At 33.8% G+C, this 72,089-nt stretch overlaps 4 protein-coding genes and 1 non-coding gene across 5 annotated transcripts; 3 read left to right on the top strand and 2 right to left on the bottom strand.

Moving 5' to 3' along the window:
* Window positions 1-21,229: 21,229 nt before the first annotated feature.
* Window positions 21,230-22,288, top strand: LOC137822157 (uncharacterized). The gene has a single exon (XM_068627060.1). It carries the CDS (start codon window positions 21,230-21,232, stop codon window positions 22,286-22,288), a length of 1,059 nt encoding a protein of 352 aa, XP_068483161.1.
* Window positions 22,289-30,180: 7,892 nt separating this feature from the next.
* Window positions 30,181-34,396, top strand: LOC137821259 (proline-rich receptor-like protein kinase PERK7). Its single transcript, XM_068625766.1, has 9 exons — window positions 30,181-30,292; window positions 30,456-31,089; window positions 31,881-32,390; window positions 32,560-32,646; window positions 32,723-32,793; window positions 32,882-32,958; window positions 33,095-33,239; window positions 33,425-33,586; window positions 33,715-34,396. Exons 2-9 carry the CDS (start codon window positions 30,552-30,554, stop codon window positions 33,982-33,984), a joined length of 1,860 nt encoding a protein of 619 aa, XP_068481867.1. The 5' UTR covers window positions 30,181-30,292; window positions 30,456-30,551; the 3' UTR covers window positions 33,985-34,396.
* Window positions 34,397-52,178: 17,782 nt separating this feature from the next.
* LOC137823208 (coatomer subunit gamma-2-like) lies at window positions 52,179-58,977 on the top strand. Its single transcript, XM_068628378.1, has 18 exons — window positions 52,179-52,422; window positions 52,946-53,043; window positions 53,146-53,196; window positions 53,287-53,400; window positions 53,512-53,712; window positions 53,798-53,899; window positions 54,718-54,825; window positions 54,904-55,137; window positions 55,374-55,624; window positions 55,740-55,911; window positions 56,014-56,169; window positions 56,259-56,309; window positions 56,764-56,904; window positions 56,975-57,172; window positions 57,391-57,522; window positions 57,605-57,778; window positions 57,927-58,166; window positions 58,450-58,977. The coding sequence occupies exons 1-18, from the start codon at window positions 52,377-52,379 to the stop codon at window positions 58,642-58,644; spliced, it is 2,664 nt and encodes an 887-aa protein (XP_068484479.1). The 5' UTR covers window positions 52,179-52,376; the 3' UTR covers window positions 58,645-58,977.
* Window positions 58,978-64,615: 5,638 nt separating this feature from the next.
* Window positions 64,616-64,687, bottom strand: TRNAE-UUC (transfer RNA glutamic acid (anticodon UUC)). The gene has a single exon. It is a non-coding gene; the product is annotated as a tRNA-Glu (tRNA).
* A 728-nt stretch (window positions 64,688-65,415) lies between these two features.
* LOC137820401 (glucan endo-1,3-beta-glucosidase 7-like) lies at window positions 65,416-69,430 on the bottom strand. Its single transcript, XM_068624474.1, has 5 exons — window positions 69,097-69,430; window positions 68,317-68,975; window positions 66,533-66,859; window positions 66,151-66,436; window positions 65,416-65,698 (listed from the first exon to the last, which is right to left on the bottom strand). Exons 1-5 carry the CDS (start codon window positions 69,158-69,160, stop codon window positions 65,661-65,663), a joined length of 1,374 nt encoding a protein of 457 aa, XP_068480575.1. The 5' UTR covers window positions 69,161-69,430; the 3' UTR covers window positions 65,416-65,660.
* Window positions 69,431-72,089: the final 2,659 nt, after the last annotated feature.

The following is a 72,089-nucleotide window of genomic DNA, read 5'->3' as shown; positions in this document are numbered from 1 at the left end:
TTTCAGTTTATGGTTCTCTGTTTAGGGTTTTAAAGTTGTCAACTTTCACCTTTATTGAAGAAACATTTCATTTTTTTAGGGTTTTTGTTTCTCTGGCGTTTTCTCCATTTCTTCTCTGTCGTGAATTCATTCTTCGTTTGCAAAATAGTTTTGTCTTCCTTTATCTCAATTTTTTTTATGGTTCTGTTTTTTGGTTCTCTTCTTGATGAAAGTTTGGAACTTTTGTCTTCTTTGTCTTCCTTTGAATTTTTCTTTACGGTTTTGGTTTTTTCTTTCTTTTTCTGTTTTTTTTTTTTTATGGTTCTCAGATTGTGATTAAAGTTGCTAACTTTCATCTTTACTAAAGAAGCCTTTCATTTTTTGTTTAGGGTTTTTGTTTCTCTGGTGTTTACTCCATTTTCTTCTTTGCCGTCATTTCATTTTTTGTCTGCATTTTTTCAATGTTTTCTGATCAAAGTTGTTAATGTGATATTTTCTAACGATTATTTTTATCTCTTTTGAGGTTTATTTTATGAATGTGTCTACGCAAATGATTGATGGCATTGTGCATGTAAGTAGAAGTAGAAACCTCTTCACAAGGTTAATAAACTTCATGACAATTAATAATATATACAAATTTGATTATGATTATATTAACATTTTCATTATTATTAATATTATTATTATATTATTATTATTTTATTATATATTATATTATATATATATATTTATTATTATTAATATCAAATTATTATAATAATTAAAGTTGGACTTATTATTAAAATTAGAATATAAGGGTAGTGTTGGTTACCATCAGAATCACATTTTACTTTCCCACTTTACTTTCTCACAACAATTGAAAAACATGCTAGAGATCAAGAGGTCTTTATAAGGGATGTAATGAGGCTAAGGTAAAGGTAGGTAAAAAGGGGAAATTAGGCTTAAAAACCATAGAAAAACAAAGCAGTAATGGAGGATAGGTATAAAAACAAGTGTAAGTATTATGACAATTCAACTCCTCTTTTTATTTCAAGATATAATTTTTTTTTTCATATAGTAGACAGTCAATCCAATGTATTAGAGGATCCACTCTTATTTTCTTTATTTTGCTTTGATTTTCTTTTTCTTGTTGTATTCCTTTTTTTTTTCTACCCCTTTCTTTTTTTTCTTTCTTTTTCTTTAAAACTGAAGAGGTAAACTATGAAAATGAGATACACCCCCACACTTATTGAAAAACCTATTCCCAAATAATTTCAAAGCTCCTTTATTTTCTAAGGTAGGGATAAACATGATTTTTCTGTTTTGAGGCTTGTAATGAGGGTTAAAAATAAGAAAAAAGCTATAGGCTCAAGGGGCTAACAGATGGATTATCATAAAGGTAGGCTAATATGGCTAGTGGGTTAAGTTAAACAAAGAATACCTCTATCATATCAGTTCATGCACGTAAATCACAGTTGTAAAACAAAGAATCAAGCTAAGTTCTAGAGTATAAGCAAACATGAGTGAAAATACACTAAAAAGAGTATTAAATGATATATCAATTAAGGCTCAAAAACTCACTAGGGATAATCTATCAAAAGATTCAACCAAAAAGTTTCTCATAACCAACTTATTTATCAACTTTTAAGAAAATCCAAACAACAAATATAAAGAAACCAAGATTTGCTAGAATTATGAAACATATCAGCCATTAGACGATTCTAAAGAGCTTATTTATTTTAACAGAAGTAAAAAGAAATTAAAACAAAAAAATTAAAAAACACAAAATAACTCAACAAAAGATAAATCCTAAACTATGATTCGCCTCTCCCACATTTAAATCATACATTGTCCTCAATGTAAAATCAACAAATAAATGTGTATAATAAAAGTGAGAGAAGAAGTACTCCCTCATTCAACTTGAGGGAAGTGGCAACTGCAACGAATCTCTTCGACCATCTCCTCTACAATATAAGCCAATGGCCTTCGTATAGTGTAGCACAAAGATTATGAGTGTTGGAAGGTCTTGCCAAGGCATGTTGTACCTTGGTAAACTATGGAACAAACATGCTATGACGAATAAGCCTTGAATTAATAGATGAAAATAGGGTGGGTCCGGAGGGCGTGTGAAATGGTACAGTTTCTTCCATGGATGGATGATGGTATTGTCCAAAGTATATATGGAAGATGTAAATTTATTCAATATAGACGATCTAATATGGTTAACTGTTTGGGGATTGTCTAAGGGTGGTGGTTTAAGGCTAGACAGTCTAGCTAGGGTAGACGGTCTAGTTGGGGTAGGAGATGGAATGAAATATAAGTTAGGAGGTGGTGGTTGCTGGTAGAGGCTGCTTTCAAATGTTCCAATTATGATAGAAGGTGTAGCCATTGGAGATGATGGAATAAGTGATATGGGCTTCACCTTAAATAGTGGAGGTTGTACTCTTTGAAGCTTTAAGGATGGAAGAATAATATCATCTTCTTCTCTATCAAGACATGCATCACAGGAGTTAGTGCATTCTAAGAACGTATCTATCTCATCATATGTACATTTAATTGGATTGTAGAAGTTAAAATCTCTTAGAAACTCAAGCACATTTTCATCCTCAGTGTTTATATGATGCACAAAATTATTTTTATTAGCATGTGTCATAGAGTCTAATGCCTCTTGATGAAGCAATGATTTTTCCTCCATCAGTGGAGGTTGGACATTAGTTGGTAATGGTTCAAAGATCCTAACAACATGCAAATCAACTGGGCCAACATAAAAAACAATTGGTATGGTTGCATCTATGCACTCTGACTCGTTAGACAATGTTGGTGTAGTAATATTAGCGTCTACAGTGCAAATCATATCATCAAACAATATGCATTTGTTCATCTCAACACATGTTGCACATGTATCATCAAAATTCTTAGCAATATCTTCAACTTGTCTAGTCAATTGACCAACTTTCTCTTCGAATTTGGATAAACTAGCATTTATGCTTTGTTGAGATTTCATTGTATTTATCATTAATTGTCTCATCAACTCCTCTAAAGATGGCTCTTCAAGATTATGAGTAATGTCAGTTTGCAAAAACAGTTGAAAAGGTGTTTCACTTTCATAAAAATAGTATTGCTGATAATATGGTTGTTGTGGAGGTTGCTCATAAGATTGCTGACAATATGGATTAAAATGTTGAGGTTGCTGAAAATATGGTTCACATTGTTGTAGAGGCTGCTAATAAAACTGTGAAGGTTGCTGCAAATATGGCTCATAATGAATATCATAATTGTAAATTTGTTCAGCTAATTTTTGTTCCATTTTAGAATTGAAAACAGGGGATATATATTATGGACACCAACACCTATTAGACGTCTCAGAGCAAACTCCTTTTCTTTTCAATTTAAAAGCAAACCAAGTAAACTCCCAGGAAATAGAGGTGAGTCACATGTGGACAAACATAAAAATCAAGTCTTTCCTAGCCAAAGTCTTCCTTGAATTGCTTTTAATTTAAAAAAAAAATCGAAGAGTAGCAAATGAAGTGTATACCCTAAATGCAAAATCCTAAAAAACTAATGCAAATTCTACACTTAATGCTTAAAAAATGAGAAGAAAAAAATGTAAAAATAAATAAATATAGAAAATAAAAACATCAATAATAAAAATAAAACAAAAATAGAAATAAATAAAGAATGACAAAAAAAAATATAAAACAATAACTAAAAACAGAAAAGATATAAAATAAAGGCAAAACAAAATAAGATAAAGATAAAAGATATAAAGGAATAAAAAAATCAAAACAAAATAAAGATAAGATATATAGGAGATAAAATAAAATAAAAAGAAATAAAAACAAAATAAAGATAAAAGATATAGGAGATAAAATAAAATAATAAAAAAAATCAAAATAAAATAAAGATAAAAGATATATGAGATAAAATGAAAGAAAAACAAATCAAAACAAAATAAAGATAAAATATATAAAGAAAGAAAATAAAACAAATCAAAGCAAAATAAATATAAAACATATAAAGAAAGAAAATAAAAACAAATCAAAATAAAATAAAGATAAGAGATATCCTAAATATTAGATTTTTTTTTATTGTTTATTGCTATACTAAATAAATAAAAACTAATAGGAAGAAAACACATGCTAAATATGCAGAAAATAAAATTAGGAAAATAAAAAAAAATTATGCAGATAGAAAGAAAAACCTGATAACCAAAATCAAATTAGATTCTTCGGCAACGACGCCAAATTTGATAGTTGTCATTTTGCTGTCAAATTAATATTATTCTAGCATAGAGTTTTCTAACACTAGATAGATGATAGTATAATTGTGGTCAGATAACCCCAAGTCGTCTCCCAACTAATCCAATAGTGAAATCAATAGATCAGTGTTTAGAATTTATCTGCAAGCAATAAAAGTTAGCAATAACAATAATAATAAAAAAGGCGGTTAAGATAGTTATGCAGAAAATATAAAAGAGATTAAAATAACAAATAAAAAGCAGTTGATCCCCAAGTTTTTCCACCATTGAATTCATTAGAGGTTCTCTAAAGATTAATCTTTTATCAATCCTCTAACAACGTTAATGATGGAAGAGTTCCTTCATTCGTTGTGATTTCTTTGGTGGATTGGCGGAAGCTTCATGGATTGCAGCGGACAAGGAGCTTACGTAGAGCTTGTGGATTCCTTGAAGGTGAAGGATAGGTATGGAGAGTGATAGGTGAGGCCTAATCACTTGGTCTAGTGAAAAATTGAAGATCAAAAGTCTATCCTAGGGAGGGTAGGAGACAAGAGTGTAATTGGCACAAATTTGGCAGCAATTCACTCATTGATTAATCTTACAAAATGAGAGCCAAGCTCTAGTTTATGTTTTGATGACTTTGAGGTCTTCTTAGATATGTTTTTACATTCCTTCACCCTAGAGTTGTCCTTTTGATTGGGCCTACAAAAATAAACAAAAGCCCAATTAGACCCTTATTTGCAATTAAATCAATAAACAACCTTTAGGTCTTCATCCTCCTTATTATATGGTTGTGTAAGGGTGGGCGGTTTCCATCATCCCCTCCTTCTTGAAAGGATCTGTCCTTAGATCTACAAGGTTGATCTCGAACATAAGCCTTATTCCTGCTTTGACAACTATGCTAATCCTCCATGATCAAATGTCCATCTATTGAAGTCATCAAACAAATCAGATGAGTTAGTTTCAGCAGTATAAAAATCAGTTTTATGAAGTTGCCATTCTTTTTGTTTTTCTATTGTTTTTGGCAACTCTTTACAAGATTTCTTTAGGGAGGAGTTCATAATTTTCTTTTCTTTCAAAAGCTCGAGAGTTTTATCAACTCCAAAATGACTTATGAATCCTCCTTCATGTGATTCTTTTACAAGAAGTTTTCTATGTGTTATTTGGGGTATGCAAAGCTTTTCTTCTTTAAATAAGTACCCCTCATAAACATAAAAACCCTTCATGTGCTCTATGTTGGTACTTAGCAAAAGTGGGTGCAACATTTTGATCTTCTTTATAAAGTTCAGGTATGTTTTCAAATCCAAGAATTTGGGCTCCAAGTTTAGAAAAGAGAGCATGTCTCCTTGATAGAGCATCCACCACAATATTTGTATTGCCCTTCTTGTATTTGATAACATATGGAAATTGCTCAAGAAATCTCATCTACTTTGCATGTCTTTTGTTTAACTTGTGTTGACCTTTTAAATATTTGAAAGACTCATGCAGGGCCCTCACAAGTGCATAGAGCTTTTTGTTATAGATGGGGTAGTTGAGGGTTGCACATGAAGTTTTTCACTAAAATATGCAATTGGGTGCCCACCTTGCAACAACACAACACCTATTCCAACTCCCGATGCATCACACTCTAGCTCAAAAGTTTTTACAAAGTTTGATAAAGCTAGAATGGGTACATTGGTGAGTTGAGTTTTCAACCTTTGAAAGGCTTACTCATGCTTTTATATCTAAAAATGAAGTGTTTTTCTTCACTAACTCATTGAGTGGTGAAGCGAGACTTGAGAAGTTAGGATCAAATCTCCTATAAAAACTTGCTAAACCATGAAAACTCCTAACATCTCCTTCATTTTGTGGAGTTGGCCACTCTTGGATGGCTTTGATTTTCTTGGGGTCAACATGTACCCCATTTTTGTTAACTATAAAGCCTAACAATATTACACTATCAACACAAACGGTACACTTATCAATATTAGCAAACAAGTTATTGTCCCTCAGCACTAAAAGAACCTCCCTAAGGTGACTTAGGTGGAAATCTAGGCTTTGGCTATAAACTAAGATATCATCAAAGTAAACTACTACATATTTTCCTATGCAATCCCCATTTAAGGATTCTTCTTTTTTTACTATGCTTGAAGGAGGTGTTGTAAGATACTTCTCATTCTTTCTAGATTCATCTTCTTCTTTTTCAAACAACCCATCACTTGGATTTTCTATTTCTTTCTTTCTTTTCTCATTTTCTTCACTCTCACTAGTTTCTTCTTCTTGGCTACTATATTCATCTTTGTCCCTTAAGATCATAGTTCTTTCACTGGGACATTGAGATGCTAAATGACCCTTACCAAGACATTTAAAACACTGAATTTCTCTAGCTCGAGTGTGTGAGATATGCTTGTATTTGGATAGGTTTTGGGAAGGTTCTAGAGATGTTTCTTTGATATGCTATTCCCCTCTTTGGAAGTCATCCTTGTCATAAGATACAGAGTATGAACTTTGTTTTTGACTTGATTGTTTTATCAAAATTTGTTTTTCAACTTTAATGTTAAGTTGAATCAAGTCATTTAAATCTTTATAAGACAAAAGTTCAACTTTGTTTCTTATCTCAAGTTTGAGACCACTTAAAAACCTAGATATGGTGGTATGGTTTTCTTCATTAATCTCTACTCTTATTATATATAACACCATCTTTTGCCCATATTCTTCTACACTTAGATATTTTTGATGAAGTCTTTGGAGTTTGTCCATTAACTTCCTATTGTAGTAGAGGGGAATATGGCGGCGTCTTAAGGCTCCCCTAAGATCATTCCAATACTCTATGGGAGGGTCCTTATAAAGGCGCCTTTCTCTCTCAAGGGCAGTCCACCAATACATAGCATTAGTTTGAAAACTTTGGGTGGCTAAGGGTACTTTTCTTTCTTCACGCACATGGTTGCAAGCAAACAATTGTTCTACCTTCATCACCCAATCTAGATATGTTTGTACATTTTGTTTTCCATAGAAATGAGGTAGCTCTACCCTAACCTCCCTTGGGCTTTCTTCTTTTTCCTTGCTAACTCTCTTAGGTTGAGGTTGATAATACTCATGCATTCTAAGACTTTTTTTCATCATATGAATCAATCAACCTAGACCTAGATGCTTTTGAAGATCTTTTTGGTTTGATGTATTCATCCCTTTCTTTAACTGTTTTCAACTCTTCTCATAACAAAGCAAATTAAGTATCCTTTTCTTTGAGTTGGGCCTCATGTTGCAATTGTCTATATGAAAATGATTGAAAGTCTTGAGCTAATTGTTTCAAACGAGATTTAATAGACTCTCTATCATTTTCAGTAGCATGATGAGAATGAGAAGACATGGTTAAAGTTATGTGTTAAAAGCAATTTACCACAAAAAAGATAAGTGGAGTAATGTAGGTAGATTCCCAGGAAAGGGAGGTGGATCACTTAAGTACCAAGCCTTTCCTAGCCAGAATCTATCCTTCAAGACTTTCACAAACCTTTCTCTAAGTAATTCACTTATAGCACAATCAAGAATGAAAACACAATTTTATGAAAGAAAACAATGCAAAGCAAGAAAACACACAATTGAAAAATTGCTATCTAGAAAGCTTAAAACTAGACGTATCCTAAGGTGAAGCTTCTAGGCACTTAGAACCATTGAAGACACACTCACCGTCTAATGCGCAATTAATCCACTAATTATTCAAGGTTTTGCAAATTACAACTCAAAGGAAATACAAAGAAAATTGAATTGACATAAATTTATAAATTCCTATTCTATGCAATCCTTCTTTTCGATACTCCTTCTTTGTGTATGTGTTTAGGCTCACTTGTTGTTGCCCTATTGCTCAACCTCCCAAGGATATTCAATTTGGTATTCAAATTTGCACCTACTAAGTAATAAAGTTCTCACCAAATAGGTTAGCTTCAAACTTATCAATGCACCTTTTTTAGAATTTTACCACCAATCAAATAGGTCAACAAGATTTAGAGCAATGAAACAAATCAATTTGGAATTGGACAACAACAAAGAGAGTAATTATATGACACAACTTGAAAGAGTATTGAATGAATATGACAAAGAAACAAAATAAGGCACTCAACAAAAGGTGGCACACAAATTGAACCTAAAGAATGGCACTAGAATTGGATTAATAAAACCAAAACAGTACTACTGGAATTTTGAGGTACCAAATGCGTGACTTAAAATATTTATGTTGAGCTGTATAGTTCACATTTGTATTTGAAATTTAAATCACAAACAGTTCAAGATCTTAGCTAAATTTTGGCACTGGAATCACACAAAAAAAATGCACCAATTAAATTGATAAATTTTTCAAATCTGATGCCACTTCACCGTTTTTTTTTTCGTGCCAGAATTGCACACTGATTGTATTTGATTTATCATTTTTTTTTCGATTTTGAATTTTGCTTCACTTTTTTTTCTATTTTTTATAACACTTCAATCTATTCAGATCTTGAATTTCACAATTTTTCATAAACGAAATTAAATTCTGTAAACAAAAACAGCCAGCACAAATTCAACAAAAACAGAGGAAGCCTAATTTGGAATTAAAAACAGTTTTGAGAAACTTCAAAAACACAATAGAATTGATGTATAGGAACTTGTGTGGATCTAGCACATAAGCATGAACTCAAATCTAAAAATTAAAATGCACCAAACGATCAAACACAGATTTATAAAACTGGACTCAAGTTTAAAATCAAACAACCAAAATTATCAAGAAAGGTACTACATAGAAGTGATGACAATTTAGGAGAAACATCACTTGACAAAACATATATGCATTCAAAAATCAAAATGACTCAAATCAACACAATATGAACTAATTAAAATTGCAAGAAAGACTCAAATAAAGCAAAATTAAAACAGCAGCACAAAACTATATGGAATCCTACACAAAATTGCACAGGGATTGCTCAAGAACAATTAAGCACAATACACTAATTGGAATTTCTAAACAGCACACCAAAACAAATTAGAAATTCAAAACAGCAAGACAATATGGAGATTAAGAACAACACGGAATCCATAATCAAACACAAAAATTAAAATGAAAAGAAGAAGGCACACTTAGCTCTTGAAGAACCATAGCTCATGATACCAAATGATGGAAAAGTGCCTTCATCCGTTGTGATTTCTTTGGTGTATTGGCGGAAGCTTCATGGATTGCAGCGGACAAGGAGCTCACTTAGAGCTTCTGGATTCCTTGAAGGTGAAGGATAAGTATGGAGAGTGATAGGTGAGGCCTAATCGCTTGGTCTAGTGGAAAATTGAAGATCAAACGTCTATCCTAGGGAGGGTAGGAGACAAGAGTGTAATTGGCACAAATTTGGCAGCAATTCACTCATTGATTAATCTTACAAAATGAGAGCCAAGCACCTAAATTTATAGGAGAGAGGGCTGAACATTTTGGAGCCAAAAAGTTTAAAATTCAAAATAAAACTCTTCAATGAGAAGGTGCCATGTGGAGTCATGCTTTCCATGTTTAGCTCACACCTTCCATGCTAAATCCTCTCCACCCCTATGTTGCCATGTGGACGTCCATGTGCTCCATGACAAGGTATTTTCGTTCTCCAATATACCCTAGACGTTTTAGGGTTACATTGGGTTCAAAGAAGCACAATTGTTACCCTAACTAGTCACTTTTAACCCTAACTAGTCATATTTTACTATTGGCCCTAATACAAGCCCAAAAACGTATATTACTTGGCCCAAATATGTGGTCCAATTATTTTATGCTACTAGGCCCAATACATGGCCCATGAAATCCTAAACAACTCTATACAATTTATTTAAGCTAAAGCTTGGCCCACAAATAACGTTGACCAGTCAGTAGAAACCCAGTCTTCTTGTGTTCTTATGGCCAAAGCTCGAGTTTATGTTTTGATGACCTGGAGGTCTTCTTGGATATGTTTGTACATTCTTTCACCCTAGAGTTGTCCTCTTGATTGGACCTACAAAAATAAACAAAATCCCAATTAGACCAATATTTGCAATTAAATCAATAAACAATCTTTTGGTCTTCATCCTCCTTATTATATGGTTGTGTGAAGCTGGGCGGTTTCCATCAGTTAAACTAAATTGAACATGCACCAATCTAATTCAATTGAAACTCACCAGTAAAGCATGTGTCTACTGGTTTAATCAATACCCACTTTGTTCCATGCGTATACTCCATGGGAATGCTTATCTCCTCTCTCTTGAATCATACGCCTAATAAATTAATTAGAACGATGCGAACTAAGTAAGAAATCAAAGTTTAAGACAAGGAAGACTCTCAATCATGCGTTCAAGTACAACTAGTTTTTCAGGAGATTAGACAATAAAAACAACTGCTATAGAGAATTAAAAATCAAAACTTTTATAGAACAAAACCTCATAGCTCAATGGGAAATTACAAAGGAATCAACCAAAAAGGTTTAGCCTTCCATGCAGAGGCAAAACAAAAGAATTACAAAGAAGAAAATAAACTAAGAAAACCCTATGAAGCTCCCTTTTTTCTCCTTGATGCTTGTGTCCTTTTATAGGCTTTTCTGCTCCAAGGATCTTGGGAAAATATTGTAGTTTATATTTTGTTAAGAGTTTCCATGTTTCCAAGTTTTCTTGTATTTTGTAGAAGATTTGCTTCCAATTCTGTTTCTGAGATATTGTAGATTTTATTTTCTCTTTCTTCTCCTTGAAATTTGTTTCCTGTTTTGGTTCAAGAAGCAACTTGGACTTTTGCATATTTGGCCCATTCACAAAGGTAGATGCTTCCTCGGATAATTTACTTTAAAAACACAAAATTAACAAAAATAATAGTTAAGGCCCAAATAAACCGAATTATAAGAATATTAATTAAAATAATTGATTTATTTATTATTATAGTCCAATAATCTATGATTAAGGTTATTGTGTGTGAATAAATATATGCTCATCAGCCATCATGGCATTCACACCAGATTTCTTTCTCAATTTGAGGCACCTTTCTTTTCATAAAAAAAGTCTAAGCATTCATGAACTCCTGCAGGTTACAAATATCAGCAAAAAAGATTTGGTCCCTTTTTAAATTTAGGTCCATTTGAGTTAAATTGGTTATAAAAACCCTTAAGATTCTTAGGCACCCATTTTAAATTCCTCTAGGAACATGAACTTTCCTCACTTTACAGAATCTAATAGAATGACCTTTTCTCATACAATAAAAACAAGAAACAACCGGTTGTTTCGACTTTTCAATCGGTTGTTTTTCTGCAATGGTTAAAAAGGGTTTTGAAAAGCCACTGTTTTTCCCCTGTGGATTAAAACCAAGTCCAGATTTTCCAAAGACACATCTTTGAGATGCTAAGACATTCTCAAAGTTGGATTTTTCTTTTGAAAAATTTTCCATAATTTTTACAAGATAATGAATCTTATTTTCAAGAGATTCACTATTTTTACAAAATCTTGAGTCACACTCATGAAAAGAGTTTTTGTAATTTAGTTCAAGAGTTTCAAAATCATTTCTAGAGTTTTCCAGCTCTTCTTCTAAGATTTTGACTCTTTTCTCCAACCAATTATTTAAATCTTTCAACCTATTGCTTATGAGGGCCAATCTATTAGCTTCTTTATGAGTTTCTTTGAAAGCCTTAAAAAGATTACTATAGTTTTCAACATTAATGGAAGAATTTGAACTTACAGTACTTGATTCATGTTCTTCCTTAGCCTTCAGGCACAGATTGACTTCTGCATCTTCTGAGAAGGAGCTAAAGGATGACACCTCATTGTCTTGCCAAGCTATGTATGCCTTCTTGGCTTTGCCTCTTTTCTCACTTTTCTTGATTTCTGCTTTCTCTTTGTTCTCACTGTTGGGGCAATCCGCTTTGATGTGTCCCTGCTCACCACAGCCAAAACATGTATACTTGTTAGTGTTAAATTCATTTGACTTCTTACTACTGTACCTATTAGAGGAGTGATTCTTTTTGCTAATAGATCGCCCGATTCTTACTAATAGATCAAGATCTTATCGACGGGGATATACTCGCCCACTGTTGAAATGTCTTACCCTTGAACAAGCTCATTATGTCATGCGGGAAATACACGAAGGGGTATGCGACACTCACTCAGGAGCTTGAACAATGGCATCTAAAGTACTCCAGGCGGGCTACTATTGGCCGATCGTGCAGGGCGACTGCACCGAATTCGTGTAGATATGTGTTAAGTGCCAAGAGTATGGTGGCTTATCTCATCAAAAAACCTGAAAACCTTCATTACATTCTCTCCTCATGGCCTTTTGTGAAGTGGGGGATGGATATCATTGGATCGTTCGCTCCAGGTAAGGGACAATGCAAATTTTTGTTGGTAAGAATAAACTACTTTACTAAATGTATAGAAGTCGAACCTCTAACGGCCATTACTGCACAAAATGTCCAAAGTTTCGTCTGGAAAAACATTGTATGCCGGTTTGGACTGCCCCATGTCATCATCACTGATAACGGTTGACAATTCATAGACCGAGTGATGGCAAATTCATGGAGCTCTTCTCGAATTTATGATCAAGGGTGCGGAAGCTATGGATTGAAATGTACAAGATCCTCCTAGGAGCTATGGTGATCTTGAAGGTGCATGATGTGTATGGAAAGAGGGAGGTTCGGCCAGCCCTATGGTAGGTGATGAAGATGAAGATTAGGTCCTAGAAACTAGGGAAAAGCAATGTATGGCACAATGTTGGCAACATTACATTACTCTCATTAATCTTGCAAATACAAGTGATGGGCTTCTCCTTTTATAAGCTAAGGAGACCGTAAATCCTAAGCTAAGAGAAGATGAAATGTAAGCCAAATGAAATGGAAAATGTGAGGCACATGGGCACATGGAGCACATGGGTGCACATGGGTTCACATGGCTACCAAAACCGTCCCTTGATTAGTGAAGGCTTCTAGAAACCTTTAGCTAATCAAGGTTAACTCCTCCTTAATTCTAATGTGCAGAAAAATAAACATTTGTCTACATGGCTATGCTATTTACACCCCAATTAAAGCTAAACTACACTTGATGGGCCTTCACGGAATATGTGCTAGTATGCCACTCTCCCATTCATAGCTTGATCCAAGTCTTCTTGTCCTAGACGCTCCTAGCTTGGTCTTAGACGCTCCTAACTTGACCTTAGACGCTCTTGACTTGACTCTTGCCTTTCATGGAAGGTTGTGCTTGGCCCTCTTCCATCACCGAGGACTTGTCGAGTTTTATGAAAAGCTTGACATCAAACATATCACAAGTTCCATAGAGTAGCTGCAAACCAACGGCCAAGCCGAGGCTGCTAATAAAGTTATCCTCAATGAGTTGAAAAATAGACTTGGCTCAGCCAAGCGTAGGTGGACCGAAGAACTCCATGTCTTATGGGCCTACCGATGTATGCCAAATCCACCACTTAAGAAACACCATATAGTTTGACTTATGGAACAAAAGTGATGATCCCTGTTGAAGTAGGAGAGCCCCTCTACGACGACAAACCCTGGACTTGGAAATAACGAGGAGGACCAACTCCAACCGAGTCCGTTGAGGATAACCCCTCAAGGTTAACTTAACTAAGTCTCATGAACAGTGACCCGAATAAGATTAAGGAGCACAACTCCAACCGAATCTATCGAGAATCTGGCCTCGATTAGGGTGTTTCAATCAAATTATCGGTACATAGACCAGAATAAGCCAATTAGGAAAAATCCTACTCCATATCTACCCAAGACATATTTTCTTTAATTGAAAAACTCAAGATCTTATCATCGTTCAGTCGACTAGATTTTATTAAATCGTAAAAACTATATCTTTTCTACCTACCCGGACTCTGGTATAGGTTGTTACATTTTTAAAGCTCGATACTATTACCATCAATTATCGAAGGATATCGTGGGTTCGACCGTACACAAAGGCAATTAAACTAGAAAAACCAAAAAACACATGATATATACTAGTCGGTCGTTAGTATTCATAAAAGCAAAATATTGTTCAAGTTAAAAGAAACTTTGTTCTAAGCCCACAATCCGGGTCCAGTATATTCAGTTAAAAAGTCTCAATGATCTCCTCAAATGATGGCTCTGACTCAGTCGGTTCCACCTGGTTATCATTCTCCCATTTGTTTTCGTCCATTACAGCATCGACATTCTCGCCAAGTGGTACGAGTTTTCCATCCACCATGTCCTTCTCCAGGTCATATCGGGGATCTTCGACAGGTATGTTGTGGTAAAAAGCTGTTTGTCGAACGCCCTGCTGAAAGAATTCCTCACTTATTCACAGCATGAAAGAATGACACTTCTCTAGTTCGAAATAGAGTGTCTTCTCATTCTCTTCCAGCTCAACCTTCTCTTTCATAAGTTTGTTCCTTTCAGCCCCAACCTTTTGCCAGCCCAGCTTTCAACGCCTCCTGCATCCCCTCGATCGCCACCTATCCCTACCACATCTTTTCCTTGTAGGCCTTCGCCGCGTTCAGTGCATCCTTTAACGAGCTCTTCGATTCCGCCAGCTCCGTCCTCAGCTTCGATACTAGCACCGTCCTGGTCCTCTTCAACTCTTCACCAAGAGTTTTTCCAATTACTGTGGGTTGACTTTGAAGTTCATTCCACTCGGCGATCAAGATACCGGTGGCACGACCGCCAAAAGGCTTTCGTCCTTAGGGGACAGACTAACCTGTACACCCTATGCCACTTGTAGTAGCAGACTTAGTATAGAAGGTTGATGCATGGAGGACGATCCTACTTTTGCACCTGCTTGAGCCTTGGTCGGTCGACCCCTCTTTCGGCTCGTTGGTGGAGGAGCTGAGGCACTAGCAGGGATTACATCCACAGGTACGACTGGGTTACCTTCCTCGATCGCTTCAAAACTTCCATGTTTTATATTGGCCGCTTGCCGCTCAAGCTGTTCATAAAGCTCCCCAGTGACGATAGCTGTAATGCACAAACGAAATTAAACAATATCAACATGACGGATACAAAGTCAAGCATAAGAAATCTACATACAATTGAAATCTGCCCAATTCTTGTACGATCCATATAAAGCTATCACTTTCCGGGTGGGCAGTTTATATGGCAGATGATCGAAAACTATCGGAACCGACTTGTCCAGCGGCGACATGGAGGACCTCAGCCAAGGACCAAGCTGGGTCGGATTCTGAGTCCAATAAAAAGAAAACTTTGTTTGCCTCTCTTTATTATAGAAGTAGTCACGGCCATCCGGTTTCACGAATATTTTGAAATATATTTTCTTTAAAAAATTTGTACGATGTAGTGAAAACTGCAAACTGAACATTTCCCGATCGGATGAATAAAGACAACCAACTCACAGGAGTGTTCGGACGGGTGTTATAGTAAAACAAGAAGGCCTCAGGTGTGGTAGTATAACTTAACTCTTGTTAATTACTTGTTTAATTACGCAATTAGACGGTGAGTGTGTCTTCAAGGGCTCCAAGTGTCCAAGAAGCCTCACCTAGGGCCGACTAGTTTAGAACTATCTAGTTTAGCAATTGTTAATTGTTTTAATTGCATCTCTTTGCTTTAATTAGCTACGCTTATTAATTGTCTTTGTATTGTTTAAAGCTTTGTTAATTTTGCTTGGTTGATTAGATAGTTTGCATTGTTTCTTACATTCAAAATTTGATTTCTCCAACTTGATTGTGTTTTAAGTGGTTTACTAAGAGAAAGATTTGTGTGAAGATTTGGAGGGATAGTTTTTGGCTAAGGCAAGACTTGGTATTTAAGTAGTCCATTGTGACTCACCTCTCTTACCTGGAAAACTACCTTCTTTAACTTCCCTAATTTTTCTCAAAGCAAAACACATCTATACACAAAACTCTAGCCATGTCTTCTCCTTCTCATTCTGCAAAGTCTATTGAAAGTGATGATGTAAAGTCCATGAAATCTATTTTAAAACAACTTGCAAAGGACGTACAACTCATTTCATATAGACAATTGGAAAATGAGTCTAAAATCAATGAGTTAGCTAGAGCAAAGGAAGAGAAATCCCAAAGTTCAAAAAAATCCAATAACCATGCATCTCTTTCACAAATCCAAGAATCTCTAGGGGAGGGAAGCCTTAGAATCCATGATTACTACCAACCACCCCCTAGGAGAAATAGAAGAAGAGAGGAAGATAGCCCAAGGGAAGTAAGGGTAGACCTACCCCATTTCTATGGTAAGGAAGATGTAGAGGTATACCTAGATTGGGAGATGAAAGTAGAGCAACTCTTGGCTTGCCATAGGGTAAGTGAAGAAAGGAAGGTACCCTTAGCAACCCTTAGTTTCCAAAGTAATGCCATGTATTGGTGGACCTCTCTAGAGAGAGACCGACGTCTTCATAGGGAGCCTCCCATAGAATATTGGAATGACCTTAGGGGAGCCCTAAGACGTCGCCACATACCTTCCTACTACCATAGGGAGTTAATGGACAAGCTCCAAAGACTCCAACAAAAGAACATGAGTGTGGAAGAGTATAGGCAGAAAATGGAGCTCTACATGATGAGAGCATCCATTAGAGAGGAAGAGATCACCACCATATCTAGGTTTTTAAGTGGGCTCAACCTTGAGATAAGGGATAGAGTTGAACTTCTACCCTACCAAGACTTCAATGACTTGGTTCAATTTTTCATTAAAGTTGAACAACAAAATTTGCGCAAAACTTCAAGTCAAAGGGTGGGTTCTTACTCCAACTTTTATCCCAAGAAAAACTTTAAAAGGGAGGGTAGCACATCTAGAGAAGAACCCAAAGAAACTACCAAACCTTTAGTAAAAGAAGCCTCCACCCCACCCATCCGTGCTAGGGACACCAAGTGTTTTAAGTGTTTTGGAAGAGGACATGTGCAAGCACAATGTCCAAACCAAAGGGCTTTGTTCTTAAAAGGAAAAGATGAGTACACTAGTGGTGAGGATGAACCTAGTACACAAGAAAAGGGGGAAAGAGAGAGGATAAATCCTTTGGAGGGGGACTTATTGATGATTCAAAGAATCCTCCACAATCAACCTAGTGCATCCATCGAGACACAACGAGAGAACATCTTTCATACTAGATGCAATGTTTTAGAAAATATATGCTCTTTTATTGTGGATGGTGGATCATGCTGCAATTGTTGTAGCACTAGATTGATTGAGAAACTAAATCTACAAGTAGTTCCTCATCCAAAACCTTATAATTTACAATGGATCAATGAGAATGGGGAACTACGTGTAGACAAACAAGTGGAAATCAAGTTTTCTATAGGTAACTACAAAGACAAAATTTTATGTGATGTAGTACCTATCGAAGCTTGCCACATCTTATTAGGTAGACCATGGCAATTTGATAAGAAAACCTTGCATGATGGTCTAACTAACGAGATTTCCTTCATCCACAAGCACAAAAAGTTTGTACTTAGCCCTTTACCACATTCCCAAGTGGTAAAAGACCAAATACAAATGAAACATAAGAGGGATGAAGAGAAAATAGAAAAAGAGAAAACTTTTGGGAAACAAAAGGCGTGGGAGAAGAGTGTTCCTTCCCACAAGGTCATTCAACAAGACAAGCACATTGAAAATACCCTTGAAAACATGCTTCTTGTTGAACAACCTAGCCTTACCTCTTGTAAAGGAACACTTGCAAGCATAAGCAAAAAAGAAGAGTCTTTAAAAGAAGCTTGCAGAGATAAAGACAATTTCTCATATGTGCTAGGATATCACCAAGAGAATGTCAAGTTATCTATAAGCATCTACAAAAACAAATTTTTGTGTGAAGTAGTGCCTAGAGCAACTTGTCATGTTTTATTGAGACAACCATTGCAAAATGTACAAATTTTCATAAACAATGGTTGTAACAACGAGACTATCTTTACACATAAGAGAAAAATTCTACATGAAGGAGAACTCATGGGCCAAATTAGAGTTGATAAAACTCTAGAGCTTTTAAAAGGAAAACTTTTGTCACCCATGAGAAAAGAGGTTCAAAGACATTGCCTTAGGTACAATTCTTGTTTTAAAACTACACCTAAGGCAATGTCTCAAGAACTCTATACTCCTTCACCTTTTGTAAATGATCCTTGGAAAGACACAAATTTCATATTAGAGCTTCCTAGGACAACAAAAGGTTTTGATTCCTTTTTCATGGATGTGGATAGACTCTTCCTAAGAAAAGTGACAAGTCTCCATGATTTATCTTCAAAAATAGTGATGGATAGAGCTCCAACATTTGAAAACCTAGCTCTTCCTTCTATGCTTCCTGAAATCATGAGGGACACCCACAATTCTTGGGATAAGAATCTTTTTTTCTATTAAGCATGCATACAATGGAGTAGTCCACAAGATTACTCATATTTCTACATTTGAAGTTGTATGTGAACATAGTCCTCTTGCCCTTTTAAAGTTGTTACCACCTCCTAAAGGAATTATGCCTAAGGGACAAGTAACTACTATTGGAAATTTTAGAAAACATAAGAGGATTAGAGGACACATACAACCATCAAAAGGGAAATATTGTGAGAAGTTGCCGAAAACAAAAGAAAAACAAAAATGGCAACTTCACACAATTAAGTTTTCTCCAAATGCTCACAGTAACTCCTTTGCTTTGTTTCAAGATTCCCATAGATTGACATTTGATCCGGGAGGACACACCTTGACGAAGCAAGAGGCTGCTATTCGAGATCAAGTCTGTAGATCTGAGAATAGATCTTCTCAAGAAGGAGGAGATGATGGACACCATCCAGCCACAGCCATCCCCCTAGCTGAAGAAAAGCATTGGATTTGAGGACAAATCCTTTTCAAGAGGGAGGGGATGATGGAAGAGGGCCAAGCACAACCTCATAAGAAAGACAAGAGCCAAGACATGAGCATCCAAAGCCAAACCAAGAGCGTCTAGGGCTAAGGATGGAGCGTCTAGGCCAAAGGGGAGGAGCGTCTAGCTCAAGGTGGAAAGCGTCTAGGCCAATGAAAGGAGCGTCTAGGACCAAATTGCTAAAGTCCATGGCCAAGCGAATCCATGCAGATTTGTTTATGCTACATGAAGGCCCATTAGGGGTAGCTTAGTATTAAGTGTAGTGTGAATAGCACACATTTTTTTCATAAGGACTTAACCTAGATTTGTTAAGATTTCGTACGTTTTCTAGAAGTAATCTTTAGGCTAGGGCCGGCCATGTGCCTTTAGTCTTTGTGATGTAATTTGCATTTCATTTTGATTAGCATTAGGGTTGCATGATGGTCCTCTTTAGCCTATAAAAAGAGGAGCCTACACCTTGTATTTTCAAGATTGAATAGAGTATTGTTATGCTGCCAATTTAGTGCCATACATTACTCCTTGCCTCGCTTCTAGGTTTTAATCTTCATTTCACCACCTTCAAAGGGGCTGGCCGAACCTCCCCATTTCCACACTCTTCATGCACCTTCAAGGTCACCACACCTCTTAGGAGGACCTTGTTCATCTCTTCCATTAAGCTTTCGCACCATCTTCAACCAACATCCAAGAAGAGCTCATAGGAAATCCATCATTACTACTAACTAATGGTGAGCTAGACACAGTTGTTGAAGCTTTGAGCACAACAAGTTCTCACATTCAGTAAGTGGTTGGAATTTTGCCAATCCATTACCCTTTTGCTATTTGAACTAATTTTTTATTGCTCAAAAGTTGAATATGCTTAAATCCATTTGGATGGGTTCAAGTCTAGATTGGTGACATTCCGAGCAAAAAAAAATTCAAAACGTTGTGTTCATAGTTTTGGCAACTTGTCTCTAAAATGAAAAATGGATTTAAACATTTAACTTTGTTATAACCCATTTGTTGTGATTTAAACATGTCCTATACATCAGATACCTCCCCTTCAGCATTGCTAACCACCTAGACTAACTCCTCTGCACCACCACATGAAAAAACCTGCTTTACATAAATTATTTGACATTTATTAGTCTAGCTTTTTCATTGTTACTAGATGCTTTTAATTCTACAATTTTTGTATCTTCTAACTAATGTCATTATACCATTATGCCATTGAGTTTGCAAGTTTGCTTGATTAACTCTAATTAATAGAGGAAAAACCTAGCGTACAGTGGTCATCTCAATCTTTTTTATATGTACTTTAGGTCAGTGTTGGAGTCCTCCATCACCAACAGGCCCAAAACTATTGAAGTAAAAGTGTCACTGTCAATTTTTCCATCATCAAACTCAGTACCATAACACCAATTTTTTATTATTTTTCACAATTTCAGATGAGACAACTTTTTTCCTTGTCTTTTTTTACTTTTAGAGAAATAAGTTTCAAATGTTGCATGATAAGAAATGACTAAGACAAAAGAATTATTAAAATATATGGAGTACGTAGTCCATTAAAAATAATCTCTTATAACTCTAAAATAATTTAAAAAAGAAACATGAAAATAGACTAAAGATGATTCCATTGAGTAAAAACAAATAGCAAGTCTTTTCAAGTGTCTGATTTTGCAGGGAGGAAATCTAAAGGATTAAGGCTAGTAATCCAAATATCAACCACAGGGAGGCTTTCAGCTCCGCAACCAAAAACGTGAGTTTAACCTTAATCACTACATTCATCAATATATATATCATTTTGCTATACACACAAACAAGTGCATGCTGCAGTTTTCTATTATTTTCATGTTTTTTTGGAGCCATTTGTGTCAATTCAACTACCTTGGTTAACACCATTAGGTGTTAACTTCACATATGCTTTGTTTGTACACATTAAATTGTGTTTTTCATCTGTAACATTGTTTACCCTTAACTGCACCTGTGATGTGTGTTTTTCATAATTGAATGTCCACACATGTAATATTCCATGTTAATCTTTTTTAGATCAATCTTGATCATGTCTTAATTGAGAGTATCGAGATTCGAATACTAATTAATAATTAATTGAGTTCAAATAGAAATAAAATATATTTTTTTATCACTTTCATATCTTTTTCATACACTTTGTACAACTTCTTTATACACTTATTTCACTTCTATTCTTTTACGCATTCTAATGCTCTTGTTGGCACATGTTTGTTTTTTAAACTTTCATGCTAGGTTTTCTTTATTTTTATCAAACAATTCCATTTAGATATGGATAAGTCTTGGATTAACATGCCTCGAAATACATGTCAGTACATGGACGGATTGAATAAATTTTTGGACTTTGCATTTGCTAATAAGAGCGTTGAGGGTAAGATAATTTTCCCATGTCCGAAATGCAATCTTAAAAAATGGCAAACTCGAGAAGCAACACATGAGCACTTGATTCTTCATCCTTTTCCAAAAGGTTATACATTCTGGCTTCTACATGGCGAGACAAGTTTTGTACAAAATACGACTGAAACAGCTCCAGTTTTCCAATCAAATGAGCATAAAGTTTCTGGTAATGATCCCATACGTGTCATGTTTAATGACGCATTCGGAAATTTTTTCTGTGATGACAATGTGGAGGATGATGAGGATATTCGTCCTAGATCAAGCGGAATGATGCCTGATGAAATTGCTGAGTATCTGAAGTTTATGCATGATGGGCAACAAAGTTTTTATGAAGGATGTGGCAAGTATTCTAAACTTTCTTTCTTGCTCAAATTGTACCACATCAAATGTCTATGTAGAATTTCTGACAAGGCAATGTCAATGATATTGGAGTTGTTAGCAGATGCCTTTGATTATGCTAAAATTCCATGTTCCTTCTATGAAGCTAAGAAAATCATCAATAAGCTTGGCCTTCATTACACCAAAATTGATGCTTGCCCAAATGATTGCATGTTGTACTGTGGAGAAGACAAAGACAAAGAAGTTTGTAAGAAATGTAATGAATCTAGATGGAAAAGAAGAAAGAAGAACAAGACTATTGATGGTACTATGAAAAAGCAAAAGAAAGTTCCTGCTAAAGTTTTAAGATATTTTCCATTGAAGTCACGCTTACAACAAATGTTTATGTCTTCTAAAATAGCTGAGCATATGCAATGGCATGCTTCAGGAAGTACAAATGACGGCATACTAAGGCATCCGAGGGATTCAGAAGCATGGAAGAACTTTGATCTAATGAATCCTCAATTTGCTTCAGATGCTCGAAATGTCAGACTTGGTTTGGTTGCTGATGGATTCAATCCATTTGGTGATTTGAGTACAAGTCATAGTACTTAGCCTATTGTACACATACCCTACAATCTTCCTCCTTGGATGTGTATGAAGCAAAGTTCATTCATTCTTTCCATGATCATTCCCGGTAAAAGAGCACCAGAAAATGATATTGATGTATATTTAAGGTCATTAATTGAAGAATTAAAAGAGCTATGGAACAATGGACTTAAAACTTTTGATTCATATAGCAATGAAGTGTTTAATATGCATGCAACTATATTGTGGACCATTAGTGATTTTCCTGGTCTTGGAACCTTATCTGGGTGGAATACACATACTGGGTTGGCTTGCCCTAGGTGTAATTTTGACACTACTCCTAAAAAGATTCAGGGTAAATTTTGTTTCATGAATCATCAACGTTGGTTAAATGCAAGACACAAATTTAGATTTGCCCGCATTCATTTTGATGGAAGTGTGGAAAATAGAAATTGTCATATCAGGAACAGATGTCTTAAGACAAGTTGAGAATGTCAATATCATATTTGGGAAAGAACCAGAAGTTGAGGAACTGGGGAAAAGACAACGCAGAGATCACCAAGCTATTGATGGCCCTTTACAATGGCGAAAAAAAAAAGTATATTTTTTTAACTTCCTTAGGTAAACAATTTATTGCACCATAATCTAAATGTTATGCATATTGAAAAAAATGTATGTGATAATGTGGTGTATACATTATTGAACCAAGGTAAAAAAATCAAAAGATAACCTAAAGGCACAAAAGGACTTAAAAGATTGGGGTGTTAGACCTGATCTTTGGCTTGATGAAAATAATAAATATCTTCCTGCTATATATACATTGACAAAAGAAAATAAGCATACATTTCTGACAACACTAAAGAACATCACTGTTCCAGGTGGCTACTGAAGTAACATTAGTAGATGTGTTGATGTCAAACAATGTAAGCTTGGAGGATTGAAAAGTCATGATTCACATGTTTTGATGGAGCAACTTCTACCTTTAGCAATGAGAAAGACACTCCCTAAGGAAGTGTGCTCTGTTTTGATTGATTTGTGTTCATTTTTTAGAAACTTATGCAGTAAAGTTTTAAAAGTGGATGAACTTAACCAACTGCAAAATAGAGTTGTTCTCACATTATGTCATATGGAGATATTATTTCCTCCTGCATTTTTTACAATCATGGTTCATTTGATTGTGCATTTGGTGGAAGATGCCAAGCTTGGATGACTTGTCCAGTATAGATGGATGTATCCCATTGAGAGATATTTAGGAAAATTGAAATCTTATGTGCGTAACAAGGCACAACCAGAAGGCTCAATAGTTGAAGGCTACATGGCTGAAGAGTCTTTAACCTTTTGTTCAAGATATTTAAATGAAATTGAGACAGTATTTAATCGAATAAGGCGTGTTAATGATGAACCAGACACTATGTCATCTAGTGCAAGTACTTTGTTTCCACCTGTTGGAAAACCAATTGGGTCTTTTACTTACTTCTCTTTATCATCAAAGGAAAAGTTACAAGCACATCGTCATATATTGACTAATTGTGCCCAAGTTGACCCTTTCCTTCAATAAGTACTTTGACTTTATAACTTATTATGATTCATCTGCAATTGAACACTAACCATGTAATTATTATTTATTTAATTTAGAGACATTATACGAAGACAATTAAGAAGTCGTACACGGTCATCCTCTGTGATAGATAAGAGGGTTCATAGAGAATTTGCAGAATGGTTTTCTTGTCGTGTATGTATAATTTATATTGTTGAGGTTTGATTATATTGAATATATAGAATTGTCTTGATCATATTTTCCTCTTTTTAGATAAGAAATGAGTTGAATGGACCTCACTCAGATGATTTAAAGTTCTTAGCTATGGGGCCAATTGATTGTGCAAAACGTTACAATGCTTACAATGTAAATGGCTTCAAGTTTCGTACATTGGAGAGAGATGAAGGACTTAAAACACAAAACAGTGGGATATTTGGTACTTTTGGGACAAGGAGTTATGCAAGTAACATCGACAATCAAATGCAATTTGGGGGTGTGTCTTATTATGGAAAATTGGTAGACATAATTGAGATAAACTATAATGGTCGATTTTCTGTTACTTTGTTCAAATGTATGTGGGCTAATACAACTACTTCTAGAAGGATTATGACAGATGATCTTGGATTTACACTAGTAAACTTGACACGTTTGATACACATTGGTGATAATGATGATGATGAACCATACATCCAAGCTAAAGAAGCACACATGGTTTATTATGTAGTGGATGAATTAGCTAAAGATTGGAGCATTCCTGTGCATCTAAAGCCACGAGACTTATATGACATGGGAGAAGATAATGATGTCACTTTTCATGAATGTGAAGCATTTGTACAAAACAATTTTGAAACTTTATTTGTAAATGGAGAAGGGAGTATATCGTTAACAAGGTCCTATTTTTAATTGAACACTTGTATATTATTTTTGTTTCAATTATCATCCTTATTACTTATACATTATTGTTTATACATGCATTATATTATGATTTATTGAATTTCTATTTTTGACTTATATTAATGTTATTATTTCAAGAATACCTGAAGATGAAGAAAATGTCCATCAAGAAGACTATAGCAACAGAACATGATACCCTTAATAACACTTTTGACCAACTTGCAGCCCTTAATAACTCAAGTAAGTTCATACACAACTTCTATTTAGTGAGATTTTTGTACTTATATTTTAATTTGGCATTCTCTTTAAAAATAGATTATTTTTCACATGTATTCATTTAATTATTATGCAACACCTCATGTGAATTCTCATCCAATAGAGAATAAAAATAAGAAGCCTTCTCCCCCACATGCACCTAATAGGTTGATTTCTACTACTAAGAACACTTCTGCACCTGAATTTCAATTTGATAATACAAATGAATCTGTCCATGAATCTACATCTGAACCTACACCAAGGTTACAATGTGATGAAGAAAGGGAAGAAAATGTGGGTATTGAGATGCAAACTGAACAATCAAAGCATGTATCACGTAAAAGATCATGGCTTGTTGATGTCATTGGTAAGCTTGAATCAATACATTGCAAACTCACATTGTATTTGTTTTTTATGTTTGTCCTCTTAAACTAACAATAATTTTGCCAGATAGTGAAGGCAAAAAGGTTAGGAAACAATTAACAACAAATGATGTCTGGTTTTTATTTGTTGGTGAGAGGATTCTTGTTAACTAGAATAACGAGAACCAACTAGTTGATGACAGTGGAGCATTGTTGAATAGGTTTTTAGGTCATGTTGCAAGAAATGTTAATGCATTTCCTATTAGCTATCAAAGTTGGAGGAAGATTCCCAAAGTTTACAAAGAAGATATACTTAAGAAAATCATTCAAGTAATTGATTTTTGAATTTTTCTGTTTTTAATTGATATTATATTGCAATTATCGTTACATTTACTTGTGTAATAACTTTGAAGGCTAAGTTTGAAGTTGAATCTGATGCTCATGTAAGATATATCTTCAAATCACTTAACACAAAGTGGACTGAGTATACGCAACAACTATAGCAACAAAGAAATGATGGAACACACAATAGAGAAGAAATTTTTGCAATGTGTCCAGAAGTAATGAATAAAGACCATTGGGCTTCTTTTGTTGACTACCGTTTAAATTCAAGGACAAAGTTAATAAAAACTACTTTATTCTTTAAAGTTTTGATTTATTTATATTTACTTCTTTTACTACATGTATGCTTAGGAAATTACCAAAAAGAACAAGGATAATAGAAAGAAGCAAACAGTTCCTCATATTGGTGGATCCAAGAGCATTGCACGGAACAAAGATGAGATGGTAACTTGATTCTCCTATAATTTTTGTTATATCATATATCATGTTCATATACTTTTGTTACATTTTATAGGAGAAAGAGCTTGGTCGCAAAGTTAGTAGGGGAGAAGTATGGGTAGCAACACATAAACATGTTAACGGAGAATTTGTGAATGATGGGGCAAGAGAGATTGGGGTAAGTATATTTTTGTAAAGATGAAAACTCAACCAAATTGGATGTGAGCTTCATTTATAACTTTTTTCATTATTTGTAGGAAAAGATTCAAGCATATGAGTCAAATACATCTTCCCTCTCACATGATATATCAATTGATGATTCACTAGCTCATGCCTTTGGAAGTGAAGAACATTGTGGTCGTGTTCGAGGGATGGGATTGGGACCTTGCCCTTCTCATGTGTTTGGATATACTAGAAATTCTCGCACTGGGATATCTTCAACTACTTCTTATAGAGAATTGGGGAATCAGGTTTTTGAACATGCATTTTCTTATGTAGCAATTTGGTGTTGTTTATCATGCCAAGATTGGAAATGTTGTGTTGAATATTATTCACACAAAATTATAGGAAATTTAGTATAGCTTTTGTTGATAAATTAGTTATTTTTTAATGTGTATGGTTTTCTCACTCTTTTTCATGATAAATTGTGTTTTAATATAGGTTATTGCATTAAAGTCACAATTGGATGAACAAAATAAAAGATATGAAGAACGTGAAAAAAGATATGAAGAACATGAAAAAATATTTGAGATAATGATGAATTTTTTCTTTCAAAGTTATCAAGGTCAAATGCCTCCTTAGTTGACTATGTTCAATCGTTCATCGGTAATGTTTAAAAATTTAAATAACTTGTTTTATTTTTCAGATTTACATTTCTAATTGTGATATATGTTTATATTGTAGGTGTCTGATCAAGGAAGTGTGCCAAAAAATTAGGAAGGCAAAACCAAAACCATTATAATAATAATGCACCAAACACATTCATTCAACAAATTAAGAATTCATGTGGGATTAGAACGTGATCAAAACCTGTTTGGAGGTTATCAAAATATTCCTCAGTATCTTATATTCCTGGGAAAGTTGCATTATCTGAACTGATTTTACGTGCTAATGGGGTGAGAAAGGTACATTTCCATGGGAATGAGGAAAGTTATTTTTTAACTCTAGTTTAACTTCCATTCCATTTTTATATCTTTAATCATTTTAAAATTTAAAAACATTCCAAGGAATATGAAAAATGAACCAAGCATATTTTTGGACATGCATAGGAATAAGATTCTGACTAAAAATTCTCTGTAATGTTATTCCTGGTATTACAATTATATAACTTAAACCAAGTTACCCCCTAAATTTCACCAAAGATGACTAGAGGATGTATGTTGTAACCACAACAATGATAGAGGTTGTAATTGAAGATGGATTCGCAATTGTGGATATAAGAAATACCGCTATGCAGTTGAGCTATATCATCACTATGGCTGCTATTTAACAACTCTGATTGATATTGGTTATGTTATAGCCATATTTGAAATGAGGGCATAAAATTGCCAACTGATCAGTTTGTATTGGGTTAAGTTTGGTTTTCGTACTTAGTTTTTGAACATCTATAGTAAACTTTTTAACATTTAGTTCCTTAAAAAGAATATGTCAGCATTTTATGATATGGTATTGTTTGAGTGAATATATGTTTTTTTCTGCTTGAATCATGTGTGTTTGGAAATTGAGAGGTCACTTCAGATTATGGTTGATAACTATATGTAGTATGCTAATAAAAAATTTGTTTGATCGTTACAGGTTCTAAATTGCCACGAGTCTGCCATATACATCTTAGCACCTTTGAGATATGCTACTGTCTATGGGTGTTCAGATGCAACAATAGTTCTAGGAGCAGTAGGCAAGGTAATACTTAGTAGCTTTGTGTCCTATTTGTGAAAGGAGCATAATGATTATATAAGGAATGAACAATTATGAAATTTGTTTTTGTACCATAGTGCAATATTGTTAAATGTTTGGAATGATGGCATATTGGCAGTATGTTTGGATCAAACTTCTGTTTTCTTTCTACAAAGCTTCTCCATTTAGGGCCAAAATGGTTTGTCCGATCTTCTTGTGTGCAGTAGTGGGGAAGATATTGCTTAAAATGTTTTTCAGTGCTTTATTAGGTGTTTTTTGTTATTAGATAAGATTAAGGTGCCTAATGATCATTGAATCTTATAATGCATTACTACTGTTGTAGTTTGGAGGTTCTCTAGTCAAGGTTTTGTACCCGTGGGGTTTATGTGCGTTTGATATTGTTCATTCAAACATGAATTGATTCTTTTTCAAGTTTTCCTTTATCTCGTAGCAAAAAACTTGGAGGTTGGGAACGAAGGCAGGGGATTTTTTTGTGGGGAGGAAGGGTTAGAATTATTGGGACTTGCTCAACATGATATTATGGGGGTGACCACGTTCAATTTGGTCAAGGTTAGAAATTGGGATACCTTAAGCTTAAAATAACTCACAAGTTTCTACTGTAAGATAAATAAATTCACTTCAAAGAAGATAGATAAATATCCTATTTCATTGATAATGCTTTAGTCAGGATTAGTTTAGTAAAACTTGCAATATGTTGAAGCCCAATACAATACATTGTCATAAAATAAGTGCGACTTCAGAACAAATTCCTTTGAAGGGAGTATTGTGCTTAAAATTAATTATTACAATAGATTAATATTTTGATTCTCAAAAAAGATTGTTTTAATATCAGTCTAGTCCTTCAAGTTTTTATGAATTTAATTTTCGGAGAACTGAATTTTCTTGGGATAAATTTGAAGAATGATGTAGTCTATTGATATAAGTAATCTTTTTGAACTAATAAAGCGGAACAAAATAAATCTTTGAACCGATATGTGTACTTGATCTTGATCATCGTCGAGTTGTTAATTTATTGTATGCATGGTGTTTAATGTTAAAATTTGGTGAGAAAATAAATAAATAAAAAGCTTGCTAAACACTAACTTATCTCTGCTTAATCTTCATCCTAAGATATTGATGAAGATAAAGCTTGGTCTCATTTATTTCTTTTATTTATTGAAAAAATACTTTAACAAACATAGATAAATAAATACAATAGATGTAAATAATTGTGGTTTAAAAAACACATGAATGCCTAAATGGTAAATGAATAAAAAAAACAAATTTTCATAATTTTGAAACCTATGGTGTTTTTTAAGGAGGTTCTAAAACATTTTATGGAGGTTTTGAAACCCATGGTATTTTACGGGGGTTTTGAAACCTATGATATTTTACGGAGGTTTTGAAACCCATGGTATTTTACGGAGGTTTTGAAACCCATGGTATTTTACGGAGGTTTTGAAACCATGGTATTTTACGGAGGTTCTAAAACCTGTGGTATTTTCGGAGGTTTTGAAACCTATGGTATTTTACGGAAGTTTTGAAACCCATGGTATTTTACGGAGGTTCTTAAACCTATGGTATTTAATAAGAGTTTTGAAAGACTTTTCTTGAGGTTTAAAAAAACCCTGGGAACACATTCCTCAGAGATGGTTTAGCGGGGGAAACTACAACCCTGGATAAATGACTTAATGGAGGTTTTAACCCTAAATAATGTAAAAATAAACTCTCGTTAAAACCATTTTTTCTTATATATTTTTCACACAAAATGTAGGCATTTTTTAATAATCGTATATAAGATTTGTGATTTGGTTTTTTATGACCTGGGTCTAAATCTGGATCATATTTCTATTTAAATGATTTATTTTGTAATTAATTTGACATAATAATATTAGTTCATGACGCTCCTATGAGAAAGTAATGAACTTTAGCACGTACAGTCTGATTCAACTTGAACTCGATCGTTGAACCTTTTGTAATGGGTCACATGCTGCGCTCAAACGAAGCAATACGACAGATTTTGAATTGGTTGCGACCAACAGAATCAAGAAAAAGGATAATGAGCAATTTATCGAAGATTGTCGTAAGTTTTGGTTAAACTATTAAGCCTAAAAGTAGATAACAAAAAACTAAAAGCATGCATTAGGTTAAAAATAGGAAGAAACGTTGCAGTGAAAATGAATTACGCTGCATTTGTAGGAGGTGACATGGAGCCGAAACACGATTTGTCGGTTCCCTATTACAAAGCATAATAATTATTCACCATGTCTTTCTCTTTCTTTGGAGAACCCTCCTGTCCTTTGCTCTCAGGTAATTAGCATTCCCTTTCCTTACGTACCCTCATGCATGCATGCATGCATGCAAGAAATTTCAGCATGCACCTTCGTATCATCCCGCGTTCAAAATCAAAACATGTACATTTACATGTACACCTACAAGGATATGTATTTATACACTTTATTTACTGTTGCAGGTTTTGCAAGTTTCATAATCATTACTTGAGGGAGCGGGTCAGGCTTCTCCGTCTCTTTAACCTTCCCTGTTGTTGGGGAAGAAGTTATCCTTCCAAATGGCTTCCAATTCCAATTCCAATTCCAATTCTAATTCCAATTCCAATTCCAATTCTAATTCCAATTCCGATTCCCCATCTCCACCCGATTCATCTTCCTCCCAATCTCCACCACCGTCGCAGGGCAATTCATCTCCACCACCATCGCAGGGCAATTCATCTCCTCCACCACCGTCACAGAACAATTCACCGCCTCCTCCCTCGTCAAACGATGAGAAATCTCCGCCTCCGCCGCCGCCGCCGCCACCACCACCTCCTGATAACGAATCAAGTGGCAACCGGTCACCGCCGCCCCCACGTTCGGGGCAGGAGTTTTCTCCTCCTCCACCTTCAAAGAACCGGTCGTCTCTTCCCAAGTCAACGTCTTCGAGCTCATCAGAAGATAGTGGACGCCATTCATTGAGCACACCAATTATAATAGTAATTGCAGCTGCAGCTGGGCTTTTTCTCCTTCTTCTTCTCATAGCCATCGTTGCGTGTTCAAAAAGAAAGAAGAGATCTCAGTCTTCCATTAATTACTACGGCAATAAACCTGATGGTATGTATTTGTTTATATTAAAAACAAGAAAAATCATGCAATGACAACTTGCTCTATTATACAACTCTCTTTCTTTATTATCATAAAAATATCATTTTTATATCATAAATGAAGAGTTATATAGTGGAACAAGTTGTCCATATATCATTGCTATAAAGAAAGACATGTGATCAACTTGGATTTTATACACTCATTTATTATCACTTCAAAGTTATTAGAAACCATACATGACCTTAATATCAATTCTTATTTAATCTTTTATTTGTTACTGTGAAATTTGAATAAAATTAATTTTTAATAAATAAGAGAAAGATTCAACTAGTTCTTTTTACTAGGAGTTTTAAAAATTTGATTAACATCTAAGCCATCTACACATTTATCTTGGATTGAATTTAATTTTTGTGGCTTCAATATAACATTACTTTTACTTTTTTTATGGACACGTAACATACTCTCTAAACATCTTATAAAAAAAATGCAAACCTGTAAATACACAATTAAAAATTCCACTGTGCTCTTCAAATAAGTATTGTAAATCAAGAAAAAACATCATTTCAGCTCCAATAAAAGTAGAAAGAGAATTTGGTTCATATAATTAGTAATAATACTCTAAGTACAATTTTAAAACATATGGGATGTAGAAAATGAAAGATAGATTGAGAATGTGTCTATAAGAAATGGTAACAGGGTGATAAAAAAAGATGTGGTTAATGTGGTTACTGTGTTTTCTGATACAAAGTGTTTTGATTCAAAATTTCTGATGAGATTGTTGATGAATGGATACATAACAGATGGGTTTTACAAAAATGAGTATGGGTACAAGAACAATAACGTTGAGCACGTTATGAATATTCCTCCACATCCACATCAACATCCAGGAGCAGCTTGGTCAACACCACAACATGTTAGTACTGTATCGAGCAGTTCCAGTTTCTCTGGGCCACATGGTCCCATTTTGCCACCTCCACACCCCACAGTGGCCCTCGGATTCAACCAAAGCTCCTTCACTTACGCGGAGCTCTCGGCTGCCACTAATGGCTTTAGCCAACACAACCTGCTGGGTCAGGGTGGCTTCGGATACGTCCACAAAGGTGTTCTACCCAATGGCAAGGAAATTGCAGTGAAGAGCCTGAAATCCACTGGGTGCCAAGGGGACAGAGAATTCCAGGCTGAGGTTGAAATCATCAGCCGTGTCCATCATCGCCATCTGGTCTCACTTGTTGGTTATTGCATGTCAGAAACCCAAAAGCTCCTCGTTTATGAGTTTGTGCCTAACAATACCTTCGAATACCACCTTCATGGTGCGCTCTTTCTTTCTTTCTAACTGTTTATTATATCATATACACATTAGTTACTCCTTCACTTCATTTCTTCAATTTTTGTCTCAACCCTAGCTAACTGCACCAACTATTTCTATTTGGTTCAATGTATACTTTTCTTTACATGAATAGTCATTATACTCTTTTTTAGGAAAGGATCGACCTGTGATGGATTGGGCTACCAGGCTCAAAATTGCGATTGGATCGGCCAGAGGACTTGCTTATTTACATGAGGATTGTAAGTTATCTGCATATTCTTTTGTTTTGATTAACGATGGGGCCAACATTAATATGACCTCGAACATTGACTATAGGTCACCCTCGTATTATTCACCGAGACATAAAGGGTCCAAACATTCTTCTTGAAAACAACTTTGAAGCCAAAGTACGTTTATCGATCGAATTTCATTGTGTAAGCGTGCCCCCTGATTCTTCTGGACATGCTTACTTAACAATTGGATCTATCCATTCAGGTGGCAGATTTTGGGTTGGCAAAGTTTAATCAAGACGCTAACACTCACGTTTCTACTCGTGTAATGGGAACATTTGGGTAAGAAATTCAACTCTAAACCAACCTATATATATATATATATATATATATATATATATTATTGCTCACGTTGTTTATATACGTTTATTTCAAAGTGAATTAATTTCTAATCAATAAATTTGTCTAAAAATTTCAGGTATTTGGCTCCAGAGTATGCATCAACCGGTAAGCTAACTGACAAATCTGATGTGTTCTCGTTCGGTGTTATGCTTTTGGAGCTCATAACAGGTCGACCCCCTGTGGACAACACTGGGGAAATGGAAGATAGTTTGGCCGACTGGGTACGTATATTTTTTAATTAATTCCTACAAACATTCTATAACTTTCCATCTCTAATTTGAACCTCTCAGTTTCTGAATGTTTCCCATACTTATTATTATTCATTAGTTCTCACTATGAAACATATAACATAATACAGTGTCTACTTGTTATATATATATATATATGTGTGTGTGCGCATGAACAGGCTAGACCACTTTGTACAAAGGCAATGGAGGATGGAAGTTTTGAAGGGCTTGTGGATCCACGTTTAAAGGGGAATTATGACAAGCAGCAAATGGCTTGTATGGTGGCTTGTGCTGCATTTAGCATAAGGCACTCAGCAAAGAGGCGTCCAAAAATGAGTCAGGTAATTAATTCATTTCACTTTCCTCCTATTTCAAATCATTAATTTGTCACATGCTATTTTCTCTTCTTTCTCTCTTTTCTAATAAGCTTTGTTTAACTTAAGTTATGATGGATGAATGAATGAATTAGGTTGTGAGAGTACTGGAAGGTGATGTGTCAGTAGACGTGCTTAGTCAGGAGGGAGTGAAACCTGGACAAAGTAGAATGTTCAACTCAAGTGGGGAGTATGGTGCGAAGACATACGGTGCTGACATGGTGAAGTTCAGGAAACTAGATAGTAGCAGTGAGTTTGGTGCAACCAGTGAATACGGCCTTAAACCTCCCATCCCAAGAAGTGACCAATCATCTTCTGAATATGCCAATGCCAGGAGGGTAGGAGCTCGAATGCACAATCCTTAATTCATGCATACCATTTCATGTTATGTACATCATCAACTGAACTTGTTAGGAAATAAGTAACACCTGATCTTGTCACAAGTTTTTAATGGAGGCTTATGGGTGTTTCTAGCTGCTTAATTGTTCTCATTTGGCATAACAAGTCAATGCCAGAGGGATCGAAATTAAAGAAATCGAAGACATCTTTCTTAATTTATGACTTCTAGTGATTAATTGATTGAGTAGGATACTCTCATAGGTCGTGAACATTGGACAGTGGAGGGAATGTGTAATGTAAAGCACGTGCTGTAACATTAGAGGAAGCTCCTGTGTATATCTTTCGGAGATTTGGAGTTGGGTTAGTACTGTGCATATATGTTTATATATTATTATCATAATATAAAAGATGAAAATATTGGAGAAGCATATATGTGTTTCTTGAAGTTGCCACCGATAATTGATTCATAATGAGTGACAAAGGGATGTTTGGAAAATAGCTAGTGCCACCATGTTTTGGAGATTGCAAGCTTGTAGTAATTTGCGAAAAATGATTGGTAAAATCTCATGGTATCATTGTTTTGGAGGCCAAAAAAAGGTATAAACAAAAGAAGAATTATTATCAACATTATAACTCCTTTTTCTCACTATTAAAAAGGTTTTTTTTATCGATAATAAATAAATTAAATTAAAAAGAAGTATCAATCCTTATAAACAACAAAATGTTCTCAACAAAACCTACAAACCAAACCTCAAAATAAAACCTGCATCCCAAAATAAATCAGTTGTTGTAGATAGTAGAATGAGTAGTCCATAGCTAACTACCAATAACTTCTTCCAAACAAAACCAAAATAGAAAACACCAAACTTAAACCTATGAAAAATTTGTGACAATGTATTATCTAACAAGTGCAGCAAAAATGTGTCATGCACATTTTCCCTTCTTTGCTTTACTCAGGCCTCCTCAGAAACTGTTCCCACAAAAAAATATGCTTTTGATAGACATGTTACTGCTTTCCACTACCATTGATTTGCAAAGCTCCATACATACTTGGACTTGAAAACTGCAGAGGAGAACCTAGTGTAGCAATAACAGTTGAAAAAAATTACAAAATTCAATAGTGTGTTTAAGCTCATGTCAACCATCAGAAAGATTTGCAGAGATATAAGTTGATTAGTCCCCTGCACCTGGACTGATGTAGTGAATTTTTCAGTTTAAGCTTCAGTGTGCTATCTTCCTAACTGTTTCAAGACATCACAATTGAATTATGTACTTGTAAAACAGGGCATTAGCACAATATCTCCTTATCTAGACGAACAAAACAACAATCATACATTAGAAATAGACTTAATGAATTTTAGTTTTAAAATATAATTATATTTTAGTTTTTAGTTTTGAAGATATGTTTTACTTTTTATTTTTGCTTTTTGTAATTTTTATATTTTGATTTTTATTGTTTTATTTTAGTTTCGATAAAATGTTTATATTTTTAATCCCTGAAATATTTTATTCATTTTAAATTAGTCAAATTTGAAAAATATATTTAATAAATCAAAAGTAAATTATTTAAATATTATATAACACAGATGAACACTTTACAAGGAGCTATAATAAAAATAAATTTTATTCGTCGACTAAAAGTTCATATTTGAAAAGTTATATAAAAATGACTATATTTTAATAATACAAATATATTTAAGTCTTTAAATTTCGGGTTTTTACTATGATGGAGTTATTTTTTTTTTATTATTAAAATGGGGTCCGTTTAAAAAAAATTACAAATTTACGCAAGTCGTGTCAATTCGGCACGACTTCATATGCACAAATCGTCCCAATTAGACACAATTTTGTCATGTCATACTGAAGTCGTGTCAACTTGGCACGACTTCTGCCTTGTCATACTGAAGTCGTGCCAACTTGGCACGACTTTTGCCCTGTCATACTGAAGTCATGCCAACTTGGCACGACTTCTGCCACGTCATATTTTTTTTAATTTTATTGTTTATATATTGGGTAGTAAGTTATGTAATGTTAAAAATTAATTTGATACATAATTTTCTAAGAGTATTAGTTTTAAGGAACAAAAAATTGGATAATCGTGTATGGATCATATTTGAATTGAATGAATAAATACATAGATAAAAAAAAAGAATGTTTTAAGAGTGTTATGAATGAATAAATACATAGATAAAGAAAATGAATGTTCTAAGAGTGTTATGAATGAATAAATACATAGATAAAGAAAATGAGGAAATTAATAATCAAACTTGAATTGAATTTTATTATTAAGCTTGTATGTGCGGACAATTCACTAGTGCAGAAACATAAAACAAATGCGGTTATTTCGAATTTATAAATGCGGCTTTATAGCCGCATTTGATCAACACGCACTTGTAAATCAAGAAATATAAATGCGGCTATATAGCCGCATTTATAAATACCATTTACAAGTGCGGTTATTTGCTTTAACCGCACTTGTATATGCCAAATCATTAAAAAAAATTAAAAATTTTAAAGCATCGTCAATCTTGTGTGAAGCCAACGTTGATGAAGAGTCACGAGAGCGCCAACAACGGTGGCGGCAGCAGAAGCGACGGCGGACAGGGAAGCAGCAACGGAGCAAACCAAAAAATCCATAAGAAACCACGAAGACAATGAAAGAGTACTGAGCAATGCGAGAAACCAAACAATGTAAGAAAAACGAATGTCAACCAACGAAACAGTGCTTCGAGACCACCAATGCAAGGAAAAAAACATATATAAGAAAAACGAAAAACATTTATGCATATATTTGTGAAGATGAAGAGGAAGAAAGAGAGTTCAAGAAACTTACATTGCACAAATGGAATGCAGATGCAGCAGAAGGAGACGAACTCAGAGTGCGAACGCGAAACGAAGGCAAAGACAAGAAATAAAGTTTGAAATTGTGTGTGGCGCGCTTCAAAATTTAGGGTAAAAAAAGGATTTACGAATGCGGTTATTCAAATAACCGCATTCGTAAATCAAGCGCTTTGATTTACAAGTGCGGTTTTACAAATAACCGCATTCGTAAATCAAGTGCTTTGATTTACGAATGCGGCTATTCAAATAACCGCATTCGTAAATCAAAATAATTTCAAAAATGTCACCGTGTTTTTTACGAAAGCGGGTAGCGCAAAAGCCGCCCTAAATAAAGCATATCCTTTTCTTCTTTTTGCACTAGTGATTGCTTCTATTGTGACCTTCCGTTCTACAATATGAACATTTTTTTGGCTTATTTGGAATTGAATCATCCATTTCGTTACGAATGCGTTGAGTGTTAGGTCTTCCTGATTGATGTCGACACATGATGGGGTCAGGTAAGAAATTTGGTCCTGTGTAAGTAGACCAATAATCCTGATTTCGAACTGGATTAAATTGGACCTCATAAGCCTTTAAAATATTGTGCAGACTGTATTATTGGTCTTAAACTATGACGTGGCAGAAGTCGTGCCAAGTTGACACGACTTCAGTATGACAGGGCATAAGTCGTATCAAGTTGACACGACTTCAGTATGACAGGGCATAAGTCGTGCCAAGTTGACACAACTTCAGTATGACATGACAGAGTCGTGTCTAATTGGGACGATTTGTGCATATGAAGTCGTACCGAATTGGCACGACTTACCTAAATTTGTATTTTTTTTTAAACAAACCTCATTTTAGTAAAAAGAAAAAAAATAATGTAAAAACCCTTAAATTTCTGATGACATCTTTTATTAGATTTGACCTAAAACTCCAAATGTATTTATTTATTGCGAAATACTTTAGTTATGAACATTTACTAAGTTCTATAAATAATAATACATTATCTAGGAATCTTTGGAAATATAGCTTTGTTTTATAAGTAAAACCATTTTGATAATCTTATGTGTCTTTTTACATGTACTCAAAGCAAAAAAAAAAAAATTGATAATAAAAAAGATTAAAACTAATAAAAGGATTTAAAAAAAAATAAGAGTATTACTGATTAATGTTGGATTTTTTTTTGAAGAATATATAAATTCAGACTAATCTTATGATTTATTTTTTTTGTTTTTTCCGCGCATAGATTTGATTTAGTATGTTATTTTTTATATGATGAGATATAGTTTTTAATATGAGTTTTATTAAAAAAATTAATAAAAAATATGGTTTCGTAGTAATAGATGTTAGTGGAAATGTTTCAAAAACTTGAGCCATAAGTTGTTTTTGACGTCGGAATCAAAATAGAGGAAGGAAATTACACTTTCACATCTTTTGGAAAAAAAAATACTCATTTAATAACCAGTTAATGATATATATTAATATTTTAAATAATATATATAATTAAAATATTAATTTTTTAAGTGAGTATTTTTTTAGTATCACAATATCACCTGCTATATATGAAGGGGGAGAATATTCTTTAAATGGACAAAATATCCCTTGTATACACAACATCGTCCCCCTTTAGTTATTCTTTTAAAATTTTAATTTATTTAATAAAATAATTGGTTAAATTAATTAGTGGTTCTCTTGACTATATAACTTTTTTTTACAATATATAATTGGATCTTCGATTTTTGAAGTTTTTTATGTTTGGGACTCAACAGTTTATAAAATCGTCACAATTATTGAAAGTTTCAAATTGTCGTAAATTAGTTTTAAAGATCTATTTACCACTTTTTTTTAGAAGATCAACAATTTAACTAGACTTGTTTTTAGTTTAAAACTTAATTTAAAATTTTCAAATAGTCGAAAGATCTTCTGGTCAATTTAATTAAAATAATTCAACCTCTCTTAAATTTTAAAATGAAACGAAAACTAGGCTCAATTCAATTCCCTATCTAACACCATTTACACTTTTATTTTTCTATCTAGCACCTTTTTGTTTTTATTTCCCTATCTAGCACTCTTTTGTTTTTATTTCCCTATCTAGCACCCTTTTATTTTTATTTTGCTATCTAGCACCATTTCAAAAAAAAATAATAATAATAAACTATTATTTTTATATAATTTTAATTTTGAATGCATTAAAAAATAAATATTTATAATTTTTAAAATAAAAAGAAATATAATTAATGATTAAAGAAATGAGTTTTTACAAAATAAAAATAATAAATTAAAAATGTTTAGTTTAAAAAAAATTTAATATGAAGAAAATAAAAAAATATATCCTACTACAACATAAAAGTTGAATCTATAAATATAAATTAGTATTTATTTTTATTATTGTTGATGATGTAATCATGTTAATTTCAAGTAAAAAATATAGGATATAATTATAAAAAAAACAAAGTCAATTAGTATTAATTAATAGTGGACACACAAATAATATTGAAGTGTTTACCCTAAATGCAAAATCCTAAAAAAAAAACTAATGCAAATGCTACACTTAATGCTTAAAAATGAGAAGAAAAAAAATGCAAAAATAAATAAGTATAGAAAATAAAAACAGCAACAATAAAATAAAAACAAAATTCAGAAATAAATAAAGAATGACAGAAAAAAAAATAACTAAAAGCATAAAAGATATAAAATAAAGGCAAAACAAAATAAGAAAAAGATAAAAGATATAAAAAAAATCCAAACAAGATAAAGATAAGATATATAAGGCAATATTAAATAAGTATATGTTGATCATGAAAAGGAAAATAAATGAAAGATGATCATTCATTTAATATTTTCTTCAATATTACATTAAATAGTTTGTGCGAAATGAAACATAATTAATGACGAGAAGTGCACAATCCAGTAATGTTAGGACAAGTCACTACAAAAAAATTTATTAGAATGGGCCAAAAACGGACCCTAAGTATGAAAAACCTACGCAAAATGGTATTTAGCGTAGGCATAGTGTTAATGGTACTTTTGAAGCTAATGTACTCGACGTAAAAGATATTGGCGGGTGCGGCAGTGCTTTTTTCCGTAGGTCAAGTGTGGGCTTAGCCTACAAGGGGTTCACAAATTCATAAAAAACCGTGGGTTTGACTTAAGTTTTACCCACACAAAAATATTACTAGCGTGGACTTAGCCTTCAAAGTGTGCACACTTTTTAAAGTAGCGTGAGTTCAGCCTACGTCGATGCCACATAATAGCGTGGGCTAAGCCTTATTCTGTTGCCCACAAATAAACGTAGGCTAGGCCTTGGCCACAAATTAGGTGAGTTTAAATAAGCATGGGCTAAGCCTTCTCTTGTCCACGAATATTATTTATTTGAATAAGTGTATGCTTAGCCTAGCACAGAAAGAAGGGGTGCAATTTTTTTTATTGAAAAATATTTTAAATTTATCTGATTATAATTAAAAAGAAAAATATTGTTTTTTTAAAATAAATCAATTTTAAAATTACATTAACTAATGTGAAATTTAAAATTACTCTATTTCTCTCTTTCTTATTGCATTTATCTGACCTTTTTCATTTTTTTCAATAATTAATTATTAAAGATACAATTATTTTAGGAACAATATGATGAAGAAAAGTTTTTCTTAATAAAAAAGTTTTATTTATAAATTTTCTTTATACTTTTTACTTGTCTTGAAAATTCATTAGGGTTCAGATTTAACTTACTTTAGGTTACACACTACACTACTATATAAATAACATTGGCTCTAAAAAATAGTATAATAGGATTTCTTAATAAACACTATTAGCATAAATTTTAATAATAAAAAAACACTATTGATATCTTTTATTTAGAAATACAAATAATTTATTAAAAATAGTCCATTTAAAAAATATTTATTAACAGTTTCATTAACAGCTAACAACATATAATTATTTCACTATTGAAAGCATAGTTACCAGTTAATAAATACATATATTAAATAAAATTATAATTTTGTAAACATACTTTATTAATATATGCAAAGGGTTAATTTCTATAAATAAAATGTGTAATGATATGACATATGTTACTTGTTAGAATGGATGGCTTTAAACTAGAGGGGGTGAATGGTTTAAAGAGGAATTTCGAAAACTTTTAAGTCAAGAATGAAATTATCTCAAGAAACAATTGATAAGGAATCCAGTTTGCCAAAACAATAAGCAAAAACAACAGCACCAGAAAAACAATCGGTTGTTTACACTACAAGAAAAACGCGAATTACATACAGATTATTACATACGGATCAAAATCCGTATGTAAAATCAACATTACATACGGATCAAAATCCGTATGTAAACTTACATACGGATTATATCCGTATGTAATTCGAAGCCAGGTTCCTTCAACAACCCTTCAGCAACCAAAGAAAATTTAACCACTACACCAAGCAAATTCTTTAGTTTTAATATGATTTTTATTATACTTATTATTATTAATAATATTAACAATACTAACAATATTAATAATACTAACAATATTAACATATGAATCACATTTAATTTATCTATAATCTACTTGAATCTAAACATAATTTATTATATTATCTATTAGTATGAATCACATTTAATATATGTCATACTCATAGTCATCATATTACCTATTACATTAAAATCAACTATCATATTAATTATTATTTTACGTCATATTGACTTAATTAAGTTCATTATAGGTAGTTGGTTTTACTTGTGTTATAGTAAAGAATATTGTCTACAAACAATATTATCTTTTAACATAGAATGATGACTTTTACATTAACTATTAATTAAATCTCTAATACAGATTACTAGTTAGCATATCATTATAGTTTAAACTATATTAATTATTCCATAAATCTATGTAAAAAGTTGTTACTAAATAACCTTTTCTACTAATATATAAATCATAATGACAAAGTGATTAAATAATTTATAATTTAAAATATTTTAAAAATTATACATTATATCAGTTTTAATCTATGTAAGTAAATATTTGAAAATAAGATTTTTTTTATCGACAAAGAATAAAAAAAATTAAAGGAAACATTTTAAGGATATTTCAATCCTTATACAAGAATCTTAAATCAGAAAAGAAGTGTAAGATAGAAGCACCTATATAGCCATCTAACAAAAACTTCACAACTACCTATAATAACCTATATTTGAAAATAAGATATCAAATAATTTTATATTAATATATATATAATATGAAAGTAAATTTAAATTTAACCATGAGTTGTAAAAAAATAATGATTAAATTAAAAAATATATTAATCAATATATATGTATTTATAGTATTAAAGTTATATTAATATTATATAATTTCTTCCTTTTTCTCTCTATCTATCTATATCCGGATAAAAGTAATATTACTCAAGTCAAATAGAACTACTATACACACACAATAAATATCTAAATGTATATTTATATCAAAATTAATATTAATAATATGAATATAATATTGATAATATGAATATTAATACTAATAATATTAATAATAATATTAATAATATTAATAATATTAATTATAATATTAATTATAATATTAATAATAATATTAATAAATATTAATAATATGAATAATATTAATAAATATTAATAATATTAATAATATAAATATAATATTAATAATATGAATTCCTCGGTGGTTTCTGAGAAGACTGCACACAACACTTCTCAGCAAACACATAGAAGAAACTTGTTCAACATATACAAGGATTACACTTGTTACAGAAGTAAATCTGAAATCAATACAAGCAGAAATCCTATCTCACACTCTTTGATCAATTTCAATCTCTAAGCAATCTCAACTCTTTGAAAAACAAAATCTTGTTGTTCTCAAAAGATTGTTATTTCTCAAATCTGTTTTTTTGAATTTATTCAAAGATGTTGTTTGTTATCAAATCTTAACAAACTTATTCATTGCATTTAAAAGATTGGTCAAAGCATTAAAGACTTGAGCGTAATCAGTTAAAACATTTAAAACTCAGTCAAAGCTAAAACAGTTTTTCTGTTATGGTACCAAAACAAACAATCGGTTGTTTTGGTTTTAACAGTTCAACCATTTGAAAAACAGTTTTCAATCTTTTCTAAAAACATCTAAGTATAAAACAATCGGTTGTTTTTCACTTAGTTTGAAAAACACTTTTCTTTTAAAAGATTGAGAATGCCTATGCTTTGGATTCAATATAGAGTGGATTACAAAACTCAAACTACCCCAGATCCTAACTAAGACAGCTCAGCAACAGCAAGCACAGCCAAGCCTTCAACATCCTTCAAAGGGTTTGGACTCTTCCAAGCTTGAACACCACTTGGTTCAACAATCTCCCCCTATTTGATGAAGACAAATCTCTGATGCTTGTGTTGTACCTGATTGAATCTGAAGCAGTTCCTGCAAAGCACAGTTTTAAGCAAAGCATAGAACTTCTGATATTTGGTTAGTACAGAAACAAGTATAGAAATTCAGAGCATAATATCAGAGTAATCAACAAACAAATATAGGAGCAAAAATCTATAAGGTTTCACTCATTCAAACTGTTTTGCAGAAAATAAAAACTGAAATCAAACACAGCATATATCTCCCCCTATTTGTTTTCACAAATAGACAAAAAGAAGAGATAAGACAAGATAATTGTTTTGAATACATCAAAATTAAACAGCAAAAGCAGCAAAAAGAAAAACTGATACATCCACCAAAAAAACAATCGGTTGTTTCGATACATCAACCGGTTGTTTTTCTTCATTCATCATCATCTGCATATTGAAGATCAAAGATTTGGTTTTGTATAGCCTCGATCTGTTCATCTAGATTCATGAAGCGTGCATCCATGCTGTCAAACCTGTTATCAATCCTCTGGAAATTGCTAACACAGAGATCATGGAGATTCCTTTGATTCTCCTCAAAGCTATCAAGCCTATTCATCATGAGTCTCTCAAAAGGAGACATGGTTTGCATCCTTTCTTCTTGATTCCCAGCACCAGCACTAGGTCCAGCATCTTGATGTGCTTCAGGTAGATCTTCATGTTGAAAATCCATATCAGCAGGTTCATCTTGTTCATGATCAGCAGCAGCACTAGATGAGGCACCAAAGTCACCATCTTTGCTAATCCATTTGCCACCTACTTTGGTAAAACCCATTTTCTGAGTGATCCATTGTTCAACTCTTGAGTTGACTTGACCAACTCAAATGTTTCATCCTCTAGGTTCACTTCAAAATAAAGTAGAAATTTAGATACCAAAACAGCATATGGATAGTGATAGTCACTTAACCTCATTGCCTTTTGCATGTGCTCTTTGATGATGTGGATCCAATTGATTTTGATCTTCTTTGTGATGCAGAAGATGTACACCAGATCCTCCTCAGTAAGAACAAAATGATTGCTCCCCCTTGGTGTTAGAATCCAAGTCACAATGAGGGCTAACAACCTTTCATCAAGCTTTAGGCCTCCAACCGAGCAAGTCCTAACTTGAGCATGTTGGTTCTTCAAGCAACTTTTGTAGTATTGGATTTTGTTGAAATCCTCCACTACTCCAAGGTTTCCCTTGTTAATCCTGAGGCCTGAGTACTTTAGACCAGCAACAGCAGCCTATACCTCATGGGTTATCTCCATATCTACACCTTTTACATGAGAAACTAGGTTGTTTCCCTCAAACTTGAGATTTGTGTACAATACCCTTATTAAATCTGGGTAGATGTTTCCCTTCATCTCCAGGAACTTTCTGAGAGATTGATCTTTGAGCAGCCTCCTTACATTGTCCATCTTTTGGCTTTTCAGCCAATCAAAGCACACAACCTTTGGGTTGTTTATCACTTTGGTGCTTGTTTCAAACCTATATCTCTCAATTAGATCATTGTCTCCAGAAAACCATCCTTCTAGCCTTCCTCCAGACCTTACAGCTCTGGTTTTGACTCTCTTTGAGGTGGGAGGAGTTGAGTCCATGATGGCAGAGAAGAAAATAGAGAAAAGCTCACTTACAGATTTTGCAAGAGATGTTGCAATTGGTTGCTCTTGTGGAAGAGATCAACTGCAACAGATTTTATAGTAGTAATAGAATTAAAAAGCATTCAATGACAACGTGCGATCTTTGACCCTGCCCTGCACAGAAAACGTCAAAAAAGGCTGAAAATCACATGGTCTTCACATGTGATCTTTGAATAGTCACTAAGGCTCTAGAATTTCCAAGATTTTGGAATATATTCCTTTATGACTGTTGTAACTTCTCTCTGAACGTGATCAGCTTTCAACACAGGTTCATTGACCAAGGATTCTCTCTTTAAATTGATCTGCAATGGATAGAAATTCAAAATAGAAATTAAATTGATTTCTTTACAATGCTGTCAGGCTCAAAACAATCGGTTGTTTCGAAGAAACAATCAGTTGTTTTTTTGCAGCAGTTAAACTGATTTTGAATTTTAACCATGAGCAGAAAAAGTTCAAAGCAGATGAAGATAAACATTTTAAAGAAGATATTTAAGCATGAGAAAGAGCTTAAAAACAGAAATTAAGAGCAAGAAAAGGAAGGTCTTATCCTTTATGTTGTTCTTTCAATGAGCCATGTTCTTTGTGATCAAGAAGCCTCTTTTAACTGCTGAGGGTCTTTGGACAAATGCAGAACATTGATTCAGCTTCAATGTTGGTCTTTTTCTTCCAAGAACTTGATCAGATGACTCAGTCCTTCACACTTCTTTAGAATTCTTGCACAAGCATGAGTTCAAGCAACAAGATTTGGTCCCTTTACAAATGTGGGTCCAATTGATTTCTTTTTCTCATTTGGAACCTCACATCCTTTAGGAATCCATTTCATGTAGCCTTTAGGAACAAAGAACTTTCTTATTTTGCATAATCTAACCGAATGACTCTTTTTCATGCAATAAAAGCATGTAACAACCGGTTGTTTCGATTTAACAATCGGTTGTTTTACTAGCTTTCTTAAAAAAAAAATTGAAAACTTATCTTATTGGTTCTGTGGATTGAAACCTAAACCAGCCTTTCCAAAAACACAACTTTGAGATGCCAAGACATTCTGAAAGTTAGATTTCCCTTTTGAAAGCTTGTCCACAGTGTCAACAAGATAATGAACCTTTTTCTCAAGATTTTCACAATTTTCGCAAATGAGAGTGTCACACTTGCAATAAGAATTTTTGAAATGATTTTCCAGATTTTTGAAATCATTTTTAGATTTTTCAATCTCATCTTCAAGTGATTTCACTCTCTTTTCCAGCCAGCTGTTAAGTTCTTTCAATCGGTTGTTTGAAAGAACTAATCGATTAGCTTCATCATGAGTTTCTTGAAAAGCTTCAAGCAATTCACTATAATTTTGTTCATTTAAAGAAGCACATGAACTTACCTCACTTGAGCTACAAGATTCATCATCTTCTTCAGCTATCAAGCAGATGTTTGCTTTCTCATCTTCACTTGATGAAGAACTTGATGATGATACCTCATTTTCATCCCAAGCTATGTAGGCTCTCTTTGTCTTGCCTTTCTTTTCCTTGTAGTTAGGTTTTTTCTCCTTGCTCTTGTTTGGACAATCTGCCTTTATATGACCTTGTTCACCACAGCCAAAACAAGTATAGTTATTGGAATTAAAATCATTTGATTTCTTGTTTCCATACCTATCTTTGTTGTTGTCCTTGTTGCGGTTCCTCTTCAAGAATTTGCTGAACTTTCTTGACAGCAAGCTAAGGTTTTCCTCATCACTATCATCATTGGATTCTTGTTTTCCTTTGTGCTTGAAAGCTTTTAAGGCTATGCTCCTTACGTGTTTGTCTTTGCTTTCTTGAACATTGAGTCGATTCATCTCTAACTCATGTTCCCTAGCTTACCAAACAAAGAAGCCATACTCAAGGATGTTAGATCTTTAGATTCGGAAATAGCAGTTACCTTGGGTTGCCATGCTCTATCAAGACATTTCAAGATCTTGATGTTTAGCTCTTCCTTTTCAAAGGTCTTGTCAAGGCTCATGAGATGATTGATGATGTGCGTGAATCTTTTCTGCACCTCAGCAATTGTTTCACCTTTGAGCATTTTGAACATCTCATACTCTTGGATTAGAGTATGCTTCCTAGCTCTCTTTACCTCATTTGTACCTTCATGAGTTACCTCCAAGGTGTCCCACATTTCCTTTGTTGATTTGCATCGAGAGACCCTGAAAAACTCATCCGAATTCAAAGCATAGGTTATTATGTTTTTAGCAATGCAATCAAATTTGGTCTTCTTGCTTTCTGAATCAGTCCATTGAGACCAATGCTTTTCAATGAAAGATCCATCTTTTTCAAACTTTGGGACAAAATGACCATTTTCAATTGCATCCCAAATTCCTTTTTCAAGTGATTCCATAAAGATTTTCATTCTTACTTTCCAAAATTGGTAGTTCAAACCACAAAACAGAGGTGGTCTGTTGATTGAAGCACCTTCCCCAAAAGGTAGTCTATCAGCCATTTAAAAACAGTTTTAGGATCAACTTGAATAACTTTCAAGAACCAAGCTTTTGATGCCAATTGTTAGAATGGATGGCTTTAAACTAGAGGGGGGGGGTGAATGGTTTAAAGAGGGATTTCGAAAACTTTTAAGTCAAAAATGAAATTATCTCAAGAAACAATTGATAAGGAATCCAGTTTGCCAAAACAATAAGCAAAAACAACAACACCAGAAAAACAATCGGTTGTTTCGCAGAAACAATCAGTTGTTTATACCAGTTTACAAAATCAAAACTGAATTTAAAGAGTTAAGGATAGAGAGAATGCACACAGATGTTTATACTAGTTCACTCTAAACCCAGAGCTACATCCAGTCTTCTCAGAAACCACTGAGGAATTCCACTAAGCAATCAAACCTAGATCACTTACAACACAACCAAGAAAGTGACCTTGATCCCCTCAAGACACACACTTCTCTTGGCCAACACACCAACACTAAGAATGTTGATCTTGATCTCCTCAAGAACACACAGCACTTCTCAGCAAACACACAGAAGAAACTTGTTCAACAGATACAAGGATTACACTTGTTACAGAAGTAAATCTGAAATCAATACAAGCAGAAATCCTATCTCTCACTCTTTGATCAATCTCAATCTCTAAGAAATCTCAACTCTAAGAAATCTCAACTCTTTGAAAAACAGAATCTTGTTGTTCTCAAAAGATTGTTATTTCTCAAATCTGTTTTTCTGAATTTATTCAAAGATGTTGTTTGTTATCAAATCTTAACAAACTTATTCATTGCATTTAAAATATTGGTCAAAGCATTTAAGACTGGAGCGTAATCAGTTAAAACATTTAAAGCTCAGTCAAAGGTAAAACAATTTTTCTGTTATGGTACCAAAACAAACAATCGGTTGTTTCCTCGAATCAATCGGTTGTTTTGGTTTTAACAGTTCAACCATTTGAAAAACAATTTTCAATCTTTTATAAAAACATCTAAGTATAAAACAATCAGTTGTTTCGACAAAACAATCGGTTGTTTTTCACTTAGTTTGAAAAACACTTTTCTTTTAAAAGATATAGAATGCCTATGCTTTGGATTCAATCTAGAGTGGATTACAAAACTCAAACTACCCTAGATCCTAACTAAGACAGCTCGGCAACAGCAAGCACAGCCAAGCCTTCAACATCCTTCAAAGGGTTTGGATTCTTCAAAGCTTGAACACCACTTGGTTCAACATTTCTAACTTTTTATAATAAATATTTTTTGTTTATACAGCTACTCTTATAAAACACAAGTATCGAGGCATAGATTTAAAAGTGTACAAAGGTTGAAAATAATACTTCATATTCCATTTAAATACTATGCCATCTATTATGTGAGTTTAAATACTTTTGTTATACTTAATTAGTGCTTGTATGTGCAGATGAGAAAAGATACATCTTAACAAAAATAGATGACTTACATAAAGCAATCCAGCAACCGAACTATACAAAGAAACAAGAAGACTACTATTGTAACTACATAACAAAAAAGAAATGAACATAACATGAAGATGATGATGGTTCAAGAGATGTCTCAAATATCTGAATCCTAATGAGTATTAAGGATGTCATGTAAATAAGTATCTGCTACTATCTAATCACCCACCAAAGGAAAATAAACTTTTTGATCATTTTATAACATCAATCACTAATGTTTCAGCCACATCTAAACTTCTCCAAAAGCAACTTTAGGGTGGTTAGGAATTAAGACTAACTTCAAAAGTGAAACTAGATCTGCAATAAAAAAAAAGATAGAGCTTGTGGAAGGGCTAAGCAAAACTAAACTCTGTCTAAACACTAAAGCATAAACCTTAAGAAAGACATCTCACCCAAAAGTTGTGTATCTTTCCCCTGATGCAATAATTACCTCAACAGAGGAGCAAAGCTTGAGCTCTTCAATCTACACCCAGAATAAGAAAACATAAACTTCTAATTGTTCTGGTCATAAAAGTGTTCTCATCAAACACTTAATTTGTGAGAAAGGTGACATGTGAAACCTGAATGAACTAAGCAAACAAAATCACATTCTTCTTAAAACTAAGCAAACAAAATTTATATAAATAGTTCTCTTCAACGTGTTCTGATATATCATCACGAAGTTATCTTCTATTGAATTGGCAGAGTAGGAATGAAAAAAAAATAAGACAAGCCACGATGTTACACAAGTCACGATGCTACACAACTTGGTTTATTCAGCCTCTATCAATGAATTAATAGAGACCCCTTAACATCACTCACTGCTCTAATTAAGTCACTATTAGGGTTTCAAAAAACACAATCCAACACAATCTCAATACGAAACATAAAAAGGAAGAAAGAAATCGAGAAGCGAAACTCACTATGACACGGTTAATCGCCCAATCGCTCACGTTCAAATCGCTTAAGCTCAAGCTCAATCGTTCATGTTCAAATCGCTCAAGCTCAAGCTCAATCATTCACATTCCACTGCTCAAATGCTCTCATTCTCACTCAAATGCTCAAGCTCCACCCAATCGTTCACGTTCCACTACTCAGTGCTCATTTGGACTATATTCAAAATGAGTTTACGCCCAAAAGTGAAACCCAAAAATGAAATGTACTTTGACTTTCATTTTAAATTTAATTTTAAAATGCATAGCGGGGGCTAAACCTTCAAAATTTAAAGTAGCCCATAGCGTGAGCTTAACCTTCAAATTTAAATAGAAATAGCGTGGGTTAAACCTTCCAAAAAATAATTTTTTTTTTAAAGTTTGCGTGAGTATAACCCACGCTTTCCCCCACTTTATTTTATTTTCTTTAATTGTGAAGGCTTAGCTGATACTATTTAGTGTCCACAAGTGCACCGCCACTTTTTTTTGCAGCTAGATGTGCGTTTTCTTATAGTGAGTGTTTTTTGTGTGTTCTGGTATTTGACAATATGAACATTTTTTTGTTTGATCATGTTGTTCTCTTATGTTAATATTAGTCCTTATTCGACTTGACTTAGGCCTCCCCTTTGAGGTTCTTTTCATGCCGGGACTTGGACATATTATTTGATCAGTGTATGCATGCCAATACTCTTCATTTCTGAGTTCCATCAAATAGTCTTTTGTAACACGAAAGACCTGTTGCAATGTTGTTGTTTTTATTTTCTATATTTATTTATTTTTTTCATTTTTTTTTCTTCTCATTTTTAAGCATTAACTGTAGCAATTGCATTATTTTTTTTTAGGATTTTGCATTTAGGGTAGACACTTCAATATTATTTGTGTCACTATTAATTAATACTAATTGACTTTGTTTTTTTTTATAATTATGTCATGTATTTTTTACTTGAAATTAACATGATTACATCATCAATAATAATAAAAGTAAATACTAATTTATGTTTATAGATTCAACTTTTATGTTGTTATAGAGTTTTTTTTTTCTTCATTCTTAAAATAAATAATTTTAAACTAAAACATTTTTAATTTATTACTTTTTTATTTTTATTTTGTAAAAACTCATTTCTTTATTCATTAATTAAATTTCTAACTATTTTAAACATTAAAAGTATTTATTTTTTAATGCATTTAAAATTAAAATTATCAATTTTTTTTAATTTATTATTTATTTATTTTTTAAATTGTGCTAAATAGGAAAATAAAAAATAAAAAGGTGCTAGATAGGGAAATAAAAATAAAAGGGTGTTAAATAGGGAAATAAAAATAAAAGGGTACTAGATGGAGAAATAAAACGATGCTAGATAGGTAATTGAGCCTGAAAACTAACCTCTCTTAAATTTTAAAATTAAATGAAAACTATTTTGTCATGAATTATGTAAGATTTTTATCCAACATTTATAAAACCTGCAATATGATTTAAATAGAAATACAAATTACTATTACTGATATACATTATTTTAATATTTTTTGCCAAAAATTAAAAATCAATTTAAAACTAATTGAATTAGTACTGGGCATGAGTTTGGCCCTTGGTTTTGGATTAGTAATAGCTTGGTTCTCGGTTTGGACTGAGGTCAGCTCGGTTATTGGACCCTGAGTAAGGGTTACGAGTTTGACCCAATTTAGTTAATGAGCCTGTAAGATATAATGGGGTTGTCATTTGAGAGGGGTTCATTGTATATGCTTATAGATAAGTGTGTGCAAGTAGTTATGATATGTGCGTGTTTGTTACTTGTTACGTGTGCAATTTTGTTATTTGTTGCATGTTAATTACGTAATAATGTCTGTTGATAGTTGTTGTTAACCCTAAAAGCAACGTGCAGTTAAAACAGAATGTTGGCCTACGGTTTAGCACCTGAAAATCATTGGTGTCCGTGGCAGTAGTTTTTCGGTTAGAGATAAAAGATTAATGTGCTTAGTATATTTTCAGTTGTCAGTTAAAATTTTATCTCTCAAGCGAGAAACTGTTGCATGTGCGGTTATAAAAGGGGCCTAAGACCCCATGTGAAGGTATGCTGTTTTTGCACACTAAACTGAGAATTGTTACATTTTGTGAATCTTTACTAACTTGAGTGTTGGAGTGCAATCAACAAGTAGGACGCTCTTTGTCTCAACAGATCCTTATGACGACACAATCAACCGACGAGAACAAAATTTCTAAATAAATAAAAATAAAAAGTATTATATGTAAATGTTTTTTTTATATTTATCATTACTACATGTGATGTGATGTGATAACAGTGTTAACTTTAAAAATATATAAAAAAGAGTGGTACATATTAACAAAATGTAGAATTTTCAAATAATCTATCTAATTTTTAATTTAATTATAAGATATTGTAAACAATTTTAAACTTAATATTATAACTTTCCATTAAATAAGCAACACTGTTAGAAAACAAATGGATTAAATAAGAAATTGTACGGAATTAAAAAGTATAAAAAATATTTACACAACATTTGCCGATGATGTGATTATATTTAAATAGAATGTGATTAAATTTTAATAAAATGTGATTAAATTTTAATCGGAACCTGAACTCGATCTGCATCGTAGAGTACTACAAAACAACTCGTGCGTTTAGACACAGCATTTTCCTTCGTCTTCTCAGCATTCACCACTGATTCGTTCATTTATTCATTCACAAAGTTGAGTGGTGCATTCGCAGAACAGAGATCTCACAGATTCACCGGTGATTGGTGATGGCTCAGCCGCTCGTGAAGAAGGACGATGACCGCGACGACGAAGGTGCTCTTCTTCTCTTCTCTCCTAATTCGATCCGTTTTCTCTCTCGTTAGCTCTTAGCGTTTTCCTTCCTCTCATTGCTACTGTTGGATCAATCTCTTTTGCTTCCAGATCCGTGTTTCATTTCCATTTCCGAATACTACAGTAGGGTTCGCCTAGTTAGATATTTCAATTTTCAAATTCCGCGTACTTAGATGTCTCAATTCTCAACATCCTTCTATTGAATCTTATGTTGTTCCTCTCTGAATTTCCTAATGGTCTCTAGTTTGATCTGGTTTCGATTCCTTATCGTTTGTAAAAACTCGAATTGATCTTGCCAGATAATTTTCAATGCAGTTTGTGGAATAAGTTTCCGGTGATTAGGTGATAGTGGTAGATTTTTGGCTCTTGGTTACGTTTTTCTCTTCCTTTATTGGGTACCAAGTCAGGGTTGTGCATTGTGACGAATCCTACTCGTAATGACTGATTTAATTGCGAATATATTGTAAATGTTACTAATTGTGATGTGATTTTGGTTGTTGAGCAGCCGAGTATTCCCCCTTTATGGGAATTGAAAAGGGGTCTGTTCTTCAGGAGGCCAGAGTTTTTAATGACCCTCAACTAGATGCTAGGAGGTGTTCACAGGTTGGTGTCGTGAATTAAAGGATGCTTATGTTTTCATTTTGTTTCTGTACATGATTCAGTGGTTGAATTCTCACTCTGCTTGTTTTGTTATCTTATTTACAGGTTATTACAAAACTCCTATACCTACTGAATCAGGGAGAGACGTTTACAAAGGTCTAGAATGATATCCATCACCATGCTTATGTGTGGAATTATGTTAGAGACAGCTGTTAATCCTTTCCTGGGAAATTTTATTTTTGCTAGGTTGAAGCAACAGAAGTTTTCTTTGCTGTTACTAAGCTTTTCCAGTCCAAAGATATGGGATTAAGGAGAATGGTCTACCTGATGATAAAGGAGATATCTCCATCTGCAGACGAGGTTACATGTTCTCATGCAACTTTTTCATTTATTTTAGATTCATTTGTTTCGTCAGTGATTTGTGTTACTAGCTTAGATTTTGATTGTTCTATCTCCTTAAATTTAAAATAGGTTATCATCGTCACAAGCTCTCTAATGAAAGATATGAATAGCAAAATTGACATGTATAAGGCCAATGCCATTCGAGTGCTTTGTCGAATCACTGATGGAACACTCCTTTCCCAAATTGAGCGGTATATAAAACAAGCTATTGTAGATAAAAATCCAGTTGTTGCAAGTGCTGCTTTAATTAGTGGCTTTCATCTTCTCCAGGTAATAATCGTATATATTTCTTTTTGCAATTGTTTAAACACTTGATTTGTACTGTGCTCACTTATTTTGTGTCCCCCCTTTACAGACAAATCCTGAAATTGTAAAAAGATGGAGCAATGAGGTTCAGGAAGCTGTTCAATCAAGGGCAGCCCTTGTACAATTTCATGCTCTGGCTTTGCTACATCAGGTATGCTTTCCAGATAAGTTTGGTTATGACAGGTTTTTTGGTGTATTGAAGCACCTCAAAACTTTGTCATCATTCTAGGGTCATTTAGTGTGGCAAGGTTTTTGTGGTTGTCTGTATCTTTCTACTGCCAGTGCACTTTCTTGAATCATCACTACACTACACATCATGGCTTATCACAGCTAAATGTCATGAATGAGCTTATCTTTGTTCTTTCCTCTTACAACTTCCACCAATTAAGTACATTTCTTTCTGCGCTTAACTTATATGAGCTTATGTGGGTGATGAATTTGACTATACATACAGAAAGCAAAACTTCTTGAATTTCACCTGAAGATATTAATATTTGTTTGTTTGGTTTCTGGTCCATGTTATGTTATCACATTGTCATCTACAGCTGAAATTTTTAGCGTATTCATAGTTATACTTCTAGTTTCAACTTCAGCGTTGCTTCTTATAGTACATGAAAAGGTTTCAAGGTAGAGTTTCTGTTCAGATCTCTGTATTGTATAATAACTTAACCAAGTTTTAGATGCTTTGAACTTCATGTTGGTAAACAAGTTGAAAGTTGCCTGCATTGATTGTATAGTGCTGTAAATTTTGGTGCCATCTGACTCTTTACACGTCTAAGCTAATTATCTTGTAGAATTAGTTTGGGCCGGATCATGATGGGAAATTCTATTCCTTTAGCCCTACTATAAATTTTTTATTCAGCCTCATTTTAATCTTGCCTTCTTGGAAGCTGACTCTTCTTATCATATAAAACACATGTATAAAATCTAAAGAGAGTTAGTGGTACATGGTGATTTGAACCATTGCAGATACGACAGAATGATCGGTTGGCAGTTAGCAAGCTGGTTACCAGTTTGACAAGGGGGACTGTTCGCTCACCTTTAGCGCAGTGCCTTTTGATCCGTTACACTAGTCAGGTGTGTTTCCTTCCATGTGTATATTGTTATTGGGATGGTATTCATTTTCATAATCTTTTTCTTCCATCATCTATGTAGGTTATTTATGAATCAGGCAATAATACACAGGCAGGGGAACGCCTCTTCTATGATTATCTTGAGAGTTGCCTTCGTCACAAGTCAGAGATGGTGATTTTTGAAGCTGCTAGAGCAATAACAGAGCTCAATGGTGTAACAAGTCGAGAATTAACTCCGGCAATTACTGTTCTTCAACTATTTTTAAGTTCTTCTAAGCCAGTCTTGAGATTTGCTGCTGTCCGTACCTTGAACAAGGTAATAATTTCTTAAGTTTCACTGAAGTAATTATTATGCTGCTGCAGAATTTATAATGGGATTTTTGAAATGCTACTCAAGTCTGAAACCTCCCTGCCCATGTTCTTTTTCTTTTTATGATTTGGAGGAGTTGATAGAAAATCAATACCTTCAGTGTTTGCTAAATATTCTAATGAGATTTGTGATGGTCAAACTGGCAAGGTTTAACCATAAAGTGTGACTTTGAAACTTTACAGGTGGCAATGACACATCCAATGGCAGTCACCAACTGCAACATTGATATGGAAAGTTTAATCTCTGACCAGAACAGAAGCATTGCTACCCTTGCCATTACTACACTGTTGAAAACAGGAAATGAATCTAGTGTGGATCGTCTTATGAAGCAGATCACAAATTTCATGTCTGATATTGCTGATGAGTTCAAAATTGTTGTTGTTGAAGCAATAAGATCATTGTGCCTGAAGTTCCCTTTAAAATATCGATCTCTGTATGTATTCCAGTATATTGTTTTCAACTCCCCCATACGCCATGTACATCTTGGATCGTTATTTCCTAGATCAATGTTCTATGCTGATGGCTTGTATTTTGTTATTGTTTTTCAGGATGAACTTCCTGAGTAATATTCTTAGGGAAGAAGGCGGTTTTGATTACAAGAAGGCAATTGTAGATTCAATTGTGATTCTCATTAGTGATATCCCTGATGCTAAGGAAGTTGGGTTGCTTCATCTTTGTGAGTTCATTGAAGATTGTGAGTTCACTTATTTGTCTACACAGGTATTACTTCCATCACGTGCTTCATTATTCACAGTTTTTCCATTTCTTTTGTCTAGAATTCTGCATTTTGTTGTTGACCATTTTGCTTCCCTTGCACTGTAGATACTTCACTTCCTGGGAATTGAAGGACCAAAAACATCAGATCCAAGCAAATATATTCGTTATATTTATAACAGAGTACATCTTGAGAATGCAATTGTTAGGGCCAGTGCCGTGAGTACACTGGCAAAATTTGGTGCTGCAGTTGATGCGTTGAAGGTGTTACTTGATTTTTTTTGCAATGGTTTTCTCTAAATGTTTTATAATATTTTTGGGGATACGTGGTACTAACTTGTTTATTGTTTCAGCCCCGCATATTTGTTCTGCTAAGGCGATGTCTTTTTGACAGTGATGATGAGGTGAATTTCTTAACCTTGTTTTAATGTTTTATGTGAGTTATGAGGCTTGAAATGTTTTAGTTGTTTGAGTATTTTGTACATCTTGTTGCTCATACCTGTAATTTTAAAATTATAGTTTTCAATTGTTTAGATCTTTCAAATATATGTATGTTTGTTGTATCAACAGTTAGTCCGTTAAAACTGTGCACACAATAAAAAATAGGAGGGGAAGTAATAAAGGGGAGATTTTAGATTTGCTAGGGGAGGGAGATCCAGGTCTGTCAAATATTTGGGAATCAGAAAGAGCCCATTGTGTTCTGATACTGATGAAGATTGTTTCTGAATAAAATCTATCTGCTCGTCCTATTTTTGGTCCACTTTTACTCCCACCTCACACAAGGAAGGTTTTCGGTTCTATATTTTTTTAAATTTTTAACCACTTCAATATATATTTTGCATTTTGATTTCGTTGCAGGTTCGTGATAGGGCAACACTTTACCTGAACACACTTGGAGGTGATGGTTCAGTTGTTGAGACTGATAAAGATGTAAAGAACTTCCTGTTCGGTTCATTTGATATCCCACTTGTTAATCTGGAGAATAGTTTGAAAAATTATGTAAGTCCTCAGCATCTTTCCTACTTACTACCACAGAGTACATCATCTCATGTTTTTAATATGAATGTAGGAGCCTTCAGAAGAAGCTTTTGATATTAACTCTGTGCCCAAGGAGTTCAAGTCCCAGCCACTTGCAGAAAAGAAAGCCCCTGGTAAAAAGCCATCTGGTTTGGGTGCTCCTCCTAGTGGTCCCTCATCAACTGTTGATGCATATGAGAAGATGCTTTCGACCATTCCAGAGTGTGCAAACTTTGGGAAGCTTTTTAAGGTTCTTTCATTTTATTCTTAAAAAGAGAATTTTGTTAATTCTTTTTTTATCTAATGTATACATCATTGCATTAAAATCAATGCCATACCAAAATGTGTGTATTTATTTAGCATGTATCTATATATAGATAGACACAAGACAAATTTAGATTTTTCCATATTCTATATTTGGTGTTGTTCTTTCTAGATCTAACGTGGTATATATTTTTTTTTTACCAGTCCTCAGCACCTGTGGAGCTCACTGAAGCTGAGACAGAATATGCAGTTAATGTCATTAAACACATTTTTGATAGGCATGTTGTGTTCCAGTACAATTGCACCAACACAATAGCAGAGCAGTTATTGGAAGATGTAATTACTATTATAGATGCTTCAAATTTCACAAAATAATCCAACTCCCAGGTCTTTGTAATTGTTTTTCTCCCTATTACAGGTAATTGTGAATGTGGATGCTTCTGAAGCAGATGAATTCTCAGAGGTGTTCTCCAAGCCTATCAGGTCTCTTCCTTATGATTCACCTGCACAGACTTTTGTGGCATTTGAGAAGCCAGAGGGAGTATCAGCAGTTGGAAAATTTTCTAACATTCTGAAATTTATTGTTAAAGAGGTATCATTCTCTTTATTTTTCGGAAGCTTTCTAGTTTTTTTTATTATTTGATTTCTGGATCATTTTTATGAAGCTTGTTTTTAATTTTTCAATAACCTAAAATATTTTTGTAGCAATCTCATCCATATATAAACTGGATCTTCTTCAGGTTGACCCTACCACTGGCGAGGCTGAAGATGATGGTGTTGAAGATGAATACCAGCTGGAGGATCTGGAGGTTGTTGCTGCAGATTATGTGTTGAAAGTGGGGGTGAGTAATTTTAGGAATGCTTGGGAAAGCTTGGGCCCTGATTTTGAGCGAGTGGATGAGTACGGTCTTGGTCCTAGAGAGAGCTTGGCTGAAGCTGTAAATACTGTTATCAACCTGCTTGGCTTGCAGCCCTGTGAGGTAAGCCCATGATTTCAATTGCTGCTTTGGTGACTCTTTTGAGACCACTTTATTTAACTGTATATTTGCTTGTTTGGTTTAGAACGATTGCGCATAGTGTTTAACATCAACATTTCAAACCTATGAACTCTCCTTAACTGCCTTAAACCCACTCAATGACCACTATTAGTGCCTAGTATTATTAAACTGATTATGAGAAAGCAAGTGATCGTACAGTTTTTTAGTTTGTTTTTGTACTTGATGGATGCTGTAACGTAATGATTGTTCTAATGATTGTGAGCAGGGAACAGAGGAGGTTCCACCCAATTCAAGATCACACACATGCTTATTGTCAGGTGTATTCATAGGTAATGTAAAGGTGCTTGTACGGTTGTCTTTTGGACTTGATGGTCCAAAGGATGTTGCAATGAAACTGTCTGTCAGATCGGAGGATGAAACTGTCAGCGATGCCGTTCATGAGATTGTCGCCAGCGGCTAATCCATTGAGTCAATAAATATTGACTCAATTCAACCCTTTTTTGGTTAATGAGATTGGAGTTAAGCAGGCATATAGATTGACGTTTGTAAAGAATTTCAAAATTGTAATTGTTTGTCCTTTTCTACTCACTGCATTCTTGTTAGACTAGCAACGATACTGCCACTCTATCGCCTCCGCCCAATTGCACTACACTTCCTCATAAATACCCTTCGTTTCATCTATCCGCGTACTAGTCAAACTAAGATGAATTTTTTAGGATACTGTTTGTGTAATCAAAGAATTGGATTTTGTTGAACAGAATTTGTGTAGTACAGCAGACATGTTTCTTGACCCGATCCTTGTGTTATGACGATGAAATGTTTGATTCAGTTCTTTTACTAGAAAGTTAATTTTCACTTCCTAATTTAAGATTTTTAATGGAGCCTTATATCACGTCGAAACTATAAATTACTTAAGTAGCTTAAACTTAGATGTGAAAAATGATAAACCAAACATGCATCAGTATGTAGGCATTTTATGCAATTTCTACATATTTGATGATGCGAAAGTCAATTAATTAAAACACTCATTCTATATTTTATTCTCAATATGTTTTACACTTGAATGCTTTTTTTTTTTTCAGGTCATGTAGTTTCTAAAAAGTTTTATTTTCCAAATCTTCTATTTATAAAAATGTGTTAAGTATACTATTTATCGTTTACAAAAAGTTCTCTTATGAAAACACAAAACACTTGCATGTGATATAATAAGAAATTGTTTTCTTTTCGCAGGAATTAAAAACAAATATTGCTCTTTTCAGAAATATATTATGCTCTTTCAAGCATCTCATAACATTTGTCTTTCAAACAGAAAAACATACGAAAAAAGTGTATAACAGTTAGCACTCCCCCAGATCGAGATGGCTGCATCAAAGCATTAGCAACCTAGCTGTTCGCCTTTTGTTATACTAATGTCTGCAACAGAAAGGTCTCCGATGAATTCAATGGTATTTTCATTTCCAGAAATCATTTCATAGTCATTGCAACTCATTCTTCCAAGGATGCCCACATCCATGTTTGCGACATTCCTTCCAAAACAACGGACAAAGATGCAAAGTAAATAGTTTCAGCGTTCTGCGCAGTGTTTGCAGTTGTGCAGCATAACAAGGTGAGTTGGTGGTGGTAAACTCACAAAATTCAGAAATCATCTACTATATTAAATTTAGAAGTTTTAAAAGAGGCATAAATAGAAAGTTCGTTCCTATTTGATTTACAATAGTTATATTTTGGAAAACTAAGAAAATATTAATTATCTTTTTTTTCTAACATAGCTAACAATTATTTATATCAAACTTAAATTGTATATTTTACATGAAACATGTATTTAATTATAAGTTTTTTGTCGATGTATTTTGAATCTGGTGGAAAAATATAGTAATTCCATCCCTACCATGCATCTATACTTATATATAAAGTGATTTTCCTCTTTAATCACTAGCGCAGAAATGCTAAACAAGGGCGGTTATTTTACATTTATAAAAGCCGCATTTGATCAACACACATTCGTAAATCAAAGAGATACAAATGCGGCTATATAGCCGCATTTGTAAATACTATTTATAAGTGCGGCTATTTCTGGTAGCTACATTTGTATATGCTTCTGAATCAGGTGACAGGTTTAGGGGTATAACATTTACAAATGCGGCTTTGGTAATAGCCGCATTTGTAAATCATGCACTGGATTTACAAATGCGTCTTTGGTAAATAACCGCACTTGTAAATAGTGGTTTTTTTTAGTGCAATCTGTTTAGTGCTAAACCCATATAAATTAACCTGTTCAATTATATATACTCAGCCAGACAAATACATAAATTCAGAGAATCAAATATATATTGATCAAAATGTACATTACAAACAGTAATCAAATTACATATAATCCCTACACTATTGATCAACTATCCTAGAGTTATAAAAATTTATGAAATATGTGGATCAAGAATGTCTCACATATGACATGGCTTCCGAACTCAATGGTATTTCTTCCGTGAATAACTACATTTCAAAATATAGTTGACATAAATTAGTTTTAAGATACATATTGTTCAAGAATTATAAAAATGATTTAACATGTTACCTCTTTCCAACCAGTTTTAACACCTAGTCTTACAATGGTAGTCATCAATTGCATAATGTAATAGCCACACTCATAGCTTCCTGGTTGTTTATTACACTATAATTCAATAAAAAGTAAAAGTTAGTATATTGATAAACAATGATAAGAGAAAGAAAAAAATTACAAACCTTTATTCTTATCCAGTTCAAATTATTTGAACTTGATCGACCTTTTAGGATGTTATATCCACGCCATGAACTGGTTAATACAAAAAACCTCGTTAGTAGATGGTTAATTAGTAACATACAAAGTTAAGTTTATAGTGTACTTACGTATCAATGATATTCTTAAAATTTGTGGGTATCTTCTTGTGTAGGGAACAGAACCACACAACAGTCTTATCAACCATTGATAAGACAAGTAACTGTCAATGATGCCTATATCATCCATGAAAAGAGTTAGTAAATATTTAAAACATGAAATAGTAATAATTGATGACATATAATTAAACTTACTCATTAATATAAGGGCATAAATAAATTTGTTTTCCCTCTTTTTCCAGGGTGTTAGTGATGTATGCTTGGGTCTTATATGACCTTGGTCCAACGAGATTAGTATATGCAGGATCTAAGAATCCATACACATTTTCCTTCTCCTCAGTGAGACAGACTCCATGCAAAAACCTACAAGTTATTAGTTAAAGCATAATCAATAATAATTTAACATAAAGTAAATTGAAATATAGGTAAAGATACTTACATCATAAAAAAATGAATTATATTTATATTGAGCTCCTGATCCCCAGCTACAAATTCTAATAAATCTATGTTGTACATCATCAGTAGCAGTTCAATGTTTATTTGAAAAAACGTATCATCCCAGGAACTTCAAAAGGTTGATGACCAATTTGACTAGCAACTAGACCTAAGGATGTTATAGGATCGTCAACTGTAACATCACGCTTCTTCTCCGGACTTGGTTTCCGAAGAGGTTTCTACAAGATAAAGAACATTTGTATTAAATTATATGTAATATATAAATATAAATATAAATTAATATAATATAAAGAAATGAAATGAAATTATTACATGAGGTTGTGGCATAAATCAAATGAGGTGTCTGGGTCAGGCAACAAATGTCTGAAATGCATCGACCACAGTGGTTAACTCATTTGAAGGTAGTGGAACACGAGCATCAGGTACTCGTACTTTTTCAACTGTTACCTTCGTCACATCAGGGGAGAGAGGAACGTTATGTAAGGTGGTGGCCTCTTCATAGACTTTTCCAAGGGCCACCACCTGAGGAAGCTTGTCGGTCGCTACCAGTAGCTCACATTCCCTTGTTTGCCCAATGATATCATCCCCTGATGTTGTAGGAGTCGCACAACTCCCCTTTGTGCTCTTGGGAGTGGGACTAACAAGGGGTTGAATCGACTCAGCACAAAGTTGTTGCGACAGAAACTCTTGTCGCATTCGATCATTCTCTTTTCTCATCTCTAGCCGCATCAGATCAGTCTCATTTCTCATCTCCTCCATTAATTCTTCACGTATCTTAGTCTTCATTTCAGTTTCGCTCTCTTTGGAGGAGGAGGATGAATGTCGTTGTGAAACTCCAAAATACAGTTTAATTCCAACCCCTTGTCCAGCTGCACAAACACGACCACAGTGCTCAAGTCGTCTAATTGCTTCAACTAGGATATCGTGACGACCTTCAGCAACAAAATTACCTTGGGATTCACGAATCATGTCCTCCAATCAATCATCATCTACATCATCGTGTACTGCTTCATCCATGGTGGACCTCACATATTCTTCAGTTACGGAAACACGTGGTAAATTTAATAATTCACCATGTCATGTCCAACTTGTATAAGATCGAAGAAAACATCGCATAACAAGTGCTCCCTCATTATATTAACATCTGGTATCCTTCCATTCAAACAGTTAACGCACAGACACCTGATCTTTGCTCCATCATGACCACTATTAAACGCATTAGATTGTGCAAATTGTATAAATTCTTTTACTCCTCTTTCGTACTCATCACTTATAGAACAAAATTAATCCAATTTCGATCTATTATATTCTGCAATAGTCATTCAGAATCAGGGTTCTATCTCACGTGTTTGTCGAGGGTCGAACACCCCCAGACTCAATACCAACACGTATTATTGCCGAGGGTCGAACACCCTCAAACTCAATACAACCATGATAATTAATTCTATTCTAAACTAACAACCAACATAACATAAGTACAAATTATAATAAATACTGAATAATATAAATTTTAAAAAATACAAATTATAATACATAAAAAAAAACAAATTCATAACATTAAAAAAAAGTCAAAAAATTTAAAAAACCACCAACCTTGTGTGAGAAGGCTTCGTTGGTGAAAAGTGCACAGAAGCGCCAGCAATGGTGACGACAGCGGAAGCGGTGGCAGACAAGGAAGCAGCGATAAAGCAAAGAGAAAAACTCACAACAAGAACCCATGAAGGCAATGTAACAGCACTTCGAGCAATACAAAACCATGTAAGAAACCAAACCAAAGAAAAACGAAAAAGATGTATACATACATTCGGTGCAAAACAAAGAGAGCTCGAAGAACTTACCAAATGAATGAAGCTGTAGAATAACAAATGGACGTGAAGCGCAAATGCGAGTTGGAACGGAGCAGGAACCATGCAAAGGAAACACAGAGAGGAGAAAGAAAGTATGAAAGAATGTGGCGCGCTCCAAAAGTTAGGGTAAAAAAGGTTTACAAGTGCGGCTATTAGGTAAAACCGCATTTGTAAATCAAGCGTATTGATTTACAAATGCGATTGGTTTACAAAATGCAGTTTTACAATAGCCGCACTTGTAAATCAACATAATTTCAAAAATGTCACCGCATGTTTAACGAATGCGTGTGAGCGCAAAGCCGCACACTAAATAAAGAGCATTCTTTTCTTCATTTTGCACTAGTGAATTGCTCTCAATTTTTTTTCTATTTTATCCTTATAACAATATTTAATTTTATTAATGTATTATCGGTATTGCATCATTTTCTATTTTTTCTAAAACATATTAAAAAGCATTTTTGATTATAGAGAATTTTTTTTAATTTAATTTTCTAAAATATATCTTAATTTCTTCAATTTTCACATTCTTTCCAATTTGAATTGTTGAGATTTTATCACCGTTTTCTCTCTTTATTCACTCTTTCTCACTTTATCTCTATTCTTTCTCAAATTTCTTGAAATCCAATAATATGATAAAAAATATATTTTATTTAAATAAATATAAATATACATAAAAATAAAAAATAAAAAATTCACATTCACAAGCCTGTCTTCCCGCTAATGATAGATAAAATGTTGTACCTACAGTTCACATGTCAAAGCATTATAATCGTGCAATTTTTTTTTCAAAATTATAGATTTGGATATTTTGTAAGAAAAATTAAATAAATAGTAAGTTATGCTTGAAAGAAAAACTTTACAAATAACTTGTATTCGCATACAGGACATTTTTTCTAAAATTTTAATGAAATAGTGTTTTGTAGACTTTACTTAGTTTAGTATTTTTATTCAAAATTAATATGAAAGTTGTATTTTGAACAGGACTTTAGATATTTCCTTTATAATTAAGATGAAGTTGTGCTTCTAATTAAGACTGTGTAATTTAATTTATACTAAATTTATATTTACAAGTATAACAAAGTACATTCGTGTTTACGGACACCACTATATTTTTTTATAATTAAAATAAGTTTAGATTTACATTTTTTTTAAGACATGAAAGCACAATTATAAGATTTAGTTGTGTTGACATTTTTAATGTATGGAGAATTTATTGTGAGAAGGTTGTGAGTAAGAAGATCTAAAAAAACAGAAAAGTTCCGTTGCCGGGAATCGAATCCGGGTCTCCTAGGTGAAAGCCAGATATCCTAACCGCTGGACGACAACGGATTATTGAATATTTATTTCCAAATTTATTAAATAAAGTTATGTAACGGTTGTTATTTATTATTCATCTTTGAAAGAAACAATACACACAGATATGCAGCATCCATATGAAATCAAAATATGAGTGTATTAAAGAGTAAAACATTTAGCAGAATTTTTTTTATTTTATTCCAAATTAAAGCAGTGTTAAAAATTTGAACATCTGATAACAACAGTCAAACAGAATCCTTTTTATCTTTCTATTATCGTAAATCATATTATTTTGGTGGCTTCACTGGCTTCATGAAAAATTTCCCGCGAATGATGTTGAAAGATCCAGCTATACAAAGATTTTATGGAGAGAGGCTTTTCACAAAACAAGTAGTCAACTATTTCTTTTATGGATCCGATTGAATTTCTTCCTCAAATCTTAATTAATGAATAACCTATTCAAAAAGATTTCCAGAGATCTAGAAGAGTTAAAAACTTGTTGACTAGTATGGATAAAGTTATTCAGATCCAAGTTTGCGTAGTAATTCTCTAAATAAACTTCACCACCTCATTTCCACCGTAGTTGGTAGTATTAGAAGCGTCTCCGATCCACACCTGAAGTACACTACCCTCTCCTTTTGTCCATTTTATTTTATGTTTTACCAACAAAATTTTAAAAAAATTGTTGCACTTTGATTGTCATTATACAATACCAATAAACAATTAAATATGTACAAAATTAAGTAATAAAAGAGAGATGATGAGAATAATGAGATTTGGAAGGACATTTAACATTGAAAAAATGGGATCGTAAAATTGAAGGAAACAATTGTTGATAGGGAGTCTAAGAAGGGGAGAAAAGACAGAAAGCAGATGGGCATGGCTCTATAAATATGAAAGGCTAAAACTAAATACAATTACAGCGTTCGCCCTTATTCACTCATTTAATTCTAAATACACATCCATCCCATAATTTATTAGTTTAGATAAAGCTGAAGCCTCTGTTTCAGTTGCCCCCACCAGAGTATATGCAAGCATTGTAACCTACCAACAGCAGGAAATCGAGTTAGACAACCCACACACACCATATAGTCATGCCGTTGATTAGGAACCAGAACAACGGCATATATTATATAATTCAATTTCCAATCATTCACCAAACATACCCCACCTAAAATGTCAAAAGTATTAGTCTTTTCTTGTATAAAAGTAACCTTTTGCCAAAAGGGCCGTTGGTAACTTAAGCATCACACGTTTGTGCCAGCTAAGACAATGTTATCTTTTCTCCCGATTCCATTCCTATCAAAGAATAGTTCTCTTAACCAGTTGAACTTCTCATGGCTAGTTTTTCATTTTGGATGGATTAAGCTATTTTGATTATTCACATTAAAATAAGAGAAGTGTTTAAAGTTTATTAGACACTCGTTAAAAGTGCAATGGAGTCTACAACATTAAAATTGAAATTTCAGTGTTAATTCAGTGTCTAGAAAACTTACTGGGATTTTGGGATGTTAGTGTTGCTGATTGGGAGAAGTCACAGTTCCATTGATTTTTGGCAGATGTTTGGTAGTAGAGATTCATGGCAAATGCAGCATGGGATGCTACTGTGTTAGGCTCAAAACAAGCACCTCCTGGTTGAATTGGTCCGCAATCTATGCCTTGGCTACATGCGTAGTCAATATTGGCCTGCAACTGATCATCAGAAATTCCAGCTTTGGGTACACACCATCCAGAAGTGTTGGGTGCTGGAGTAACCGGAGTCTTTGGACTAGTTGATGGAGTCTGTACACACAAAAAAAGGCTGCATGTTATAAAAAATCTTATGAAACTTATTAGACATCAACACTATGCTCCTGCCTAAAGTAGCAATTTCCTCACCTGCTGGCTAGACTTGGCTAAGCCAGCATCGTATGCCATGGTACCATCAGTTTTGAACAGCCCAAACGCGCGTTCAGATCCTGGACCGGGTTTGAGATCCTCATCATAGAGTGCAAAAATGTAAGTGTCCACAGACTTCCCAGGCATCAAAGGTGTCCCAACCAATGATCTAAGATGATTAATCAGGTTCCCGTTAAAGGCCTTTGCATTTTCAAGACTGGGTCCTACTTCGTTACTGTCACCACGTGAGGGCCATCCAGTCTCAGCAACCACAATCTCGATGTCCTGGAAGCCCATCGCACTCAAAGCAGAATGTACAGCATCAACCTGCACAACATTCAAACCCAAGTAAGAAGAATGTCCAGTAAGGAAAACGCAACTATTTAACAAACCAGATGAGATCATTAAAGGGTTTTCTTTCCATTTTGATTTAATTAGCAGCATAATTTGTTCACCAACCAAATTTTGAACTGTTAGAAATTGAGGCCACTAAAGGCTAGCGTTAGGGAAAATTAGAGTTACTCCATATGCTAAAATCAAAGGGGCAAATGAATTGGACCAAGTGGTAGGTTGTTGGTAGAACAAAGGTGCTCCTCAACATTGAAATCTTTCCTACCTTTTTATTCCAACAGGTTAAAAAAGACAAGGGTTTACCTACCATATTCACTCACTGTGACCCATTTTCTTTATCCATGCCCAACATGACAACAATTATTGATGCTTTGGAAGGACTTGTTTTGTGACCACATATCATGTGTAGCCAGCCTGTCTCCAATCAGAGTGAGTGAGGGTATGCACTAATATTACTCAACTGCACAGAGATAAGAATAACTCCACTCTTATCTTGGCTTATGACACCGGGGTGAGGTCAATCCATAATCCTTGTCAAATTTTTCTTTACTCTTACGTATCAAGTCATCCATACATATTGAGTCCTACTTACGCAAATCTACAAGTGTTAGTAACTAGATCTACTTACTAGTTTAGTCCGTGAAGCTCAAGTCATCCATTGTTGCATATTGCATGATAAACTAAGAATTTTACGGTTATCCAGTGTTGAATAAAGATTTTAAAACTGTCAGACGAAGTTTCAATTGATTTAAAATGTAACCCATTTCAAGAAATTATTATAAAATGAAATATTGTGAATCATGGAGTTGTATAAGCAACGTTACTCTCATTGCAGCATCACGGGCAAAAGAATAGGCAATTAAATCATGTATGTAGTCCAATCAAACGCTTTACATTTGAAAAATGGAAAGAAATCACCGTCATCATATTATTATATCAATCATCACTACAGTAATAACAAGAAAAAACAAAGATCACGTCATGGGTAAATGCGTGTCACCCTAACTTCAAAAATCAAGACTAAGGCCAAACGAAATTAATTTAAGTACGCGTAACGGTTAACAATAACTTCATTAAAATAATTTGTATCTAACTCTAAAACAAATAGTAGCATTAATTATTAATCATTAACTATTATACTAATAAAACATATCAATAAGGAATATATTATTAAATTAGAATCCTTGATGTCCTTCTACAAATGCAAAGGCTGCTGAAAGAGAAGATTAGCGATCTACTGGTTGGAGTGAAGAGGAAGATTTGAAAGCATGAGTGAGTGTGTATATATAATGATATGGGTAAGGAGGAATAAGTGCAGACACGTGGATGGAATGTACAAAACAGAGGATGATTGTCTAATTGACTCACACGTCAACTTTTCATAATAACAAAATATTTAAAACCGAAAAAACAGTCACACCTATTGTACTGACCTGGGCATCGAACATGTTCGTGTAGAGCTTTCCATTGCCCGAGTCGACCCGGCCCGAGTTGGGTTGGAAGAGGCAAAACGCCAGCGTTTCGGGTCTCGTGTCGCTCTGGTAGGCGAAGAACGGGTACGGGTTGATCGTGAACGGCGATTTGTTATCCTTCAGAACCGCCAGCAACTGTTTCAGCGTGTTCTGGAGCGCCGGGTTGAACAGCCCGGACGACGGCGGATCCGACTGAGTTAACACGGCCATGGAGTGCACCGTGGAGACCTTGATCTTCACAGAAGCCGCGTTGAGGGCATTCTGGAGATTTCGCATCGCCGGCACGAGCTGCGAGACAAGACTCTGGTCGGCCAAGGTCAAAATCTCGTTGCCGACGGTGATGAGAGTGATGTTGCTGGCGGGGTAGTAGGGTAACACGTTCGCGTTAACCCACTGAGTGGCCGCGTTGGGATCGGAGGCCAGACTGGGAATGTCGCCGTTGGCGGCGCCGATGACGATTCCGATGCCGGAATTGGCAAGGGCCTTGATGATGGCGGGATCAGCGCCGTAGAGGCGGACTTTTCCGATGGAGGTGGATTTGAGAAGACCGGCCGTGGAGTCCGGCGGCGGAAGGTTGTCGGCGACCTGGCCGTAATTCACTCCTATGAAAGATTGGGAGTCTGCAAGAAGAAGTTAAAGAATTAGGAGAATAACAGAAAAATTAATTAAGATTGGTTTTGTTGAAAGCGGGGAAAAAGTTAACAGTGAATACAGTAACGGTTGGAAAAAGAGGTAACTAACTAGCGAGGGAGAAGAATAGAGGAAGGAAGAGGAGAATTGCAGGAGACGGTGCCGTATTAGCCATTGGAAGTGTCCGAGAGAAGGGGAAGTGTGTTGTTCTTATATAAAAGGAGAAAACCAAATAAAATTAAAGAGTATGTGTATTTTAGCAACAAGACTTATAATAATATTGTAACGGTAGAAACACATTCCATTATTCCAAGGACAAAAATATGGTATGGCCAATCAAAAGTTTCAACCAAACATATGTGGAAAAAGGTGCTGCTGCTGATATGGTTGTTAGAAGAAAGTGATTACCCTTTACCATAACTTTCTGATTCTTTTTGCTCTTTCTAGGAATTTACTGTATAACGTTATCCTCTTTTAAGTTTGCACAAATACGCTTAACTGTACCATGGATAACAATCAATACTACTATTAAACCCTTACCCTATACATTGCTTTCAATTCTATCTTCTCTATATTTGCATTCATTTTCTTCAAAAATATATGAACGTAAAATTTTATTATTTCTTAAAATATTTCACAAAATATTGAGTATAGTTACTTTATAATTTAAAACACGGTTATACCTTTAATTTAATTTAAGTTTATTAAAATTTCTTATGATTCTTTTCTCCAACTAATAATAATTATGCAGTACCAAGATGAAAAGTATAAATTAAAAAATAACAATATAATAAATATAAAGTTATAATTCTTTCAGTATTCAATTTTTTTAGTGTAAATACTATAATTTACATGAAATTGAAATTATTATTTATTTATAATTATAAATGGTGTTTATTTTAAAAAAATTCAATGGTATATTTAATTATTTTAAATACATTAGTTTTAAAAAAATGTTTTATTGACACACTTTATTCTCTTTTATATATATATATATATAACAATTGAGGGAGTACAAACAAACAACTTTCTACACGTGTCGTTCTCATGAATTTTTGAAAAAAATAAACAAAAAATCAAATTTACTATAAGAATAATGTTTTACACGTGGCACATTGATGGAGATCAAGATCAAGAAGAAATAGAAGCCAATAATCAATGACAAGAAGAGGTAGAGGCCCAAGTTAAAGACGCTCAAGAAGTCATTAGCCCACCTCATAGGCTTACAAGGAGCAAGTTTAAGGAATTAGGAAATAGTGGAAGATTGTTTTCTCTTTTTATAGTATCTTTTGTATTAAAAGGTGCTTAGAGGGAAACATTAGACACCTCTTTTGTAAAAACATCTTTAGGCTTTAGTTTAGAAAATTCTAGAAGCTTGGGGAGTGAGCTTAGTAGGGGCGTGAGTGTAGGAGTCTTTTGGGTAGCTTAGGGAATAAGCTTTGTAAGCAAATGACCGGCCCTTGCTCCTATAAAAGGATGGCTTAGGTCCTTCATAATTCAGATGGATGTTTGAAGTAGCAAAACTCTCCCAAATTGGTGATTGAGTTTGTGAGAACTTGTCTTCTCCTCTTCCTAGTCTCATCTTGAGAGCCTTGGTTCCCTCAAGTGGCGGCAATTCACACTTATCTTGGAGCATTCATACTTCAAGTGGCGTGTCCATCAACCAAGCTCTTCATTCACATAAGTTTCTCTCTTCTCCATCTTTTCATTTCATCTCCATGTTCATACGAAGCTAAAACATGTCTTAGGTTCCTATTCTTGCAATTTCATTCGGTGCTTTAGCTTATTTCTTGTTATGGTTCGGTTCTTCTTCTCTTTGGCTGGTTTCATTTGGTTCTTCTTCATTTCCTATTAATTTGTTCGGTGCAGTTCAGTTTCTAAGAAATTTAAATGGTTCATCTTTTTTGTTACTTCTTTTAATCGGTTCAATTGGCAAGAAATGGGTCTTCCATGTGAGTTTGGTGTTTGGTGCAAGTTTTGGTGAGTTCTTGAAACATAGAACATTGATCCATTTCTATTAAAAGTGCCTTTTCATTCTCCAACTCAAGTTGATTCCATAAAATGTCAAAGAATCATTTATATCTTGCTATTGGAATCATATCATGTGGTATCATGAGTCTTAGGTTTGTTCTTGTTTGATTTTGAGTTGTTTTGCACTTTTAATTCAAGAACTCTACATTCTTGTGTTTATCTTTCTGTTTTTAGGCTTAATTTTGGGTTTTATTGTTGTTTTCTTAATTGTGCCTATCATGTGTTTGTGTCTTTTCCTTTTTGAATCCTTTTTAAGTTTTGTCATAGTCATGTTTTTCCAAGAATGTTATCAATTCTTTGTGGTCCTTTTATTGTAATTTTTGTTTCTTGCTTTTGTATAATACAGTTTTTTTGAACTTGTTTCTTGATCCTTTGATGCATTTTATGTTTAGTTTTGAGTTCATACTAACTAAAAGAAAGATCGATTCTTTGTTGGGATCCTTCCTTTCTTCAAACGGAACGAACAGAGATAGAATCAGAGCGATTCCTTAAAAACCTTTCTGGATATTCCTCAATGTGCCGACTATTCATGGAACGTGTAGATCTATACAAGTTCTTATACATCATTTCCATTATGTCTTTGTTAGTTCTTAATTATGTTTTTTCATTCCTATTAGGATTCCTTTGTTTTCCAGAAAATGTGCTAACTGTTTTGCCTTATTGCAATTGATTTACTTACTAGAATGTTATGAAATTCTGGATTTGTGTTCGTCAAAGTGTTATAAAAAAGTAGAAAAAAGAAGTACTTCAAAATTCAAAGTACAAAATAAATGATAAATCAAATACAAACAGTGTGTAATTCTGCCGAAAAAAATATGGTAATCTGGCAGTGATTTTAGAAAATTTATCTCAATTAATTGGCTTACTGTTTTTGAGTAATTCCAGTGCCATTGTTGAGCTAAGATCTTGAATTTTCTGTGGTTAAAATTTCATTATCCAGTTCGCTTTATATCATTCCAGATAAATCGGTGAACATCAAGCACAGTTTGCACAAAAATATTTTCCAGTAGTTCTGTTTTTGTTTTCTTCATCTACTCTAGTGCTTTTCTTTAGGTCTCTTTTGTGTGCCTTCT

The sequence above is a fragment of the Phaseolus vulgaris genome, chromosome 9, assembly GCF_000499845.2.
Source record: "Phaseolus vulgaris cultivar G19833 chromosome 9, P. vulgaris v2.0, whole genome shotgun sequence".
NCBI classification, from domain to species: domain Eukaryota; kingdom Viridiplantae; phylum Streptophyta; class Magnoliopsida; order Fabales; family Fabaceae; genus Phaseolus; species Phaseolus vulgaris.
This window is presented reverse-complemented; position numbering and strand designations above follow the sequence as displayed.

Excerpts from the sequence above, each read along its gene's own strand:
- LOC137823208 (XM_068628378.1), top strand. The coding sequence starts at position 52,377 with ATGGCTCAGCCGCTCGTGAAGAAGGACGATGACCGCGACGACGAAG. Across the intron at positions 54,826-54,903 it reads TGATCCGTTACACTAGTCAG|GTTATTTATGAATCAGGCAA; the intron begins GTGTGTTTCCTT and ends TCATCTATGTAG. Across the intron at positions 56,170-56,258 it reads CTGCAGTTGATGCGTTGAAG|CCCCGCATATTTGTTCTGCT; the intron begins GTGTTACTTGAT and ends TTATTGTTTCAG.
- LOC137820401 (XM_068624474.1), bottom strand. The coding sequence starts at position 69,160 with ATGGCTAATACGGCACCGTCTCCTGCAATTCTCCTCTTCCTTCCTCTA. Across the intron at positions 66,437-66,532 it reads TAGCCAAGTCTAGCCAGCAG|ACTCCATCAACTAGTCCAAA; the intron begins GTGAGGAAATTG and ends TTGTGTGTACAG. Across the intron at positions 65,699-66,150 it reads ACTAACATCCCAAAATCCCA|GTTACAATGCTTGCATATAC; the intron begins GTAAGTTTTCTA and ends TGCTGTTGGTAG.
- LOC137821259 (XM_068625766.1), top strand. The coding sequence starts at position 30,552 with ATGGCTTCCAATTCCAATTCCAATTCCAATTCTAATTCCAATTCCAAT. Across the intron at positions 31,090-31,880 it reads CTACGGCAATAAACCTGATG|ATGGGTTTTACAAAAATGAG; the intron begins GTATGTATTTGT and ends GATACATAACAG. Across the intron at positions 32,391-32,559 it reads CTTCGAATACCACCTTCATG|GAAAGGATCGACCTGTGATG; the intron begins GTGCGCTCTTTC and ends ACTCTTTTTTAG.
- LOC137822157 (XM_068627060.1), top strand. The coding sequence starts at position 21,230 with ATGGATAAGTCTTGGATTAACATGCCTCGAAATACATGTCAGTACATG.